We start from the raw sequence: 72,089 nt of genomic DNA on the forward strand, positions 1-72,089 counted from the left end.
AAATAAATAAACAGTAAAAAAATTTTAATGGAATACCTGTAAAGTGCTTATTGTGGTGTTTGGTCCATAGTAGTAACTATGAATGCTAAGTGTCCTTTCTCACATAGGGGTTTCTGGGCATATGTGGTGAGTAGGGGGCTGGGTATTTGCTAGGCACATGTTTGGATGTGCATGTGTTTGTATATGAATACTGGGTGGCCAGTATTCAAATATTAGAAATAGATATTTGATAGATATTTAATAGATACAGTGCTTCTTTAAGTAACACTGACTTGTGCAATGTCTGTTACCAACACTATGAAACGGAACTTAAAATGTTTATTTTTTATGTTCTAATCTGACATCCTGAATGATTTTCCTTCGATATTCAAACACCGTCTTCTTTTAGTGTTGTGGCAAATTCTGAAATAGAAGGCTAAGATAACGTGGATTGCCAAGCAGAAATCAAAATTGATGAAGTGTCTTGGTGATTGATCAAACAAAGTGTTTGGGGGTTGTTCTTTTTATCTCTATTGATTTTTTAATCACCTCAAGAGTGGTGGACACTGCTAAGAGATTGATGGTGGTTGATTTTTATGCTACCAGGTGTCATGGGCTGAATGCTTGTGTCCTCCCCAACTACTTTTATTGAAACCCTAAGCCCCACTGTGATGGCATTGGGAGGTGGGGCCTTTGGAAGGGGGATCCGGATTAGATGACATGATGAGGAAGGGGCCCTGTGATGGGATCACTGTCCTTAGAAGAAGAGGAAGAGACCAGAGTTCCTTCTCTTTCTGCCAAGCGAGGACACAGGGAGAAGTCTCTGCAAGCCAGGAGGTCCACCTTCCCCAGTGAACCAAATCAGGCTGCACCTTGGCCTTGGATTTCTGAGCCACCAAAACTGTGAGAAAGAAATTCCTGTTTGTTTGTTTGTATTAATTAATTTATCTATTTATTTTGAGGGGGAGTGAGAGAGTGAGCAGGAGAGGGGCAGAGAGAGAGGGAGACAGAGAATCCCAAGCAGGTAGCACACCATCAGCACAGAGTGTGATGCGGGGCTAGAACTCACGAACCATGAGATCATGACCTGAGCCCAAATCAAGATTCGGGTGCTCAACCGACTGAGACACCCAGGCGCCCCAAGAAATTGCTGTGTTTTAAGCCACCTAGCCTATGTTATTTTGTTATTTGCAGCCTGATTGGAATAAGACACCAAGGAAAGGCCTATCAATTCTAAAAACAGTCTGGAAATTTATGATAACAAGTTTCTAGTGAGTTTTCTTAGTATATTAACCCATGTTGCTAGAATTTCCTGTATCTACAAGGGTAAATGTTACCTCATGATACAAGTGAAAGATTTTTCACTAGCCTTTATGGGGCCTATGTTATTACACAGTGTACATCTTTTATGTATTAAGCTGTAAGAAGTTAAGCTCTGAGCTCAACAGCATGCTTGCCCTTGTCACTAACACCTTTATCAGAACATTATGAGAAACTAGCTTTTAGTTTGTGTATACTTTGGAATTTTAAGTTTCCCACCTAGTGAGTTACTTCAATATGTTTACTTAAAAATTTCACTTAGGGAAACCTGGGTGGTTCAGTTCATTGGGCATCTGACTCTTGATTTCAGCTCAGGTCATGATCCCACAGTTCATGGGTTCAAGCCCGTGTCAGGCTCCATGCTGATGGTGCAGAGCCTGCTTGGGATTCTCTCTATCTTTTTCTCTCTGCTCCTCCCCTGCTCATGCTCTCTCTCTTTCAAAATAAATGAATAAACTTAAATTTTTTTCACTTACAGATAGCAACTTTTCTTTGTAAAAAATTATTGTCATTATATAATCATTTCTGTTACCCTTAGGCTATTTAGCAGAGGATTTCTGGCAAGCTTTAGAATGTGAATATGTCAGTTATATTCCCATCAAGGTTTGTAATATGTGGGTATTGGATGCGTTTACTAAAATGGAAATTGGTCTTCTAGACAGGACAGCTGCCTCTCACTTATAGGATAGCCTCAGTGCAATCTGCAAATCTTATTGAATCGTATTGATTCCATTATCTTCCTCACTAACCTTTAATTAATGCTATGTAGCAGAAATGTAATGTGATTCTCCCACTTTTTACCACTTAAAAACCAGTGGTTTAAAAAGTGACTATTTCTTAAAGCAAAGTGGAGCTAAAGAAGTGGACTTCACGTATACTAAATATAAGCTGTGTTCTAACACCGTGCTGAATGCCTTAATTGTGATATTTATTTTCCAGAAGAGCACTGTGCCATAGATGTTCTTATGTCACTTTTGAGGATGAACTTAGTAAGTGGCAGAGATGTTACTTGAATTTGGTTTTGATTCAGCTAAGAGCTCATACTGTAGAAAACAGTGGTTGAGATCATTCACATATCAGACAGCTACTGTTCCTAATTAGTTAGATGCAGAACTAGGACCAAAGGTTGTTCTAGCTTTCATATATATATTTCATAATGTGGTATCCTGCATCTAGTAACTGATAATCATGTGGCAAATTTCATACCTTTAGAATGAAAACAATGGGTACATCACAGGACTGTTCAGAGCAAAAAGAAAGAATAGCCAAAATCCTTTATTATGAACACGAGGCTCTTCAAATAATGGCTGGAGGTTGAGTTTGAGTCTTTAAATTGTGATTTGAATTTTAGCCTAGAGTTAAGACTATACCTAGGTCTCCTTTTTTAAGGCATTCAACAAATCTGTACTATTGTTTAATTTATTATTATTTTTTTAAGATAAATGTTTATTCATTTTTGAGAGAGAGAGTGCAAGTGGAGGAAGAGCCGAGAGAGAGGGCTCTCTCTCTGAGATGATCCGAGATGGGCTCTGCATTGACAGCAGTGAGCCCAATGTGGGGCTTGAACTCAGAAACGATGAGATCATGACCTGAGCTGAGGTCGGACGCTCAACTGACTGAGCCACCCAGATGCCCCTGTACTATTTTTTAATATGTGTTGGATTTCATAAAGACTTGTTCTCTTTGGCTCAAGGCAGCTAAAGAGACTATGTAGAAGTTAAAAAAATACTTTAAACATAGTAGAATATCCTTATGAAAGTCACTGTTCCCCAAAATCAAATAGAATGGGTAGAGCTGTATGCTCTGGTTCCTGGAGTAATTCAAACACAGGCTGCGATCTTTTGATTGGATAAGCAGAAGAAAATCTCAAAAGGTCATGTCATTCCACAAGACTCTAAGATTCTAAATACTCAATGTTGGAGCTATATGTAGTTGACTAGGAGAATGTTCCTAAAGTGAAAATCAACCTGCTGATTCTCTATTACTGATTATTCAAATATGGCAAATTTGAAATGATTTGGGTTTATTTTTGTAAGTGTTTTTGAAAGTAGAAAAATGAGAATTTAACATTGTTCTCTTAAATTCAATCATTTGATTATAAATGTTTGCATATTTTGATGCATTTTTCAAGCTTTGAACTTGTTAACAGGATTTGTAATCTAGAAAACTATGAAAAATCAGCTGAAGCCAAACTTTTGTTGGACTTCTGATCCAGCTGTGTGTGTGTGTGTGTGTGTGTATGCACACATGTGTGCCCAGATGTTGCAGTGTATTAAAGCTGCCTATGAAGATAATGCTGTTCTTAAGATATTCCAAAGCAATATTTTTAATTTCTTATTTTACTTGATGACTCAAAGTTTGATATTTTATTAAGGTTGTTTGTGTAGAGAGCGAATGTGGGGGAGGGGTACAGAGAGAGGGAGAGAGAGAATCCCAAGCAGGCTCTGAGCTGTCAGTGCAGAGCCCAACTCTGGTCTAGATCCCATGACCCTGGGATCATGACCCAAGCAGCAATCAAGTGTCAGATGCTCAACTGACTGAGCCACCCAGGTGCCCCTCACAGATTCATATTGTATAGATTTTTTTTATGCTGTCATGGAAAGGAAACGTTGTGCCTCTCCTTTTTCCCACTTAACCTAATTTCATTACTCATGTGACTGTCTCATAAACAACAGGGCATATTTCAGCTGTCTGAAGAAAGAAGTTTCTTTGACCATCACAGGAGGCCTGCTGAGGACTGTTGAATTTGTTCATGTGCAATGACATTAGGAGTAGGGGGAAGGGTAGTGAACAGAAGCATGGAAAGCTCATTTTAATTCTGTAGTTGTTACTTAATTAAGTCATGTAACCTATCCGTGCCTACCTTCTGCTTCTATAAAGTCAGAACAGTAGTAGTGGTAGAACACTTTGTTGAGGTTGATACATAAATTGTGCTCAGTGATCATTGTTGTTGGGATTTTTTTTCTGCCCATGAAAAAGAGAGTGTTATTATTTGGAAAATTCAAAGTTGAATTTTCCAAATAATAACACTATCTGCAGTAAATACCTTGTGAATGAATGAACATTGCAAACAGCTGATTCCACCTCCATCCAAATGAAAGAACAGCAGGTGCTAGAAGGAATGTCTTGGGGAATTTGCTATGAAGGGAGGGAAGAAGAGTGTCTGCGTCCGTTTGGATTGCTAGAACAAAAATACCACAGACCAGGTAGCTTATACACAACAGAAATTTATTCCTCACAGTTTTGGAGGCTGGGAGTTCCAAAATCAAAGTGTCGGCATACTCAGTGTCTAGCGAGGGCCCACTTCCTGTCATAGGTGGCTGTTTTCTTGCCATGTCCTCACTTACTGGAAGGGACAAGGATGCTCACCTTCTGTGGTCTCTTTTATAAGGACTCAAATCTCACTCATGAGTGTAGAGCCCTCCCAAATGTCTCTAATCACCTCCTATATCCCAATATCATCACATTGGGGATTGAATTTCAACATAGGAATTCGGGGGGACACAAACATTCAATCTATAGTAGACACTGATATTTACTGAATGCTTAATTTAGCTAGGTACGATGCTAAATTCTTTTTGTATGATTTATTTTATCTTCAGCAAATAATTATCACTTACTGTGTTCTACATACTGAGCTAGGCATTGGAGCATAGTGTTATGTAAGACAGGCATGGGCCATATTCTTCAGTGCTTATAAATTGAGCATTGGGGATAGATGTTAAACATAATTACACAGACAGTTAATGATTAGTTAAAACTATGGCTATCACTAGAGAGGTATAAAATTATTTCATCTTTTCAGCAGCCTTGTAAAGTAGATATTATTTGCCTTTTACAGAAGAAAATGAGGCTTAAAAGGGTTAAAGAAATTGTCTAAGTTCACAAAGCTAATAGGTTGTGGACTTAACATCCAGAAGGTTGCTTTTGGGCATCTCAAGACTGCATGATCTTAAGGAGGTCCACAATTTGACCAACCCCTTTCATCCATTTATCCCTTAAAGGAATGTTTCTTGAGAACCTACCATGTGTCACCAGCACACCAAGTAGTTAGCAAAATGGACATGATACCTACCTTAATAGAGTTGACAGTCTAATGAGGGCGACAGAGATTAATCACTTCTCAAAAAAATATGTAATTATAAACTACCACAAAATGAGAAAAAATGACATGGTTTTACGAGAGCCTGTGATAGAAACACCATTTTCAGTCCAGGAGTTCAGGAAGGCATCCGTGAGGAGGTGACCGTAAAACAGAGATCTAAGGGATGAGGAGGAACTAACCAGGTAGGAAGGATGGTAGAAACAGAGGATTCTGTGTGGTGGGGTCAGGATCTGTAAAGGTTCTGAGTCAGAAAGGAACATAATGAAGTTGGAGCAAGTAAATGAAGATCACTGTGGTCAAACTGAAATAATGAAGGAGTAGCACAAGATAAAGATAGGTAGGGGCCAACCTGGTGTTTGAGCCATTTTAAGGATTTCGGTCTTAATCATAGGAGCAAAGTGAAGTCATGGAAGGATTTTGGATAGAGGAGTGACACAAGTAGATGTGCTTCATCAAAATCACCTTATCAAATAATTCAGTGAAGAAATGGTTAGAAGACATGAATAGATACTTTTCTAAAGAAGACATCCAGGGGCGCCTGGGTGGCGCAGTCGGTTAAGCGTCCGACTTCAGCCAGGTCACAATCTCGCGGTCCGTGAGTTTGAGCCCCGCGTCAGGCTCTGGGCTGATGGCTCAGAGCCTGGAGCCTGTTTCTGATTCTGTGTCTCCCTCTCTCTCTGCCCCTCCCCCGTTCATGCTCTGTCTCTCTCTGTCCCAAAAAATAAATAAACGTTGCAAAAAAAAAAAAAATTAAAAAAAAAAAAAAGAAGACATCCAGATGGCCAATAGACAGACACATGAAAAAAATGCTCAACATCACTCATCATCAGGGAAATGCCAATCAAAACCACATTCAGCCCCGTCAGAATAAAATTAACAACAGAAGAAACAACACATGTGGGCGAGGATATGGAGAAAGAACACTCTTGCACTGTTGGTGGGAATGTAAACTGGTGCAAGCCACTCTGGAAAACAGTGTGGATGTTCCTCAAAAAATAAGAAATAGAACTACCCTATGGCCCAGCAATTGCACTACTAGGTATTTATCTAAAGGGCACAAAAATGCTGATTTAAAGGGACACATGTACACCAATATTTATAGCCGCGGTATTGACAATAGCCAAAATATGGAAAGAGCCCAGATGTCCATCAACTGATGAATGGATAAAAAAGATATGATGAATATATATATATATATATATATATATATATATATATATGGAATACTACTGAGCCATCAAAAAGAAAACAGAAGCTTGCCTTTTTGTGACAATGTGGATGGAACTAGAGTGTGTTATGCTAAATGAAATAAGTCAGAGAAAGACAAATATATAATTTCACTCATGTGGAATTTAAGAAACACAACAGATGAACATAGGGGAAGTGAAGCAAAAATAAGAAAAACAGAGAGGGAGGTAAACCATGAGAGACTCTTACATACAGACAAAGAGCTGAGGGTTGCTGGAGGAAGGTGGGTGGGGCTGGGCTAGATGGGTGATGGGCATTAAGGAGGGTACTTGTGATGAGCACTGGGTGTCTTATGTAAGTGATGAATCACTAAATTCTATTCCTGAAATTATTAAAAAGTAAAGAATTAACAAAATCACCTTCACAGTGGTGTGGGCATAGACCTGAGGTGCAAAAGCAGAACATAAGGATATTATCGCCATCATTCAAGTGAGAAATGATGGTAGCATTACCTGGGCTGGCAGGTGTGTATCAGAGGCTTAAGTCATTGATGGAAACCAGAAGGAAGCAGTTAATGTTGTCTACTTAATGGAAATACTTCCATTCATGCAAACCACTTGCTGATCTGAATATGTTCTTGATTTGGCATTAGGTAGGCTCATCGTGAGTTGATTGTTAATGATGACTTTGATTTTGAAAGTAGTTTATATATTATCTATATTGACCTAGCTCTTGATAGAGATGTTTATAATACAGTTTGACTCAGTCATAATTCTCTAAGCGTCTACTATTCTAGCACTCTATTAACCCCTGCAGGACTTAAAAAGATAAGTAAGATACTATCCTTGCTTGCAAAAGCCAGTGGCCTAGTAATCTAGGCAGGATGATAACAAAGTACAAACACGAGTGACTGTGGTGTACAACGTGCCGTGCCACGGCCAAGTTTTATTGCATTTCTTTAAGAAGCAAAGATCATGTTCTACTGAAGGATATAAAGGCTCAGCAAAGATACAGCATGGAAATGGACTTGGAGGTATGTGACACATTTAACTCATGGAAGAGGGGGTGTGGAAGGCTTGTGTTCTAAACTATACTTAATCTGGGAGGATAAAAGATAGTAATTATATTGATACCTAAAGCTATTAGAATTTATGGAGATTAGATAATCTTGCTTCAAGAAACAAATTTGTAATGAAACAGTTTCATTTGATTTGCTTATTTGGCTTCACCATGCACTTCTTAAAAGAAGAGTTAATATTTTTAGAGCAGTTTTATGTTTACAATAAAATGGAGAGTAAGGTACCGAAATTTCCCATATATATGCTGGCCCCGTAGCTTTACACAGTCAGCATAACTCACCAGAATGGTACATTTTTACCAAGGATGAAATCACACTGACACATTGTAAACACAGTCAACGGTTTGCCTTAGGGTTCACTCTTGTATTGCCCATTCTGTGGATTTGGTTAAATGTATAATGACATATGTTTATCATTATAATATAATACTGAGTATTTTCAGTGCCTTAAAAATTCTCTGTGCTCTGCCTATCATCCCCTTCCTCACTCACCAGTCACTGTCAATTACTAGTCTTTTTTGCTGTCTCTGGAGCATTAGATTTTCCAGAGTGTCATACAGTTGGAATCATATAGTATGGTGCCTTTTCAAATTGGCTTCTTTTACTTACTAATATGCATTTAAGTCTCCATGTCTTATCATGGTTTGATAGTTCACTTCATTTTAGTGCTGAATAATATTCCATTATTTGTATGGATCACTTTATTTTTTCATTTATGTAACTTATTTCTCTGATGATACAGGATGTGATGCATCTTTTCATACATTTATTTGCCATCTGTATATCTTTTGTGAGATGTCTGTTAAGGTGTTTGGCTCATTTTTTAATCGGGTTGTTTTCTTATTTATGAATTTTAAGAGCTATTTATATATTTTGGATAAGAGTTCTTTATCAGATGTATTTTACAAATATTTTCTCCCAGTCTTTGTCTTCTCATTCTCTTTAAACTGTCTTTTGTAGAGCAGATTTTAATTTTAATGAATTCCAGTGTATCAATTATTTCTTTCATAGATCTTCATCATTGTATCTAAAAAGACACTGTATCCCAAGGTCATCTCGGTTTTCTTCTTCTAGAACTTTTATAGTTTTCCATTTTCTATTTAGATCTGTGACACATTTCTAGTTAATCTTTGTGAAAGGTATAAAGTCTGTGTCTAGATTCATTCTTTTAAATGTGGATGTCTACTCATCCCTATCATTTGTTAAAGAAACTATATTTGCTCCATTTTGTTTCCTTTGCTTTTTGTTTGTTTGTTTTATGTGTAAGAGAGAATGCACAGCATGCTCAGGGGAGGGGTAGAAGGGGAGGCTCCAGGTGGTCAGTACAGAGCCTGACGTGAGACCCAATCTCATGAACCATGACAAGATATCATGACCTGAGCTGAAGTCAAGAGTTAGACCTGAGCTAAGAAGTTAAGAGTTGGATGCTTGACCAACTGAGCCACCCAGGTACCTGGCTGTTCCTTATTTGTCAAAGATCAGTTGACTGTATTTCTGGGAATATACATCTGGGTTCTCTATTCTGTGCCACTGATAAATTTGTCAGTTCCTCACCAGTATCACAACGTCTTGATTACTGTCGCATTATTGTAAGTCTTGAAATTATTCACTTTTGTGACATCGACTCACTTTATTTAACACTTATTATGTGTTTACTGAAAATACAACAGACATTCACTGATTTTTAGGGGCAGTGTTTAAAGTTCTGGCAAATCAGGAATCCCTGGAAAACTTCTCTTGAAAGTGATAGGCCCAGTAATTATTTTTTATGCACGTGTGCACCCACACACACACCAATACCAACGTGATGCCATGCTAAAGAGAGAAATACATCCTTTGGGTATGTGTATGCCAGTTAGAGACTCAGAAGTAGGGAAAGAAAACTTGAAAGTGAGGGCTGCCTCTTGAGATAGACTTTGTCTGTCAAGTTTGTAGTGTTAGGAACATGCCCTCCAAACTGTGTACCCAGTGAGGTAGAAATAGTTCCTCTTCTTTATGAGACATCTCCTTTCAAAATAATGAGCACCTCTGTGTGGTTTTCAGGGCCTTTAAAAAAAAGTCAGTAAACCTGGTTTCAACCCATTTGCTGATTCAGGATGTCTGGGGGTAATCAGACTGTGAATTTTAAAGCTGTAGTGGGGAAAACAGTCCAGGAGTAAAAATGGGAGCTGACTTTAGGAGCACGAACTTTTATTTTCTTGAGACTGTGCAAAGAGTCAGTGTCTGTGTATAGAGACTCCTGTCTCTGAAGTGCCAGTTAATGCCAAGTGAGGATTTTCAGTTCCTGTGTGACAAGAGGTAACATCCATAGAAAGTTAGAAGTAATAGGACGTTACTTTAATGACCTATCACACCTTTGTTCTTATTGCCAATGACTGCATAAGGACCAGCACGGAGCACTAGCCTTTACAACATTAACTCATTTAAAACATCAAAATTATTTCCAGAATATCAGCCTTTGACATCATAAAATAGGACCTATAGTGAAAGTGCTAATATTGGATTGACTATAAGATGATGTGAAAAAAAATTAAAAAGGACAGGGTAACAATTTTGCTTTCTGGTAATCGTTGTATAGGAAGGGGATAAATATGTGGAGGTGGATTCCCAACATAGCGTCTGATGAAAATGAATGCGCTAAGGAGGTGGAGGCTGCTTCTTGGTCCCCCTGTGGGAGATAGAGGCTCTTCTTGCTCAGTTGTTACTGTTCTGTCTAATCCCAGGAGGGTGTGGCCATATCCAGGCTGCTGCATTTTGCCAGCCATCACCTGTGAAGCCTCAGTTTTCTCCTGTCCCTCTGTTACTGGTGAGTGATCTACTTTCACACCCTGGTAATGCCAGGTGGAATGCCTACAGAGATCTGGTTCACGGTGTCATAGAGGTCTCAGGTGACGACTGAGGAGTGTGCCACCTTCTCTCTCAGTGACAGCAGAAGGAAGTAGTGGATGAGGAGCCAGTGGAGAGATGGGAATCCTGGAGAAGAAAAATGAATGAGGAGGTAGAGGAGAAGATGAGGAAGGGATGTTCAGATGCGAGATGGTGCAGGAGAATAAAGTGGTGGAGGTGACGGAAGTGGGGGGGGGGGCTTGAGCCCTGAACATGATCTCTTCAGGGACTTTGTTGAGTGTGGAGTTAGAGACCATGGATGCTCAGGTTGGCAGGGCCTTCTCCACCTGAATCCCAAGTTGGGGTGAATGCAGCGGCACTTGGGTGAGGGCACAAGTTTCATCAACCAAAATATACCCGCATTGTGGGACCTTGCCTTTTGAGCCAACCCCCACCTAACACTTAAGAGCTCCAATACAGTTTTGCTAAGGTTTATACCAATTAGGGATGAAAGAGTTCAGACATCCCAGGACAGGCTACAAGTTCAGGGTCTTCTTTTGGACAGACTCTTACTGCAGAAACAAGGCAATCATTAAAGGTCAGATCTTCTGGACAGGTGTCATTTCTTTCCATTTGAAACATAGGATCAGCACCGTTTGCCACCCCCCCCCACCCCCCCGCCCATCCTTCATCTACAGGAGCAGGACATCACCTGTAGCTTCTTCACCTTCATCACTGCCTCAGACCACAGCCTCCCAGAGTCTGGCAAAACAATTGTTATTAATAATGGGGAACTGTAGCCCAGTTCATACAGGAGTAACTACCATGTGAAGGGAAATCAGACTACTTTCAGCATGGCAGTCCATGGAAATACTCAAGCTCTTTGGATACTCGTGTGGTTAATGCCTGCCTTTGGAAATTGTTCTCGCCCAAGATTACTTGCCATCAGTTGTCGGACCTCTGTTTGGCCAACTGTGGTGTTATGCATGTGCTGGTCTCTGTGCTCCGTCAGTGCCGTCGTCGTCATTAATGTAGCTTTTGTGAACATGGCCATCATCTGTCTAAGCCAAGGAAATGATACTAAAGACAATACTGCCTTCATCTCCATTGCTTGAATCTTTGTGTCAAGGCCTTCCCGCCTGCTTCTGATGTAGGTACTTAAGAGTCATATTGGAAGAGGATCATTGTATCTTCAAGCCCCACAACCACAAGAACAATGAAAAGCTAGTTTCATGTTTAATGTCTGGAAAGTTTCTCATCTTCCAGTGGATAATGCCATGGCCCCAAGACCTGTGCTTGGCCATCAACACCTGAATTTTCATCTTTGACCAGGAGCCCATGTCACCCACCCTGCTGAGTATCTGGAAAAACAGGGACATAAACACTGGAGAGCTGCTGAACTTGTATGAGGTAAAGGATAAAAGTAAGGGACCTCTAAATCTACCCAAATCCAAAACTTTCCAGTAGCTTTTTTGCTATTGATAAGTCTTCATGAAGGCCTGTGCCATGCTCTACCTTTTCTAGTCAGCCTTTTGGATAGTCTGTGTCCAGAGCAGCAACCCCATTTTTTGGTTTCTAGGTGACAGGGACCTTCAGAACCACCTGTGGACTGAGGCTCCTTACCAACCACTGGAAACCTCTTCCACCTCCCTTCCTTTCATTGTCACATCAGGAACCATACCTGATGTCAGAGAGGTTATTAGGCTGGCAGGTGTGGCTCTATCCTCTCAACAAGGGTGAATAGGGTGTCCTTTCTGGGAATCACATGTTCTTAGCCACAGTCAATGAACTCATGCAGAGTGTGGCATGTTTCTAAAACCCCTTTGACCTACCTGATCATGACTAGGTGACCAAGTGCTCTGTGAGATTCCAGGAGAGAAAAGACATATTCATTTGTAGACTTCATCTGCCTCCAACTCTTTCCAACATCTCTCTTCTCCTTTCTGTGCCTCTCTCAACTTTTCTCTCCTCTTTCTGTTTTTAATGACTTGAGGGACCAAAACCAGAAAGCAAAACAATTAGAAAGCAGACTTTCCAATTTGCTTCTCCTCTAGATGATACCTAGAAGGAGAGAGGGAGGTTATCCAGTAAAATAGGCTGCCAGAGATCTCTGACCCTCTATTTTTATGCTCCCCCCACCCCGACTCCACAAGCTTTCTTTTACAAGTCCTAGAAAGTTCAAAAGAAGACAGACCAAGGATTGTGGGATTGAAGGACTGAGGTGGGTGTGAGTCCATGGGACAGGGATTATTCATTGCCCTGTTACACACAGTATTCTTTTAGGCTACTCTTAGGCTATTATCATCACCACTACTCTTCCCCATGACACACACACAATCCTTTGTCCTTACAGTGCCCAAATTTCCAAGAAACCTTGTAGATATTTCTTGAGCATTAGCCTGGAGGGGATGGAGAAGAATGTTACAGGAATGAGATTCTATTAGGAGCTAAAATAAACTCTTAAATTATTTCTTTAAAACCAAAATAACATAAATAAAAAGTAAGAGTGCACAACTCTGAGGAGTTTATCTATACCTCATTTATTTTTGGGATAATGTGAGGGTTTTTACTATCAAGGGTTGAACAGATGATGTACCGAGATGGGTAAATTGTTTTAGTTTGATAAAAGCATCTATAATAATATGTGAGGCAACAGTCATACATAATGTTTTTGGTTCAGAAGCCTCTTCTTCTATGTTCACAAAAGGATTTAAGGAGTCTTTTCCATCTCCACGACTAATTTAGCCATCTTTATTCTTATCTAGTATCATTCAGGAACAGGTTGGAGATACCAAAAATAAATGAAATGCACTACTTTAGGTAGTGTTTGTTGTATTTAAAATTGTATGTAAAAAACACCGAAGCAATTGTAAAGGAATTCAGAACATAGTCAACTTTTCAGGCAGTTTTTTTTTTTTAGAAAGTTTATAGTTTCCACTTGTTTACCTGGTTTAACTCAAGGAAACATCCTTAGGAGCAAATGTAATTGATATATAATGTTTTCCCTTTTTCTGCTCCCTGTGAAGCAAAATTGACTAATGTTTTTGGAGGGAACCCATTAAAATTTGCATATAGACTGAATTCTGCTAAACTTGCATAGATCAGAATTAGATGAAGGGAGAGAAGAATAGAACTTCATGGAAAGATGCACGACTAAGGTGGTAGCCTTTCGACCAGGATGTTCAGGTTAAGATGCTGAATATATCTGTGAGGAAAGAAAAAAACGTCTTACAGATTTATTACCTGCAGTTTCCAGACATCTAAGTATTTGAAAACTTTAAGCTATTACCTATTCGTTCATGTGCATACAAGTGCTACTCACCAAATATTTCTGACTCATGTCTGGGCATAAGGGTGGTTGAATTTTCCCATCACCTTTGCACCGATTGTGGTCATGCGACTTGTTTTGGTAGATGAATCTTGAGAAGCTCTATATGTCACATCTGGGACAAAGCTGTAATGGCTAGTGCACAGTTTGTCAGAACCTCTTTATCTCTGCCATGGCAACCAGGACCAGGTGGGGAGGTTCTATTAGCTTTTGTCCTAGAGTAGAGAGACACAGCACATATTTCTCCCCTCTCCTCCAATCCCTTAACCCACATGAATTTGTAACATGAATCAAAAACAAGCCGTCGTTATTTTGGGGCATTCAGATTTTGAAGTTGTATTGTTATTGCAACATAATCTAGCCTAGCATGATGAAAACATCTTTTAGATTTTTTCTACATGTTGGGTGTTTGTGAATAATTGTGAGAATTGCACATCTTGATACAGACCATTGTTTTTTGATGTCTATTTTTTGCCTAGTTTTTTTCAGTTTATTAATTTATTTTGAGAGAGAGAGCACGAGCAAGAGGGGGCAGGGAGGGAGGGAGAGGGAGAGACAGAGAGAATCCCAAGCAGGCTCATTGCCATTAGCTCCAAGCCCAACACAGGGTTCGAACTCATGAATGGTCAGATCATGACCTCAACCAAAATCAAGAGTCAGGCACTTAACCAACTGAGCCACCCAGGCGTCCCTTGCCTAATTCATGATCCTATTGTTTCTGACAGGTAAACAGACTTCAAATATTTGGAAACTAAATACTATAAAAGCTTACATGATCATGTATAGATTTTCATGTGAATTTGTTATATTGTGTACACATTTATCTTGCACTTTCTTAGAATTCTGTGTCATATCCGTTGGCAACTGGTTCATATCCATACTACATTACACACTGCTAAAAGAAAAAGTGCAACATATAACTAATCTGTATTCTTATGGTACAAATTCTAGGAATACACATTTAGTGGAACTCATTCAACTTTAGCTGAAAAGATAATGAAGATGATGGCTGATGAAGAAGAGGAGGATAGGGATTTAAAGAAGAGATAATGCTTCAGGAACATGCATGTTCACAGTTCACTCTAAAGCAATTCAGTTTGTACAAATAATTTACTGCCTGTGTGTTCTGATATCTGAAAATCAGAATTTAGTTTCAAAGTTCATGGCTCACAACATGTGGTATATACATAAAATGGAATATTACTCGGCTATAAAAAAGAATGAAATCTTGCCGTTTGCAATGATATGGTTGGAGCTAGGGGGTATAATGCTAAGCAAAGTCAGTCAGTCAGAGAAAGACAAATACCATATGATTTCACTCATGTGGGATTTAAGAAACAAACAAGTAAGCCAAGGGGAAAAAGAGAGAGAGGCAAACCAAGAAACATACTCTTAACTGCAGAGAATACACTGATGGTTACCAAAGCGGGGGGTGAGTGGGGGGATTGGTGAAATAGGTGACAGGGCACTTGTGATGAGCACAGGGTGCTGTATGGAAGTGTTGAATGACTATATTGTACACGTGAAACTAATATCACACTGTTAAGTGAGATTTATATAAAAACTTAAAAAAAGTATATAGAAGTACAAAAGGATGAAATAAATAGGATTAGCAGAGGACATTGTGTTTCCAGGGGGACATGGTAAACTGACACATTTTAGATATTCATTATTAACTGGATGTCTTTCTCAGTGGGAATTCTTTGGGGAAGTATATTTCAGTCCTTGGAGTAAAACCTTTCCCAACTCACAATGCATTGTCTTTCTTTTCTTACCATATGATTTTATTTCCCTATCTCTGGCACAAGAAAACAGGTGAAAATGTTGAACTTCATGATAGGTCAGAGGGTATTGGGAATAATGTTGATGCATATTTTCTGAGAAGATTTTGGTGATCAAGTGATCATTTTGGTGTTCCTCGTCTCATGAGCTTAACTTTTTTCATTATATTCCCTGAATAAGCGCCAACAGAATTGAATGCAGTACATTTTTTAATACTCTATTGTTAGAATGCATTGACTCAATGAATTTTTTTGTGGAGGATAATTGTTTTGTGTTCCAGTTGTTCCCAGTTTCAGTGATCATCTATGGTGATAACATTGATGAACAGCCCTGGAGTGAGATGTCAGTATTTGACGGTGGCTGTTTACAAACTCTGCTGTGATCACACCCTGTTGTCTAATTTCTTACTTATTGATATTTTGGTGACATGTTTGCAGCAACATTTGTGATTGCAGATAACTCATCATTTCTCTTCTGGCTCATTATCATATGTTTGCATTTGGTTTGTCTGATTGCTGCAGGTGGAAACAATAGGTGATGCATACTGTGTTGCCACAGGACTCCATAGGAAAAGCCTCTGCCACGCTAAGCCCATTGCTCTCATGGCCCTGAAGATGATGGAACTTTCAGAAGAAGTGCTGACACCTGATGGAAGACCAATTCAGGTAACCTTCTCTACAATGTGGTTTGAGTAGTAGCCTTTAACTGAAGGGGACAATAAATTCCCTTTTGAATTCTACTTATGTGTCCTACAGATTTAGACAAGTAAGGAGGATGAGGCTTAACTAGAAAAAACTCATAGAACACCAGGAAAAGAACAAATGGAATAAGATCCAAAATAGGAAAAGGTGTATGAAAGGCTAATTGCCATGGAGAAAACAAAGAGCTAAAGACTTACAGGAAAGAAACACTCATTGTCAGTTACCAACTCACCAACACCAAGCAAAGATGGTAGTAGGAATCAGGGTCTCAGACATAATCCTAAGAAGTAAGAAAATGGAGGACCTGAACACTTACTTTGGGTAATGTACAGGTAGGGGTTCCTTATAAAGCCTTAGCACTCAGGGTTACCTGTGCGTGTTTTTATTTATTTATTTTATTATTTTATTTTATTTTATTTTTTATGTTCATTCATTTTTGAAAGACAGAGACAAAGCACAAGCAGGGGTAGGGTGGAGAGAGAGGGGAACACAGAATCTGAAGCAGGCTCCAGGCTCTGAGCTGTCAGCACAGAGCCCAACGCTGGGGCTCAAACTCACAAACCGCGAGATCATGACCTGAGCCGAAGTCGGATGCTCAACCGACTGAGCCACCCAGGCGCCCCCTACCCCGTACGTGTTTTTAATGTGGCACAGCTTGAAGGTTGGAGCCCAATAACTAAGAAAATTTAAAAATGGTAGAAAATGTGGCTCCTGGTATGTTGTACTCTTTTTGGTACTGATGGCTCTCTGTAGTCTAAGATTTACCTCTAAGAATGGACGAGGTCACCTACCTCTAGTCTTGCCAGGACCCAGTGGATCCCAGAAGTATTGTTACTATGTCTTCTTAGAAACTAGAAATCATGTATTTGTAGAAGTAACCATGAAGGTAAGACAACCCTTTTATAACAGCTCACCAGCTATGAGTTTAAAATAAATAGAATGAAAGCCTTAAAATGTACATTCATAATTCTGGAGTTAGGGAAAATTAGATATTATGAGTGTCCCTTATGACTAAAATTATTAAAATGCTGTGTTAAAAATATTTTTAAAATATTTAACACTCTTTAAGATTTCCAAAAACTATTAAGCACATCACTGAACTATTAGGAAGGCAGCTATGCTCACCACTATACCACCAAAGTGCATCACTGAACTATTAGGAAAGAAAAAATGTGCCAATTATGTGGCATGTGTAGATTGACAAAATTTAAGTGGGGAATTTAAATTAATTGCTTGGTCATGAGAAGCAATAGTAGGAAACTAGGAAACATTACTTCTTTCTGGAGGGAGTCAACTTCAATCTCTCCTTCAAAGAATAGCCATACGTAAAGTCCTCTGGGGACTGAGTGGCTAATACGAAAAACAAAATAAAACAACTCCTCACTGCCCCCCCCCCGCCAAAAAAAACCCTAAACCCACAAATTTACACAAGAAATGAAAGTATTATGGGTAAGAACCAGTGGGAACAATAGATAAGAAAACAGTGAAGTGTTATCTGATAACAAAATTTTCAGAGAGAATCAAAATGACAATGTTTCATATAATTAAGGAAATAAAGAAGAAGCTTAAAAATGTGAGGCAGGAACAGTAGGTTTGAAAAAGAACCAGAGAACTTCTAAGTAATCAACATAATAGTTAAGAAAAAAAATGGTCAGTGGATGAATTTAAAAGCAGATTAGAGATAGCTGAAGGAAAAATTACTATACTGAAAGTTACAACTGAAGAAGTTACCCATAATCAAGTCCAGAGAATTAAAAGATGGAAATATAAATAAGATAATGTAAAATATAAAATATGTGGGAGGAATGGAGGACAGAGTAGGAAAATATATGTTCAGTTGGGGTTTCACATGGAGTTACAGAGGGAATGCAAAACAAGGAATTTTTTTTTTCTGGAACAGTAAAAGACATCAGTCAGTTCTCAGAGCCAGTAATCCTAAGGGATTCTACGAAACCAAATCATAGAAATTCAAAACTGAACATGTCTTAATAATTCTGTAGTGTGTCAGAGAAAAGAGGGACTTGATACATGATGAAGGTGAAATTGATTTGTGGGGAAAGAATGGGCTATTCCATCAAAGGTTGGAGGACAACTGTTTATCCATGTGGACAAAAGTATTAAAACTGGACCTCTACTTCACGAAGCTGTACAGAATGTAATTCCATCTGGGTTGAATGTGAAGGGCCACACTATAAGGTCTTAAATTTATAATTTGGGAGTTTTAAACTCAGCATAAGGGACATTTTTTTTTGTAAACTAGTCAAGTCAAAACTTACAAATCATACAGGAAAATAGGTGTAAAGTTGTCTACACTGAAGTTAAAACCTTCCTGCTTGTCAAATAACACCTAAAAAGAGAAAAAGATAACCACAAACTAGGAGGGTTTTTTGCAACACATTTAACCATTAAAAGTATCTTTGGTTAACCTCACAAGTAACGGGATGACTATATATCGGTAGCACCATCCTGTAGCATTTCTACCTACTAGTTTGGCACAACTTTGAAGCTCTGACACTATCACAGTTGGTGAGGATCTGGAGCAGCGGGAAGTCACACACAGCTGGTGGGAGTGCGCCGTCCCAAGTACGGTATATTGTGTGTGCCTTAGTTTGTGCCTTCCCTACATCCCTGCAACCTCGCCCCTAGATGCTTGCTCAGGGAAGAACGTGTTCAGGTGTAGCACAAGTCACAAGATTATTCACAGCAACACCTTGATAAGAGTTTCAAACTGGAAATAACTCAAATAACCATCTAATAGAAAGGATTGCCTGTGAAAAGAAATGTATATGTATGTGTGTATGTGTAGACACACACACACACACACACACACACACACACACACACACACCATACACTTGGGAAAATGAATGACTTCAGCTACTGACACCAACAAGGATGAATGTCAAAAACATAATCTTGAGCAAAAGAAGCAAGTCAGAAAAGAAGGCTGTAGTCTTATCCCACTTAATTAAGTCTCAAAACTGGGAAAGTGGGAAAAAAGATGTAATTTGGAGGTATCTGCATTGATGGAAAAGGTGTAAAGGAAAAAAAAGGGGGTGGTTACTACAAATTCAAGATGGTGCTTAACTCCAAGGGAAAGGAAGAAGATGATGGGAAGAGAGAGGAGGCAGGAAGGAAAGTGCAGGTAGGATTGTAGTGCAGAATCACCCACTTTACTACTGTTCTCTGATGTTTACATATATGTTTACATTTGGCAGTTTTAAAAAGTGGAAAGAGAAAGGGTTTTCTCACCGTTCTCATCAGCAATAAAAATAGGAAAGCATGGAGCATTCAAAAAAATAGTTTAAGTCCCCTCAGGACATAATTATCCAGTTATTCAAGTATAGGAATGACACTTCTACCAGTGCCAGGAAAACAAAGTAATGCTTTCTCAGATCTGCTTCAAACTGCAAATATTCACAGTCCAGACTGAGTTCCTATAAGTTCTTAAATTTTCAAGACTACTAGCTGGGCAGTCTTATCACTTGGGATTCTTTTTCTATGTTGGATTTTCTTTTATAGGAGATATCATGTTTGTATTGATTCAGCCTTGTCAAAGCAAACTTAAATTACCCTAGAACAAAACCAGGGAATCATGTGTTACGGTGTGCTCCTCCATATTTTTATCTGTGGTATGTAACATTACTCTGTCTTATGAATCAGATAGTCTTATTAAATCAGAAGAGGAAATGTCTATAAAGATTTAATAAGAATGCAGAAAGAGAATTCAAAATCATAAAACCACTTTAATAATTTTAGCTTCATTACTTATTCATATTATTTGCGTGGTTTGAGATTGTTTTTGGCATATTAATTTGACTTTGAATTGGCTTCTAAGTTGGTGCCATGGGAACATTTCTACACTTATTGAAAGAATCTTTTATTAAAAATGCTTGGGTGTGGGGCGCCTGGGTGGCCCAGTCGGGTAAGCTTCTGACTTCGGCTCAGGTCATGATCTCACGGTTTGTGAGTTCAAGCCCCGCATCGGGCTCTGTGCTGACAGTTTGGAGCCAGGAGCCTGCTTCAGATTCTGTGTCTCCCTCTCCCTCTGACCCTCCCCCATTCATGCTCTGTCTCTCTCTGTCTCAAAAATAAATACACGTTAAAAAAAAATGCTTGGGTGTGCAGTAGGGTTGATAGGTGATCAGCTGATTGTTTACTTCAAACTATGTAAGTTTAGGATGCTTAAAATTTAAGCTATTTAAGTTGTAATACTTCAAAATAAAGTTCCCTCAAACCTTTCATATTTTGAAAAATTAATTGATAATGTGTACATGATTTTACAAGTATTTCAGGCACCTCTCATTACAGGAAATATGTACCTGAATTATCAGTTATAATTCCTTGAAAGTGATTGGTAATATCCTTGAATCATTAACTGTAAAATTGGTTTAGTTTAAAAAAATTTTTAAAGTAACAAAAGAATATAGTATTTCAGTTATTCATTTTGTAATATTCACAGAAATTATTTTTTATAAATACTCTAATGAGACTCACAAGCTTATTCCACACTGTAGCTACAGAGCATACACAAATATGGTCCATTTGGAAAAATAATCCCAAAGTGACTTTAATTAAGCCTGCTTTCATAGAGGGAAGCAAACCCTAAGCGACTTAGCCTTAGAGAACAGACTGAGGGTTGACGGAGGGCGGTGGGTGGGGGATGGGCTAGATGGGTGATGGGCACTATGGAGGGCACTTGTTGTGATGGGTGCTGGGTGTTGTATGTAAGTGATGAATCACTAAATTCTCCTGAAACCAATGCTACACTATATATTAACTAATTAGAATATAAATAAAAATTTGAAACAAACAAAAGGCTGCTTTTAACATGAATGACTATAATTTTTAACATTTTCTCCATATGGTGTTTATTCTCCTGGCTGAACTTGTAGAAATGTCAGCATTATGCTTATTCGACTCCCCCTGTGCAGAGGAAATCTGATTTTTCTTACATCTTCAACTTAACTCTTGAAGAAAAGTACTATCAAATTTATATTCTTCGCCCTTTGTTTGAGCTACTATATTGTGACTTCACTAGAAAATTGTATGACTTCATGCTGTTCTTTAACCTCGTGACCCTAATCTTACCAAAGTATTTTGAGCAGTTTTTAAGGCTGAAAGGCTTTTACTAATAACTTAACCACTGTTTGATTAAAATAGCAAAATGTTTATTGCTGCTTGTGCTTTATTCCTGAGAAATAAAAATGTGGGTAGGAAAGAGAAGCTGCGTTGATGGACTGGAGAATGTGATTATATAGATTTTGGAAAGACCAGTGGCATTTTCACGATTTCAGGCTTTTGAAGAAGATTGAGTCAGCGTGTCCAAATATCTAAGTTTTACTTCTGGACTTCAGTTTTTAAAAAATATTTGCATTGAATTTCATCACACAGGCACACAAATTCAAATTCGCTTCGTTAGTTTAGAGAACAGTGCATTTTATATAATGAGGCAATTATACAGAGATTGTGAAAGCGAGTTTAAAAAAAGACAGTGTGTAATCATGTTGTAATACTAATGTGTTTAGCAATCTTAATTGCAAATCCGGGAAATGCTATGAATCTTCTCTAACCGCCTAGTCCAAAGGCAGGAATATTAACATACAATTTACGTATACTACAATTTTCATGTAATACATTAAATTGTAACTCGTGTAAGCTTGGACTGAATCTTCTAATGAGTTTACAGGATTTTTTGAGATTATGAAATAATTATTCTCCAATTAATTGTTAAATACTTGTTATTTATAAATAATAAACGATGTTGTTACTTTAATACTTGGAGAGATTTGTTCCTTGCAAATATTGCAGTATGAAATTAACCCCATGAGATTACAGCCCAAGATTGTATTTAGGGAAAAGAGGAACTAATTATTTGGCAAATTGATTGTGATTCTTTGATAAGTGTTTATGTGTAAAATTCTAATTTTATTTTTCACCCTGAAGTGTGTATTGTACTTACCAGAAAGGTTCTATCTCTAGAACTTAAACCTAAGGACAAAAACCTAAGGGTTCAGAAGAACTACTTGGGCATTATGGGAACTCACTAAGATAGCCCAATTTATTCTCACCTCCTGTGTTTATCCAGTAGACAACGTTTGAAAGTACTTTTAATCTTTTAGGTAATGCAGATAGTTGCAGTTTTGGTAAATTACTGTTTTATTGTAGCAATAATATACAAAGTTACTATTACTGGTGAAATTTATGGCTAAATTTGTTTTCTAATACATTACTTTGTATAGTGAATTTATATGGTACTAGAAATGTGTTTCTGTGTCTTTAAAGAATATGTTTAGAGTATATTTTCACTGAGAGTTTACCAGTACAGGAGGTTACCATAGGTTCTCTTTTATACTTTGCTTCTGTTTAATTATTAGAACTTTAAAGTCTGTATATTCTCTTCAGCTCTTCCAACTCACTAATACTCCCCTCAACTGGTTATGAAAATCATTCATTAAACCCGCCCCCTTGACACTTCATGTTGTCAGAGCAGTTTGTAGTTTTTTTAAGTTTCCATTCATCTGACAAAACTTTTCATACTGTTTTTATTTCCTTGACGGTATCAGCCATCTTTAAACTCTTTGCTCCATAAATACCTTCTCTAGAGCCTCGTAGTCTATGACATTATCTGTGCTTTCACGCACTTTTTAGTCATGTTACTTATCTCCTGTGTACCTAATTCTTGTTACTTTTTGTTCGTGTGCTGGAGATTGTGTATGAACAGTTACAGAATCTTTTGAGAAGTGGAATGATGTTACCCTCCTGCAGGGAAATTTTATGTGTTCTTCGGGTGGGAGGAATTGCTTGGGGCTCTAGCAATCAGGGTCACATGATTTAATGCCAGGCATCCTCCTCCATGGGGGCCAGTTACTGATTCACCTTATATTTTTGGTATCAGCCTTATACCTGGGGTGTTGGCTCCTAGGGTCTCATCTTAAAAGTATGGAGGGTTTACCAAGGTGTTCCCCTTGGCCATCCTCAGACTTGGGTATTTGTCCCTGTAGTTCTGTAGGTACCGTTAAAGTCCCAAAAGCATTTCTCTAACCTCACTCCCTTCTGAAGTCTGAAGTCAGAAGATGCCTGTAGCGGACAAGCACCCTCAGATTTAGTAATGACCTCTCACTGAGCTTCATCTTCGCCCCCTCCCCCCCCATCTTGGTGTCATATTCTTTTCATTGCCTTGTGAGCTGACCTGCAGAGGGGTATTCAGATTACATAACCTGCTCTTCCTAGAAATAGAAGTTCAAAGTCATGTACATTTTTTATAAGAGTTTTATTACTAATAATGATTCATCCTCACTAATCTACATTTGTGCCTATTTTCAACCCAAGTCACAGATGATACTATCTGTAAATAGAAAAGGCCAAAACATCTGTGTTTAAACTAGCCACTGCAGAGTAACAATAAATATCTGTTGAAGCACTTTGCAGTGTGCCAGGCAGTCGCCGATCCAAGGACTTGGCATGTGATAGCTCTACTGAGTCTCACAAACCTAGAAGGGCTCTATTGATATTATTTCAATTTTACAGTTGAAGACAAGAATAAGAAACATTCGTTAACCTGAGCTCCTAATTGCACTCTATAGGGCTTGTTAAATAGAAGTGTGGTAAATAAATTTCATATTGTCACAATTTTCTTACTGTGTGGTATCTGTTATCTGTTAAGTTAGACTTTTCATGGCTCTAGTCAAGAAAAGTTAAACAATCGTTAGGTGTCCTCTTTAAGAAAATGGAAATAACTAATCTATTTAAGAATTATTCCATCCCAAACGAATAATTTTTTAAATTATGAAATGAGGGAGATAAGTTCCGTGATGTGTGTGGGGGAGGGAATGGCTGTCATTTCATCCTTATTTTGAAAATCACAGTCACCAGCCAGTTTGGGTGAATACTTAGCCACTTTACTTCATTGTTTTTTCTCTGTTTATTGTCCCTTTGGTTATTGTGGATTGTGATGCAGAAGATGTATATTTTAAAATGTTTACATTTTTTCCTAAGATAGTCTTTGGATTTAAACATCGTGTCTTATGTTCTAATTCATTATTTTTGTGTTTTGAGCAAGAAATTTGTTTTAGTCATCGAATTGCACTTCTGGCACGATGCTGCAGTTCTGAGGTGTAATAGAGCACACTTACTGCCTTGCAATCCTTCTATAAAATGCTGGCATAATGAATTAATAGACCTTAATATTTATGCCTTGCGCATGTCAATGAGCTAGAATTCCTTCCTGGTTTGCTTTAGCTTTTGTCTTTAATCATGACTGATTCTCATATAATACAGTTAGACTGATGATCACCTTTTTCATCTGTGCAAAAAATAGTTTGTCAGGCACACACTTCTGAAAGGGCTGGTCTTATTGAAGAGTTTTGTCATGATATTTGTCAAATAGATTTTCTAAGAAGTCCTTTCGTGAAAGTATTTGCATATTTTTGCTACATGCAAAAAATAGCAGTAATACGTGTGTGAAAGGAAAAACAAAGCCAAGCAACGAAGGGAAAGTTAAATTGTTTGGGTGGAAACTGTGCACGTAAAATACAAAATTGCTTAGCCTGGTTTTGTGTACTGGGTTTTACACTCCTGCATTTTCACAAGAGAAATGCACTTTAGTGGAGACACACTTTAAATGTTTTATAAAGTTATGCTGTTAAATCATGTCACGATGGGGTAAACCCTCCTCAAGAAGATATAATCTGTTTCATTTATTTTAGCCTGTCTGAGAGAGGGTCTCTTCCAGGAGTGTTTGTACGATGTCCTAAGAGGAGGCTAGAAATTATATTAGTAAAGGTGTTCCTTTTCGTTTGATTCTTGCATCATGTGCTTTAGAGTGTGAAGCCTCCGAGCAGTTAGGTAGCTCATATTTTTATTTATCTGAGTTTTATGTAAAGAATAAGAATCTCTGTCTGCCAAGTCTTCCTCCTAAAACGACATTAAGATGTGATTTTACCAACCTATTGTGAGGGCAGTTAGCCCATTATATTTTAGAATATGGTCTCTCTGGTGTTATTGACCAAGAAGGCTTTTCTTTTTTACTGCCAGTTTAACTTACTCTCTTGTAAAGTTAATTGTGACACGTGCATATGCCAAGGCCAGCAGCTTGAATCTTATAATGCCACCACTGATGTGAAGATAGCCAGGTGGAATAATATGTGAGAGAGGAATGTGCTCTCTGCTTGCTAACCGTACTGTTAGGATTTATGTTTTTGATTTGTCATGCTGTCTTCAAATCTAATATCTAGCACCAAATAAAAATGTAAAAATCATTTCAAAGTAACTTTATTAGTTTTCTAAAATCACAAAATGTCAAATGACCTCTGAAAAATGACACACGGAAGGAAGTCACATCACCTGTAATTTACCAACCAACCATCACCACATATGAAATTGTGTCGTATATTAGGGCATCTGGGTGGCTCAGTCAGTTAAGTGTCCAACTTCGGCTCAGGTGTTGATCTATCTCACGGTTTGTGAGTTCAAGCCCCACGATGGGCTCTGTGCTGACACCGCACAGCCCGGAGCCTGCTTCAGATTCTGTGTCTCCCTCTCTCTCTCACCCTCCCCCACTCACATCTGTCTCTCTCTCTCAAAAATAAATGTTTAAAAAATTTTTTAAAATAAATAGTGTTTATTATTGAAGGCTTTTTTCCCTGTGAATATACAAAGACATAGAATATACAGACTTGAGTAGATTATTTTAAAAATTGAGAGGACTTCATTCAATAAAGTGAAATTGTGTGACACTGTGTACTATAGATGTACCTAAATACACTGTGAGGGGCGCCTGGGTGGCTCAGTCGGTTAAGCGTCTGACTTCGGCTCAGGTCATGATCTCACGGTCCGTGGGTTTGAGCCCCGCGTCGGGCTCTGTGCTGAAAGCTCGGAGCCTGGAGCCTGTTTCAGATTCTGCGTCTCCCTCTCTCTGTGACCCTCCCCCATTCATGCTCTGTCTCTCTCTGTCTCAAAAATAAATGAAGGTTAAAAAAAATTTTAAAAAATAAAAAATAAAAAAAATAAATACACTGGTGAGACTTGGTAAGTCCTAGGAGGCATCTCTCATTGTTCTTAACTCACTTTGATTTTGCATTTGAGTTTTCAAGTCATAGAAAGGCAACTCTTTCTGGGTTGCAAATGTGGTAGGAATAATTCAGTGTCATGGGTGCTTTTAAAAGTCTGTTACCCTTTGTGTTGATGTCATGTCAGGCATATGGTAATTGTCTGGGTCACCACTATAATATTCCTTATTTGGAGTGTGGTTTCCTAGCAACTCTTGCTTTTTCCTAATGGCTCAATTGATTTCTGTATATTTGTAATGCTTCTCACAGCATCAGAAATTGTCACCCTGTGTGCAAATGTTACAAGATCAAATTTACATGTAGATTCGTTTCTAAGAAATTATTCTGCTTTCCCACTTGCCTTTAATATGCTCATTCAAAGGTTATACCAACCATAAAAAAATAAATTTCATAAAATCTGATGAATGCAGATCACGGTCTTTGGTGAAACATGGTAATTTTGATGACAGTGTCTGAAATACATGCGAATAGTTCCTACTGTAAGGCCTGCTGAAGTTGAAGAAATGGACTAATTTTGATGGTCAGATGACCAGAGAATCAGCAGGAGGGTACAAATATTGGTCTGGACTCTGCTTTGAATGTCTCAGGGGACAAAAGACTTTCACTCTGGAGGCAGTTTGCAGTTTGCTGATTCTGGGTGATCCTTGATGGAGTATTGCCAGGAGTGACTTTTATTCATGTGTTCAACAAATGGACTTTGAATATTTACCGTTTTCTAGACAGGTGGTTAGGCACTCAGGATGTAAGGGTAATTAAACCAGATGTGGCCTTGACCCTCCATGTTGGTCTGGAACCAACACCTATAAGTGACGAACTTAATTATCAAACGGAAAGAGAACAGTGGATTTTTCTCAGTACTGTTTCCATCTTTCTATCAAGTGAGAAATTTGCATTAGGCTTTTGAAAAGACTTGGCAAAGACTTTAAATTCTTCTTGGAATACTCAAGATGTTGCTGTACATTCAGATCTTCATTATTTTGATGTCTTTGTAGATTTTGTCTGTATCTAGGAAAGTGGAGTTGAGAGACATTGCAAACTAGCTATGCACTGGGTTGGTTTGGTAGTTTATATAGCATCTCATTCAGTCTACACAGCAACCCTATGAAGGGTACAGATGTAGTTTTTATATATTTTAAAGATCAAGAAGTAAAACATCAGGGGTTAAAAAATAAGTGTAAGATCATGGAGAAAATGATATGTATATTGTACGTCTTCTGCATGTCAGACTTTGTGTCGAGTGCTTTATACACTTTATGTCTTTTAATCTTGCTCACTCCTCAAAACCCTGCAGAGTAATTTTAATCTTATTATTTCTGTAATCTTATTTTACCTTTAAACAATTGGAGCTTCATAAGTTTACATAATTTGACCAAGATCATGTAGCTAGTCAGTTGCAGAACTAAATTTGAATACAGAAGCAAAAAAAATCTTTGAACCTCTGTTATACCAAACTGGCCAGGACCTTGCCAGAATGTCCAGAATAGAATTCTATTACCCAAATATTTAATAAGAATTGCCTTTTACTGAGCACTTATTATGTGCCCAACATTATGCTAAAACTAAATTACGTGCATGCTCCCTTTTTCTCTCATCTGTCCATCTACACACACTCCTATGTACCTACACACATATATGTAATTTATTCACACGTATACATGTGTCTTATAGGCATGTCTTCATATTGGTGAAATATATACAGGTATTGAATGTTACCATGTAAGTCTTACAGCAATCATGGACCATGAATAAGGTATCATCCTTATTTACAAATGAAAAAAACAGGATTCAGAGAGGTTAAGGGAGTTATTGTCAAATAAGAGTAAGTAGGTAAGTAAGAGTAGATTCCTACTTGGAATTTAAATATGTACCACTTCAAAGTCTACTCTCTCTAACCATCTCCCTAACATGCCTCCACAATATAACCAGAATGTATGATTTCTAATCTTAGGACTACGCTAATCACTTTAATCTTCCTTGAAAAAGAATGACTGCTTTTCTCTCTTCCTTAAGAAATGTTCAGATGTATCAGCAGTGCAATGACTTGAAGGCATTCTAATTTGAGACGAACCCTAGTGGCTGTAACTGTGCACAAAGATGTGGAAATGAGGATAATTATGTCTGCATTTAATATAGAGAGTTGAAAATTGGTGGTTTTCTAAAATTTCACAATCTGAAGGAAACGTTAAGTTGCGGATAATACTGAAATATAAACTTCTGTAATATTAGCTTCTGAGGAGAAATAGAAGATGTTACCTCTTCTTTGTGGCAATACAATAATCCCAAACTGGGAAAACAGAGATTTCAAACCACAACAGAGAATCCAAAAGAAAAATTGTTCTTTAAGACATTGTTGAGGCGCCTGGGTGGCTCAGTTGGTTGAGCGGCCAACTTCGGCTCAGGTCACGATCTCACGGTCCGTGATTTCGAGCCCCGCGTCGGGCTCTGTGCTGACAGCTCGGAGCCTGGAGCCTGTTTCCGATTCTGTGTCTCCCTCTCTCTGCCCCTCCCCCGTTCATGCTCTGTCTCTCTCTGTCTCAAAAATAAATAAACGTTAAAAAAAAATTAAAAAAAAAAAGACATATTGTTTTCCAGATGGTATCAGTTGATTCTTTTGTATATTAAGTTATGCAAGATTGCTTTTATATTTACAATAACCAAAGCCCTGATGGGAGGTAGGAAAACGTTGTAAAATAGTTTGATCACTCAGCCAGCAAGCATTTACTGAATCTCTCTCATGGACAAAACTACATAATTGAGTTGCATACCGAACTGTGGGAGTGCCAAATACTAATCTGCTTCTTTCTTGGCTCTTATTAGGTAATAATTCTGTCTACACAATACCACAACATCTGGTCACTTAAATCCATTCAGTCAAAAATGCAATCAGCCGCCCAGATTTTCAGACTCTAGGATTCCATTCAACTTGTTTGCTTTAATTATTAGTTTATCTGAAAGCTGTGTCAAATAGTCAGTAGCCTATATTTAGTTATTTCAACATGCTTGGCAAGCACCTTACCTAAGAAAAGGTACAGACATGGAAGAGAAAACCCAAGTCCTGCTTCTCACAGGCCCTCAGTCAAGTGTTTGCACACTTGTGTGGCGTTCTCTGTCTCCTGTTCTGTTTACCTTCCCCACCCCCAGCCCACCCTACCCCCCCTCATCCCTCTTCCTGCACTTCTCTGCCAATTTCATAAAACTGCTTATAATTTTCCTCTGGGCTACCTTAGATTTATTTACACAGAATAATATTGTTATGAATAATGCACATAAAACAAAAAATTACTTAATGATACTTGTTCCCTTAGGAGAAGGAACTTTTTCTGCCTTTAACCCTGAAGTTTTAAATTTGTTGAAACTTTCCAAATAATGTGCATGAATTACTATATATAGTCATTTTTCCTTCTTTAAGTGTATTTATATATTTTGAGAGAGAGAGCATGCATAGGAGGAGGACAGAGAGAGAATACCAAGCAGGCTTCACATTGTCAGCGCAGAGCCTGATGTTGGGGCTTGAAATCACAAACTGCGAGATCATGACCTGAGCCAAAATCAAGAGAGGCTTAACTGACTGAGTAACCCAGGTGCCGCCTGCATGTATCAGTAGGAGTTATACAGGCAGTGCTATCATGGACTGTTATTATTTCCTTCTCTCTATAATTTAAAAAATATAAATACGTTTTTAAAAAAAGGTAACACAAACTTTCACCTATGTATTCAGTTCATAAGGAGTAATCAGCAGATAATGCCTAAAACTGAACAGGGTCCAAAAAATTTATTGGCTAAAAATTATTAGGAACATCAAATCTTTTTGACAAAAAATGGGCACGAAAGCATTTGGCCAGGAAAATGAGGGTTGGTAGAAGTAATAGTCATAAAACTACACTAGCAGAAATTAATATAAACAAATATGTGATTACTGAGTCACAAATCCTGACTGTAAAAATTTAAATGGGAAAGAAAGGATGCCATTTAAAATATTTTCAGAGGAACAAAACTAGGAATGTAAAATAATAGGATCAATTTAACTGTGTTATATAGAGAATAGATCCAGGAAATTACTTAATGGAAGTTCAGAAAATAATTCCTCATGATAAACTTCAGCATTGGTAAATTTCTGCATTCAATTGAATTCCTTTGCCTGGATCCAAATGTCTCAAACTATAACTCTTTTATTATAGTAATTATGTGATGTTCTAGACATGTATGCTCAATAAATTAAAATTTACCAAGTGGTGGGAGAAAGGAGAGAATTTAGTTGTTATGACATTGATAGCTATCATATCTTTGCCTGTATGTATATAATTTCTTCTCTCTGATCCTTCATTGTACAAGTAATATGCTTTTATATTTGCCATATTTTTGCCATGCCATTTACCCGGTCACCAGTAGATACACCGAGTTCTGGAGTCTGTGTAAATTTATAGTGGTCTCCATTTCCTTTATTATATCTTCTCATATTCTTCTTTTTTCCCTAAATTTGCATATTCAGAATCACATCTTTTGGAAATTGCTATCCCAGTGCTAAGTTTACCACTTAAGGCAGAAATTGTGCTACCAAAAATACAATGAAACTAAGTGGAACTTCATCATGCCGATACCGAGAATACATATTGTGACGTTATGATACAGTGTGATGTCTGCATTGTATGCGGTGGGGCATCCTGTGCTATACTGAAATCACTTTACTCTTTAGCTATGCTATTACAGCAAGCTATATCTAAACAGCATTGCCTATAATTTTTCTTTTCTTTTTCTATCTTTTTAACTCTAAATTGTGAAAATGCTTATCTTATGATTAAAAAGGCATGCCCTGGGAAGCAAGAGTAATACCATATGTTTAAAATATGTACTCTATTAGGAGTCTAAGCATAATAGAGCCTTTTGTCTTTACTGAGCTGGTCTAAAATGCCCTTCCTTTTTTTTTCTTTTTCTTTTTCTCTTATAGTCTAGCTTAGCCAGAATAACCAGAGATGGTAATTATGCGGAAACTTAGGAAATTCATTGTATTTAATTAATTTGTATTATAATTAACTATTGGTAATTGTTAAGATTTTAAAAAATAGAAAATTTGGAGGACAGTTCTCTCATTCCACATACACTAAAACAGGTATAAAACATTAGGTAACTCAGCAATGGAATCTTAACATTTGAGATTTACTGTGGAAGCTAATGAAGAAGATAGGGCCAGACAGAAGCGGGAGAAATAATTTTACAGTTTTTGTTTTTTCCCAGCAGCTGCTACTTATGATAGAAGAAATACCACTTGGAGTCTTTTTGAGGTTTTTATATAAAATAAGTAGAAAACATTGCAAAAAGCTGTGTCAGGAAGTCCAATTATTTTCATCTCTTGAGTGTCATTTCTCTATTAATAGAATATTACCATTTTTACTGTTTAGTTCTTGTAAAGAACTATTTTCTCCCAATTCCTGAGTCTTCCTTCAGTGAGAGACTCTCATGATTTTGGGGGCAACTGTTCATGTAGAACTTGGTCAAAGTTGACAAGTAGATTTCTTCTTTTAACCTTTGGCTTTTCTGTTAGGGTGGGTCAGTTTTTAGCTTGCAAAAGGGAAAACACCAATATGTTAGTTAGTACCCTTCTGTATCCCCATGCCTCTTCCATCGCATCTCTAACAACATGTTTACTTTTGAAAATAAATATGAAAATATGAACGTTTTTAATATTTCTTATATTGTCATCTTCACTTGTGTCAAAGAAATTGATGATAGAAAAAATTTTATTTACACATTGCCTGAGTATCAAGTTATAAATACTATGAATTTATTTTAAGAAGCTATTCTAAAGAAAAATTTTGACATTAAAAAAATTTATGCTCACGTGCATGATAATTGTACGTTAACCCGTTTTCCGTCAGCCATTTTGTATTCTCCCATTCCCACTGATATCACCATGACCTGCAAGCCTAATCCCTTCATAGATTTTCAGTCTTTTATTTGTCTTCTGGCTATTTGCCTTCTGTTTGCTGAAGGCACAAAGTAAGTGTCTTAAACGCTAGAATTTTATTGTCTTACAGTTCTGTGGCTAGAAATCTCAGATCAAGGCATTGGCAGGGCCAGGAGGCCCCTCTGAAGGCACTAGGAAAGGGTCTGTCTGTAGTTCTTGAGCTGGGGACAGCATAACTTCCAGTCTTCACATGGTGCTCTCCTTGCGTGCATGTCTGTCTCTGTCCAGATTTCTCCTTTTTATAAGGGCATCAGTCTTACTGGATTAGAGGGCCCCATGCATACTCCATTATGACCTCATCTTAACCAGTTCCATGTGCAATGATCCTATTTCCTGCATTATGTTACATTCTGAGGTACTGGAACTTAGAATTTCAACATATGAATTTGGGGCAACACAATCCAATTCACAACACTTTATCTAGCCTAGATCCCATTGTCTCATATCTGACTCAACACTGCTACTAACAGCCCTCTAGTTTTACTCTTTTTTATCTCCTGCCACACTGGACTACCTAAGTAGACCAGTCTGGGTCTGGAATTAATGAGCATTATTGGAGACCATGATGTAATCATGATAAATTATGTTACAAATGCATGGCTTTGAATGCAACTGGTCCCTAAATTCTCAGGGGTGTCATTTTACAATCCTCTGGCAGTGACTGTTGCTTAATGTTTTTCACTCTTTAAAAAGGTTTATCTCCTACCCTTGCTACTTCTATTCTCAACAGACTCTTACTTTCCAAAGAAATAAAATGATAGAAGGTATCAATATGAATGACTGCACCTTTTCTTCCACACCACTCTCCTACATAGTCCTTTCTTCAAATGTTTTCTCCTTGGCCTCTTTTATCTCTCCTACTCAGCTGGTCCCCATGTGTCAACAAAATTTCTTCTGTTATTAATACGAAATTTTCAGAGATTGAAGGCTTTCCTCTCTAACTCATTTTCCTCTCATTTTCCTTTTCTATCCATCCTTCTTGGCCGAACTTCACTCGTGTAAGTTCATCACTGACAATCAGAATCTCTTTAGTGACAATTGCTGCTTCTTAAGGAAATCCATTACTTTTAGACCACGTCACTGTTGGTATTTAATATTTCGTATCTTGCAAATAAATCCTTTATGTATATTATAGTCACCATTAATGGGTTCTGAAGTAAAATTTTTTGTTATGTAACAAATTTAAAATAATAAATTTTGGGATTTACCATTAAAAAGTTTATGTATAGTCCTGTGTATTATGAATTACACTGTAAGAACTTTCATATGTGGGATGGTGTCTTCATCTTTGTACATTATAGTGCAAGCAGTTTATGAATAATTTATTGAATTAAATTAAAACCGAAACGCTAATGCAGAATATTCATTGTGACAAATAGGGGAAATGATATCCTGGTATATACTTACTCATTCTTTATTCATTTTTTCATACATCACTTTCCATCTAAAATATTTATCAAGATACTGCTGTGTGCTTGATACCAGATCCTCAATAGGTAGAGAAAACTGCAATTTACTGTATAATTTTATTCTATAAATAAGTCCATTATGATTGTATTTGGAGAGCATATATGACTTTATATTTAAAAAAATTTTTTTGAACGTTTTTTATTTATTTTTGGGACAGAGAGAGGCAGAGCATGAACAGGGGAGGGGCAGAGAGAGAGGGAGACACAGAATCGGAAACAGGCTCCAGGCTCTGAGCTGTCAGCACAGAGCCCGACGCGGGGCTCGAACTCACAGACCGCGAGATCGTGACCTGGCTGAAGTCGGACGCTTAACCGACTGCGCCACCCAGGCGCCCCTGACTTTATATTTTAAATTAAAAGGTTTATTTTTTTGTAGACTTACATCTAATTGACTATATTTGTGAACTTTTATAATTTTATCTTGAATATTTTAATAATTCTTTTGCACACCTCTCTTCTTCCTCCTCCCTTTTTTCTCTTATTTTTTATTCAAGTGTAATTAACACAGTGTTATATTAGTTTCAGGTATATAATATAATAAAAAGTTCTATACACTACTCAGTGTTCATCACGACAAGTGTACCCTTAACCCCCTTCACCTATTTCACCTATCCCCCACCCACCCTTCCCTCTGGAAACCATCATTTCTCTATAGTTCAGAGTCTGTTTTTTAGTTTGTCTTTTTTTCCCTTTGTTCATTTGTTTTGTTTTGATTTTTTAGTTTATTTATTTATTTTGAGAGTGACGGGGATAACACAAGTGAGGGAAGGGCAGAGAGAGAAGGAGAGAGAGAATCCCAAGCAGGCTCCACACTGTCAGCACAGAGCCCAATGTGGGGCTCATACTCACGAGCCATGAGATCATGACCTGAGCCAAAATCAAGAGTCAGATGCTTAACCAACCGAGCCACCCAGGTGCCCCTGTTTTGTTTCTTAAATTCCACATATGAGTGAAATCATATGGTATTTGTCTTTATCTTATTTCACTTAGCAGAATACCCTCCAGGTTCATCCATGCTTTTGCAAATGGCAAATGTTCATTCTTTTCTTCATGGCTGACTAATAATCCATATATCCATATATACATATATGTATATATGTGTATATATATATATTTATATACACACACACACACCCCATCTTCCTTATCTATTCATCTCTTGATGGACACTTGGGTTGCTTCCATACCTTGCCTACTGTAAATAATGCTGCAGTAAACATAGGGGTGCATATGTCTTTTCAAAGTTTATTTTTTAAAATAAATCAGAAAATTTGTGTAATATCTGGAAATGGTCTGTTAATAACCGTAGCTCAGGACCTTGGGTTGTAACATCATACTACTCTTGTCAGTAGTCAGACACATTGGAAACTAGATCCTTATGTCAAGTCTGAGGATGGAATCCCTAAGGGGCTAGGAAAGTGATATATGGAAGTATTGAATCACTGTATCAAACACCTAAAACTAATGTAATACTGTATGTTAACTAACTAGACTTAAATAAACATTTTTTAAAAAGAAAAGTGAGGAGCGCTTGGGTGGCTCAGTCAGTTAAACATCCAAATCTTGATTTTGGCTCAGGTTATGATCTCACAGTTCATGAGTTTGAGCCGCATGTCTGACTTTGTGCTGACAACAGAAAGCCTGCTTAGGATTCTCTCTCTCTTTCTGTCTGCCTCTCCCCAGCTTTTGCTCTCTCTGTTTCTCTCTCTCTCTCTCTCTCTCTCTCTCTCTCTCTCTCATACACACACACACAGAATAAACTTAAAAAAATAAAATACAAATTTTAAATTTTTTTTTTAATTTTTTTTTCAACGTTTATTTATTTTGGGACAGAGAGAGACAGAGCATGAACGGGGGAGGCGCAGAGAGAGAGGGAGTCACAGAATCGGAAACAGGCTCCAGGCTCTGAGCCATCAGCCCAGAGCCCGACGCGGGGCTCAAACTCACAGACCGCGAGATCGTGACCTGGCTGAAGTCAGACGCTTAACCAACTGCGCCACCCAGGCGCCCCAAATTTTAAATTTTTTAAAAAAGAAAAGTGATATAATCTAATGACCAGATGAGTGTCACTAACCAAAGGAGAATAAAACCTCATAATAGGGTTTCATAAACTTGGGTTAATTAAACTGATCATGTCCAATTCTACTGCCCATACTTTTCTGCCCAAGCTGTCGAGACTCTAGAAATAGAGCAGATTCTTCCTTTTGATTTGTGTACATTTTAATGTCTTGAATCTAGAGGCTACTTCTGAAATTCACTGAAGCTACCAAAGATTGAATAATTAGCCCTTTCTTTTATTCACTATTATTAGAGTCATTATCCCTTTGCAGTAAAAAGTACAAAATGTACCAACGATTGGGCTATTAAAACATTTTCCAGGGTAACATTATCTTTTCAGGACAGTATCCTTAAAGAGGACATGTGTGAATTAATATGCAGTGGCACATAGAGCGAATTACCCAGGCATCATCTTTTCATTTAAGGAGCATGCACATGATTAAATTTCAGAGTTAAAAATTCATCCTTAAAACTTAAACTTTAGGGGCGCCTGGGTGGCGCAGTTGGTTAAGCGTCCGACTTCAGCCAGGTCACGATCTCGCAGTCCGCGAGTTCGAGCCCCGCGTCAGGCTCTGGGCTGATGGCTCAGAGCCTGGAGCCTGTGTCTCCCTCTCTCTCTGCCCCTCCCCCGTTCATGCTCTGTCTCTCTCTGTCCCAAAAATAAATAAACGTTGAAAAAAAATTTAAAAAAAAAAAACTTAAACTTTAGAAGAATAATGGATTGTATTTTATAGCTGTCAACTTGATTGACAAGTATGACCCATCAAGTATGTTTCTATTCTTGTAATTCAGGGACACTCCAGAAATATTTCCTAAGAGAACAGAAAGAAATATATGGAGAGGAAGAAAAAAAGAAAAGGAATAGCCTTTCTCATTAAGAACATACTCAAGATAAAATACAGACATTTTCTTAGATCCACTATGGTGCTAAAACCACTAGGCTGGAAAATGTCTTAGTTGTGGGGTGATTGGTATAAATCAAATACTTCATTCTTATGTAGCAGCCATTTATAGTACTGAATAATTCATTTAATTTTTGGTAGTGTTATTCTGCATTTTTATGCAATTGGAATTGGTACTACATTTTGTAATTGCAGGAAGGGCTTATCTTTCCTGTGCAAGAATTCAGAATTTTAGCTTTGTAATAGCTTATTGAAATAGTCATTATTTTATTATGTTGTCATTATGGCACCTTCAGTGCTCAGTGTTTACACGTGGCTGTGCTGTATTGGAGGTCATCTAAGCCACGCGAGTAGATGTGGTTCTCATCTCCCACCTCCACAGTGAGACGGACAGACGGACGGCACTGCAGCCTTGGAGTCTGTGTTCTGTGTGGCATTTTACAGCTTCACGACTTCTGTCCTGGTGTAAGACGGGAACTTCATTACCCTCTTTTTAAAGTGAGATTTGGTTAACATACCATAGCATTCACCTTTATAAACTGTACAGCTTGGTGGACTTTAGTATATTCAATTAGTATTCAAAGTTGTTTGACCATCACTGTCTAATTCCAGAACATTTTCTACACTTCAAAAAGAAACATTGTACTCATTAGCAGTCACTTCCCACTTCCCTTTCCTCTCCATGGCCTCTGATGACTTCCAATCTTTCTCTCTATAGACTGGCCTAATTTGGACATTTCATATACATGGAGTCATGTATATGATTCCAGTAAGTGGCCTTTTGTGTCTGGTTTCTTGGGCTTCGCATAAAGATTTAAAAGCTCATCCATGTTGTGGTATGTATCAGCGTTTTTATGTCTGAATGATATTCCATTGTATGGATGTGCATGCCACATTTTGCTTATCAATTCATCAATTGAGTGCCCTTTTGGTTTCCTTTTTTTTTTCTGCTATGAATACTGCTGCTCTGAGCATTCATGTACAATTTTTTTTTTAACATTTATTTATTTTTGAAACAGGGAGAGACAGAGCATGAACGGGGGAGGGTCAGAGAGAGAGGGAGACACAGAATCTGAAACAGGCTCCAGGCTCTGAGCTGTCAGCACAGAGCCCGACACGGGGCTCGAACTCAAGGACTGCGAGATCATGACCTGAGCCGAAGTTGGACGCTTAACCGACTGAGCCAGCCAGGCTCCCCTCATGTACAAGCTTTGATGTGAACACATCTTTTCAATTCTCTTGAGTACATACCTAGGAAAACTTGCTGGCTCGTATTAACTCTGTAGCTTTTTGAGGAACCACCACACTGTTGCCCAGAGCAGCTGCCACCACCTTGCATCTGACCAGCAGTGAGGGTTCCAATATCTATACATCCTCACCAACACTTGTAATTATTTTCCCTCTTGAATGCCACGTATATTTTTTAATGTTTATTTTTAAGAGAGAGACAGGGCAGGAGTGGGGGAGGGGCAGAGAGAGAGGGAGACAGAATCCGAAGCAGGCTCCAGGCTCTGAGCTGTCAGCACAGAGACCAACGCGGGGCTCGAACTCACGAACTGGGAGATCATGACCTGAGCTAAAGTCGGACGCTTAACTGACTGAGCCACCCAGGTGCCCCTTAAATACCATGTCTGAAAGAACCGTGCACAGTATTCATCAAATATTTATCATGCAGCTTAATTTTTATGGCAATATTCTAGGATATTCTGCCTTTCTATGTATTATTGTCACTATTAAGTAGAAATAAGAAAAAATATAAAGGAGACTGGAAGATTTGGAAGGGAGCTAATGACCTTCAACCCATGCAGAATGGAGCTGAATTCTTATGGGGTTACCTTCAACCCATACAGGATGGAGCTAGTGGATATATGCTTTTGCCTGCCATAGACAGAGAGCATTCCCTATGCCTTCTAGGAGGAACCCCTGGCAAAGTCCAGTCCACACGGCTCACAGGAGTGTGATCTTGAGATGTAACCTTACACTATTCTTTCGTACTTCTCAGTTGCATTCCCTTTTCTCACTCCTGACCCTGGTGTCATCTTCCAAACAGACCACCTACACCTAAGACCTTATCTCAGACTCTAGAGAAAGGCAGACAAAAGCATATATCCACTAGCTCTGTCCTATGTGGGTTGAAGGTTACCCCAAGGTTATTAACTGCCTCTCACTTCCAGGCTGCACTAACTCACCCCAGTAAACCCCACAGCGTTAGAGAAACTGCAGGGAAAAAAGTCAAACGTACAAACACGGATAGGTGAGAAGATAGCAATGCAGAGTGAGTCCAAGAGCTTCTAGAACTGTCCACAGAACTATGGCTGAACTCCATCATGGCCCAGAGGCTTCCCAGTGGAGCACTGGAAGGACCTGGTAAGCATGGGGTATGTAACATGGCTCCTTCCACAGCACAAAGGAAAACCTGACACCCAAATATTACCTGAAACAATGGATTTCAAATATTTTTTCCTTACAAACAACAGTAAGAAAAAAAAATATATGTATATATATATCTATCATGACTCTCGGGCATACAGAGACAAAAATTTATTAAACAATATACCTTAATGTGTACAAAGCAATGTAATATTTTCTGTACTATGCTGTTGCTTTGTGTTTAATTTAAAACATGCCATTCATAACTCTCTAAATTATTTTTGAAATTAACCCATAGTTTGGAAAACACTGGCTGAAAAGATAAAATGATTTACTAAGAAATTAAAAAATAGCTTACTAGTATAATTAAAATCATGTGGCCTGGAGCCCCCTACAAGAAAATTTTTAGACCTAAAGGTCATACTCTCAAGGTCACTGAAAAGAGTAGACTGAATTCTTAAGAAATTAGAAAACAGGGTTGCCTGGGTTCATGTTCATGGTTCTGAATTTCATCTGTCAGTGTTTCAGAATCTATAAATGGGTAGAGAACATCTAGCTCCATAAGAGAACGAACAGGGTGGGAACACAGAAGGGCCGAATAATGAGGTGCTGTGTCTCCTGTTTTTCCCTTGGCTGTTTTGTTTCCTGCTGTCCCAATTCATGTGTGGACAGTGAGGAGATGCAGTGCACATCTTGTGCATAGGTACATGCATACATTCACAGCCAGCTGTGTGCGGCTTATCCTCAGAGCTGGCTGGTGTAGTATCTCAGGATCCGTTTGCATTTTATGTTTGTTTCAGGGTTATTGTTTTGACAGTTGTCATTTCTAAGCTTCTTTTCTCCTCTTGTAGAGGAAGAGCTTTTGGTCTCTTAAGAGCAGAGCTCTATTATCATAATAACCTTTCAGAAAAGAGAAAATTACCTGTAATTTTTATGCTATGAAGGTGTATCATAATAATTCAACCACCCACCTTACCCTCCAAATCAAATGGTGATTTTTTTTTTTAAAGAGAAACTATTTGTTCTTTCCTATTTCTTTTCTTCATGTTCTTCGGAGGAAATGAGAGCTTGAGAATCTGGAAAATCCCACCCAGCTTCTGTGAGCTCTGGCCACCTCTTCTTACTGTCAGCTATTGTGTTAAGAATATGATTGCCACGGGAGTCCACAGCACAGCAGTTGTAACATACTGATAAAAGGGCACTGTTAGGGGCTAAATGAACAAGTGAGGGATAGGAACCCTCACATCAGCCACAACCTTTCCATAAGGTCTTTTGCAATTACAAACACCACCTTTGCTAGTGTAGACAGCCCCTTCTAAGAGTTCTGCCCCTATCCCCAAGTACTCCTATGAATCTCTCACGGGAATGAAAACACATGTGTACATGGACACACACAGACATACATACCACTGAATCTGCATGTACCCATTAGTATTAAGATCTCACAGAATCCCAGTTGTAATTGAATATCGTCCAATTATTGTAGGAAAAAAACACAGGGACTGCTGGGTGGGGGGAAGCTTCTTTTGCCATCTGTCGCTGGATGTCTCTGCACCTGGGTTCACAACTGTTTCCAAGCAACGTCTTTAGTAGTAACCTGTAGGTAGAAGTTGCCTTCTTCATGTTACAGTAGAGCTTCTATGATAACAGTTCTGAAGCTGATTTCATGTGATGTTACATGAGTGTCCGTTGAAACTTAAGTTTGGTAATGAGGTAACTTTGGGAAGTGCTGTCCTACTGGGTGAGTGCTGGTAAAACAGGTTAGCATTTTCAAGAGTCTGACATGTCTCAAGGTTAAGGAATTTAACTTTTCAAACCCAGTATGTCCCACGTCTATTCATATATAAGACTTCTTTTGATAGCTTGAAAGACAATGGTTATTTGCATAGCTCAATATGGAAAACAGTGTTCTAGCCAGAGTGCCATTTTGTTTTTTCCTGGATGACTTTGCCATCGCTTTTTCTATGATGCTTTTTTATTCTTCTAAGTTCTCTAGGAGAACTTTGGCATCCCTTCGAACAACAAACTTTCATCTCCTGGATAATTTCTTTATTGTACCACCATTGTCTCCTTCAGTGATATTAGCTGTAAACTACAGGATCATGGCTATTTGTATATACAAATTTACGAAGTCCCCATATCAATTCTTGATTCTTGTCCTTTGATCCACTTGGCATATCAGTGTGGCTTTTCATTCTCCAGAGGCGTGAACTCCTTCTCTCCTTTCCTTTGCCCATCTGGCAGTTTTGAATCACCATTAAAGATTTGGGGTTGGGTGCTGGAAGGGTGAGGTGTCTACACTGGTTGGGAGAAGGAAAACAGAGGATATAGATGTGCTTTTGGTTGTTATCCTACTTCCCTGATTATAATCTTCATGTCTCCAATCAAATATCATCATCATCATCATTTTGTTAGTAGGAGTAATAGTAGTTTGTTGAGTGTTCACGCCAAACGTATGTGAGAACACATGTCAATGTTAATTTTCTTTGGTTCTCTCAGCAACCCCATAATGTATGCCTTGCTTTTCTCACTTTACAAATAGGCTTAGGTAAATGAAGTGACTTTCCCACTCACATGGGTAAATGGCAGAGCCAGAAATCATACATAGGTCATTTTAGCACAGAGCTTTTGTCCCTCACTGTAACTGCTGCTCCCCAGTATTGCTCTCCTCTTACAAGCCAGGTGCTGATGTGCTTCCAGATTTCAGTAGCTTCCACTCAGGGTTCTGCTTTACCAGGACTGCACCTGAACCTTGAGCCAAAAAGAAAACACTTTTGTTATTGAATCATAACCGTGGTGCTAAAAATGGAAACTCACCATACATTTCTCTAACAGATGTTGATGAGGACTATCAAAATAATTGAAAATATCCAATTTTTAAAACAAAGGCCTAAAAAAGGGTAAAACTTGAATTTACATTAGATGGTAAACATATTTTCTGGCCTCAAAATAGATCCCTTTGATTGTCGTTAGTGCAGAATCACGATAGCATTTAAGGAATGCTTGCAGAACTTACTGGCAAAAGACAGAAATAGTTATCCAAATGCAAGACATCACAGAGACCATGAGGGGCAAAACTGCAAATGTAGTTTCTTCTGAGAGCAGCTTTATTGCATATTAAGACAGTCTTCATGCATGGTTAACTATTATTTATTGAGTATCTGTTGTGTACAAATGGGTGACTCATTAAGAAGGAAGTTGCTATGGCATAAACACTGATTAACATTTATGAAATGTCATAAAAAGCATTTTAATATTAAAATCTCAATCCTTTGAAATACTGACACATTGCAACAAGGAGTAATTAAAATAAATATTTGATGGAATTTTATTGTTTAAAAATGGGATAAAAATTAATGAGGGATATAATACACAGTGATATAATAAAATGGCTAATATATAACCACATATTTTTTGAAGATGGCAAAAACCAATTAGACAAAACACTTCTCATTTATTTTAATAAACATTGTGTGTGTATACAACTATACTACACATTACCCAAAACTGTTGTAGAGTTTAGTAAGTAAGACTCTTTTAAGTACACATGGCATTAAATAAAAATACAAGAGGTAAATAATTTTTAACTTGAATATTGTGCTCTGGTAATTGCTGGTCCCACTTACTGTGAACTATGTAGGATGAGGAAATCTGTGCCAAAGAGGACAGTGTGTCCTCTCCTGTGTACATACTCTGTTAACACATGGTGAATTTTTTCCTTTTTTTAAAAATTTTATCTTTTATTTTTTAAAATTTATATCCAAATTAGCATATAGTGCAACAATGATTTCAGAAGTAGATTCCTTGGTGCTCCTTAACTATTTAGCCCATCCCCCCCCCACAATCCCTCCAGTAACCCTCAGATTGTTCTCCATATTTATGAGTACCTTCTGTTTTGTCCCCCTCCCTGTTTTTATAGTATTTTTGTTTCCCTTATGTTCATCTGTTTTGCCTCTAAAAGTTCTCATATGAATGAAGTCATATGATTTTTGTCTTTCTCTGGCTGAGTAATTTCACTTAGCATAATACCTTCCATTTCCATCCATGTAGTTGCAAATGGCAACATTTCATGCTTTTTGATTGCCGAGTAATGGTCCATCATATATATATACCACATCTTCTTTATTCATCCATCTGTGGACATTGGGCTCTTTCCATACTTTGGCTATTGTTAATAGTACTGCTCTAAACATGGGATTGCATGTGTCCCTTCGAAACAGCACACCTGTATCCCGTGGATAAATGCCTAGCAGTGCAATTGCTGGGTTGTAGGGTAATTCTATTTTTAGTTTTTTGAGAAACCTCCATACTGTTTTCCAGAGTGGCTGCACAAGCTTGCATTGCTGCCAGCAGTGCAAAAGAGATCATCTTTCTCTGCATCCTAGCCAACATCTATTGTTGCCTGAGTTGTTTATGTTAGCCATTCTGACAGGTGTAAGGTAGTATCTCATTGTGGTTTTGATTTGTATTGCCCTGATGATGAGTGATGTTGAGCATTTTCTCATGTGTCGGTTGGCCATCTGGATATCTTCCTTGGAGAAGTGTCTTTTCATGTCTTTCACCCATTTCTTCACTGGATTGTTTTTTGGGTGTTGAGTTTGGTAAGTTCTTAATAGATTTTGGATACTAACCCTTTATCTGATATGTCATTTGCAAATATCTTCTCCCATTCTGCCAGTTGCCTTTTAGTTTTGCTGATTGTTTCCTTCGCTGTGCACAAGCTTTTTATTTTGATGAGATCCCAATAGTTCGTTTTTGCTTTTGTTTCCCTTGCCTCAGGAGACGTGTTGAGTAAGAAGTTGCTGCGGGCAGGATCAAAGAGGTTTTTGCCTGCTTTCTCCTCGAGGATTTTTATGGCCTCATGTCTTACATTGAGGTCTTTCATCTATTTCGAGTTTATTTTTGTGTATGGTGTAAGAAAGTGGTCCAGGTTCATTCTTCTGCATGTCGCTATCCAGTTTTCCCAGCATCACTTGCTGAAGAGACTGTCATTATTCCATTGGATATTCTTTCCTGCTTTGTCAGAGATTAGTTGGCCATACATTTGTGGGTCCATTTCTTGGTTCTCTATTCTGTTCCATTGATCTGAATGTCTGTTCTTGTGCCAGTACCATACTGTCTTGATGATTACAACTTTGTAGTATAGCTTGAAGTCCAGGATTGTGATGCCTCCTGCTTTGGTTTTCTTTTTCAAGATTGCTTTGGCTATTCGGGGCCTTTTCTGGTTCCATACAAATTATTTGTTTAGGATTATTTGTTCTAGCTCTGTGAAGAATGCTGGTGTTATGTTGGTAGGGATTGCATTGAATGTGTAGATTGCTTTGGGTAGTATCGACATTTTAACAATATTTGTTCTTCCTATCCAGGAGCATGGAATCTTTTTCCATTTTTTTGTGTCTTCAATTTCTTTCATAAGCTTTCTATAGTTTTCACTGTATAGATTTTTCACCTCTTTGGTTAGATTTATTTCTAGGTATTTTATAATTTTTTTGTGCAACTGTAAATGGGATCGATTCCTTGATTTCCCTTTATGTCACTTCATTGTTGACGTATAGGAATACAACTGATTTCTGTGTGTTGATTTTATATCCTGCAACTTTGCTGAATTCATGAATCAATTCTAGCAGTTTTTTGGTTTAATATTTTGGGTTTTCCATATAGACTATCTTGTCATCTGCGAAGAGTGAAAGTTTGACCTCCTCCTGGCCAATCTGGATGCCTTTTATTTCTTTGTGTTGTCTGATTGCTGAGGCTAAGACTTCCAATACTATGTTGAATAACAGTGGTGAGAGTGGACATCCCTGTCTTATTCCTGACCTTAGGGGCGAAGCTCTCAGTTTTTCCCCATTGAGGATGATATTAGCGTTGGGTCATTCATATATGGCTTTTATGATCTTGAGGTCTGCTCCTTCTAACCCTACTTTCTTGAGGGTTTTTATCAAGAAAGGATGCTGTATTTTGTCAAATGCTTTCTCTGCATCTATTGAGAGGATCATATGGTTCTTGTCCTTTCTTTTATTGATGTGATGAATCACCAAGTTAATTGTTTTGCAGATATTGAACCAGCCCTGCCTCCCAGGTATAAATCCCATTTGGTTGTGGTGAATAGTTTTTTTAATGTATTGTTGGATCTGGTTGGCTAATATCTTGTTGAGGATTTTTGCATCCTTGTTCATCAGGGAAATTGGTCTATAGTGCTCCTTTTTCGTGGGGTCTCTGGTTTTGGAATGAAGGTAATGCTGGCTTCAAAGAAAGAGTTTGCAAGTTTTCCTTCCATTTCTATTTTTTGGAACAGCTTCAAGAGAATAGGTATTAACTCTTCCTTAAATATTTGGGAGAATTCCCCTGGAAAGCCATCTGGCCCTGGACTCTTGTTTTTTGGGAGATTTTTGATCACTAATTCAATTTCCTTACTGGTTAAGGGTCTGTGTTCTGTATCTTCCTGTTTCAGTTTTGGTAGAGTATATGTTTCTAGGAATTTGTCCATTTCTTCCAGATTACCCATTTTATTGGCATATAATTGCTCATAATATTCTCATATTATTGTTGTTATTTCTGCTGTGTTGGTTGTGATCTCTCCTCTTTCATTCTTGATTTTATTTATTTGGGTCCTTTCCTTTTTCTCTTTGATCAAACTGGCTAGTGGTTTATCACTTTTGTTAATTCTTTCAAGGAACCAGCTTCTGGTTTCATTGATCTGTTCTACTTTTTTTTTGTTTGTTTCAATAGCATTAATTTGTGCTCTAATCTGTATTATTTCCTGTCTTCTGCTGGTTTTGGGTTTTATTTGCTGTTCTTTTCCAGCTTCTTAAGGCATAAGGTTAGGTTGTGTATGTGAGATCTTTCTTCCTTCTTCAGGAAGGCCTGGATTGCTATATACTTTCCTCTTATGAACACCTTTGCTGCATCTCTGAGGTTTTGGGTTGTGGTGTTATCATTTTCATTGACTTTCATATACTTCTTAATTTCTCCTTTAACTTGTTGGTTAGCCCATTCATTCTTTAGTAGGATGTTGTTCGGTCTCCAAGTATTGGTTACCTTTCCAAATTTTTTCTTGCGGTTGATTTCAAGTTTCAGAGCATTGTGGTCTGAAAATATGCATGGTATGATCTCGATCTTTTTGTACTTACTTAGGGGTGATTTGTGTCCCAGTATTTGGTCTATTCTGGAGAACGTTCCATGTGCACTGGAGAAGAATGTATATTCTGCTGCTTTAGGATGATATGTTCTGAATATATCTGTTAAGTCCATCTGTTCCATCGTATCATTCAAAGCTATTGTTTTCTTTTTGATTTTTTGATTAGATGATCTGTCCATTGCTGTGAGTGGGGTGTTGAAGTCTCCTATTATGGTATTACTATCATTGAGTTTCTTTATGTTTGTGATTAATTGATTTATATATTTGGGTGTTTCCACATTTGGCACAAAAGTATTTACAATTGTTAGGTCATCTTGGTGGATAGACCCCTTAATTATGACATAATGTCCTTCTGTATCTCTTGATACAGTCTCCATTTTAAAGCCTAGATTTTCTGATATAAGTATGGCTACTCCAGCTTTCTTTTGTTGACCATTAGCATGATACATGGTTCTCCACCCCCTTATTTTCAATCGGAAGGTGTATTTAGGTCTAAATTTGGTCTCTTGTAAACAGCATATAGATGGATCTTGTTTTCTTATCCATTATGTTACCCTATGTCTTTTGATTGGAGCATTGAGTCCATTGACATTTAGAGTGAGTACTGAAATATATGAATTATTGCCATTATGATGCTTGTAGAGTTTGAGTTTCTGGTGGTGTTCTCTGGTCCTTTCTAATCTTTGTTGCTTTTGGGGTGTGTGTGTGTGTGTGTGTGTGTGTGTGTGTGTGTGTGTGTATTTTCATCTTTTCTCCCCTCAGCGAGTCCCCCTTAAAATTTCTTGCAAGGCTGGTTTAGTGGTCACAAACTCCTTTAATTTTTGTTTGGGAAACTTTTTATCTCTCCTTCTATTTTGAATGAGAGCCTTGCTGGATAAAGAATTCTTGGCTGCGTATTTTCCTGATTCAGCACACTGTATATGTCCTGCCACTCCTTTCTGGCCTGTCAAGTTTCTGGGGTTAGGTCTGCTGCAAACCTGATCTGTCTTCTCTTGTAGGTTTGGGACTTTTTTCCCTTGCTGCGTTCATGTTTCTCTCCCTGCCTATTTTGTGAATTTGATTATGATATGCCTTATTGATGGTCAGTTTTGTTGAATCCAATGGGGGTCCTCTGTGCTTCCTGGATGTTGATGTCTCTGTCTTTCCCCAGGTTAGGAAAGTTTTCCACTACGATTTGCTCACATAACTCTTCTACCCCTATTTCTCTCCCTCTTCTGGGACCCCTATGATTCTGATGTTGTTCCTTTTTAATGAGTCACTGATATCTCTAATTCTTAAATTGTTCTCTTTTGCCTTAATCTCCCTCTTTTATTCTGCTTCGTTATTCTCTATAAGTTTGTCCTCTGTATCACTGATTCTGTGTTCTACCTCATCCATCATTGCTGCCGCTGCATCCATTTGTGATTGCAGCTCAGTTATAGCATTTTAAATTTCATTCTATTTTTTACTTCTTTTATCTCTGCAGAAAGGGATTCTAATCTATGTTCGACTCCAGCTAGTATTCTTATTATCATGATTCTAAATTCTGGTTCAGACATCTTGCTTGTATCTGTGTTGGTTAAGTCCCTGGTTGTTGTTTCTTCATGGTCTTTTTTTTGGGGTCAGTTCCTTCATTTTGTCATTTTGAAGGGAGAAAAGGAATTAATGAGGTTGAAAAATAGAAATAAAAAATTAAAATTAAAAAATATTAAATTAATAAATTAAACACACACTCACAAAAATCAAATAATTGATGCTAGATCCTAGGTGTGTTTTGTTCTGGGTGCTGAAAGTGGTTTGACAGATTAGAGTAAAATACGGGGGGGGGGGGGAAGGAAATCGTTTGAGAATTTGAAAAAATGAATATACTGAAGTAGACTAAAATGAGATGGGACTTAAATAGAATTTGAAAAAAACAGGGACAAAAGTAAAGAATATAGAAGAAAAAAATTTAATTTAAAAAAATTAAAAATGAATTTTGTCTTTTTCTGTATTCAAGAAAAACAAAAAAGAGAAGAAAGGTAAAAAAAAAAGAAAGGATATCGTTTGAAAATTTGAAAAAGTGAATACACTGTAGTAGACTAAAATAAAATGATGGAAGTAAAATAGAATTAAAAAAATTCACATAAAAGCAAAAAACGTAGTAAAAAATAAAGACAAATATTTTTAATAGAAATTGAAAGTAAAAATGAAGTTTTTTTCTTTCTGCCTTCAAGATAAAGAAACGAGAAAGAGAAAAAGAAAAGGAAAAAGAGGAAATGGTTTGTAAATTTGAAAAGGTGAATACACTGAAGTAGACTAAAGTAAAATGATGGAAGTAAAATAGAATTTGAAAAAATGTACACAAAAGTGAAAAATATAGTAACAAAAATTAAACAAATATTTTTAATAAAAATTGAAAATTGAAATGAATTTTTTCCCTTTCTGTATTCAAGAAAAAGAAAAGTGTAAAGAGAAAGAAAAAAAAGAAAATTGAATAGATGGACCTGCTAAGAGATTGAAGTAGGACTGAAATTACTTCCTTTTCCCCCAGAAGTCAGACTATATAGTGCTGTATAGTCCATAAACTAAGCAGGCGGTGAGACTTGTGTTCTTGAAGAACTAAGTTGGCCCAGTTGGGTGGGGCTCAGTGTAACGGCTCCACTCTCCACTAGATGGCGCTGCTAGCCTACTGGGGTGGAGTGTTGTGGTGCTCCTAGGTTCTTCTGCGCATGCACAGGAGCAGTGAAAATGGTGCCATCCAGCTACCCAGTCTCTACTTTTGGATCTCTGTTCTCCCAGATCAGCAATCGTGCACCTGTCCTCTGTCTTCAGCTTTTGTCCGCTCCCCTCCTTTTTATTCTCTGTGACCAGGCCCCAGGCAGTACCTCTCTTCTGAGTGTTGTCTCAGATGCAGCTGTTTTCCCCGGCCCCTTACTTCTGAAGGGCTGTGGCTTTGACCCTTTCCACCCCTCTGTGGGAGGGTCTCACTGAGCAATGGCCGAATGTCAGCTGCACCCAGGAATGTTTGCTGGACCCTGCTGCTGCCAGTGCCCTGAGACTGCGGCCAGGTGCCAGCCCACCTCAGAAAAAGTTCGTGAGATAGTGTAGCAGCAGTGTTTCAGAAATTATGGAAAATCACAACACACATCTTGTGCCAGGCTTCACCCTTAATAACCTTGTTCCACCTGTGCATGTGAGCGTTCTCTGGAGTCTGCTGGGACCAAGTGGCCTCAACAGTCCCTACCAAATGTCTTTCCAGCAGTGGAACCACTTTTCCACATGTGGCCCAAGAACCTCCCGGACCCCACTCTGTTCCTGGGGATTCACCCTTCCCACTAGAGTGTTGCCAGGTATCCAGCTGCAGAGTTGCAGACTCGCAGACTCTGCGCTCCCCTTGTTTAAGGTCTTAATGGAATTTAAACCCTCTCCTTTCTCCTTTCTCCCTTTTTAGTTTAGTCCCTTCAGCTGTTTCCAGTTTTCCATTTTCTCTCCAACTGCTTTTGGGGAGGGGTGCTTTTTCCGTATTCTCCCCCCCACTCCAGTCTCCATCCTCTCTCTGCTCGCAAAAGCACCTCCCTTCCTCCTCCTCCTCGCTCCCCAAGTTCACCTCTCCACACCACATACCTGCTGAATTCTGTGGTTCAGGTTGTGCAGATTGTTGTGTTAATCCTCCAGTCAGTTTTATAGGTGTGTAGGATGGTTTAGTGTTGTTCTGGTTCTATTTCATGAGGGCAAGACACACAAAAAACTTCCATGCTGTTCCACCATCTTGGCTCCTCCCAACACGTGTGAATGTAACTTATTTTTTTTCTCTCCTAAACCTACTCGTTTTTATTCTCTTTTATGGAACAGTGTTATAGCATTTTAAGTAATTTTAGACCAAGTGGTTTACACTCAGGAGCTTAACAAAAACAACAAAATATTTGGTTAAGCAACCTTTTTGGAAGTGTCAAAGTGGAAAAATAATTTAAAATGTGGAGGTATAAGGACAAAGAAAAGTCCATCATTATCCACTTTTGACAACATAAGTACTCACTAAAATATGGCTTTTGATGAAGTATGTAATTAGCCTCTTTTCCATGGACTGTAAAATGAACTGTGCCTCCAATCCCCACCTTCCATTCTGTGATGACAAGTTACAATCTTCAAACTTTGGGGAAGTCCTAATAGTCTTTGTGTTCGCTCAGTGATACAGATTCTTACTTGCTCTTCCAAGAGTTCATAAAACAAGCTCATTATATGACGTGACAAGGAAAACTCTTCTACTTGATGCCCTTTGTAAGCATGTCTTTGGGAAAAGCCTAAGAAAATGTAAGGGTTGAAAAGATAAGGGTGGGGGAAGTGTATACAAAATAAAGTTAAAATTTTCAAGAAGGATAACAGATCTGATAATTAAAAAATATATATTCATTTTGATGAACACAAGGAAGACATTTGCTAAACACAAGTTTCCAAAGGTTTTTATACCCTCCTCAGCTACCTTGTTTTCAGTGCCCTTCTCAGTTCTGAGTGAAAGCAAACTGTATTCCCTCCACTTAATGCAGTAATGGATGATGGCTAGGTATACTCATAATTTAATAACAGTGTATATTGTACATGCAAAGTTTTATTGGTAGTTCATTTCTGTTCTAGTTTCTAAGTTAGAACATGATTTGTCTAAGATTAGGGTGGATTCTTAAACTACGGACTTTTAAAAAGGTAACCTTTTAGTTTTCAGAATATTATATTACACTCTGGATTTTGTATCCAACTCTGGGCATGTTGTTAGATTTAATCCATTTTGACAAACATCTACTTAATGCCTCTTATGTGTGAAACACTCCTCTGAGGAGTTAGGTTCTTGAATGGAGAAGATCCTGGCATAAATGATATGATATGAAGAACTAAAACTTTAAATCTTTGTGATCTCAGTGAGCTCACAAAATAGTGGGAGAGACAGAGAAAAATTAGTATGGGGATAATGTATGAAAGATCAGGAGGACCCAAACCCTAGCTAGAGTCAGCTAGGTTCAGTGTGAACACTGAGTGAATGGAGGGTAATCAAGGACATGATGTGAGACACACTGGGTATTATTTTGGGCTTTGTGATCGGGTTAAGGAATGTGACTTTTTCCAAGCAGGGGAAGGACCCCACTGGTAGCTCCGTGGCTCATGAATAGGAAGAGAAACTGGAGAACAGAGAGATTAATTAGGTTATTGTAGTAGTCCTGTGAGAGACAATGTGAATCTGAACTAAGGAAACAGTATTGGAGGAGATGAAAAAGAGTTCAAAATGACTTATGAATCTGAATTGACAGCAGTCGCTATTTGATTAGACAGGGCACACTCGGGAACAGAAGATTGCTCCCAGGATCCTGGTTGGAGGGCAGCACCTTAGCAGTGCCATACTGTCCCCTTAGAAGGAACCTATCAAAGGTGGAAAGACCATTTTTATTTTACTCTTCCTTATTATTAAAACATAAATGAAACATTGAGGTTAACAGACAAATACCAAAGGAAACCATAATTGGTTCTTCATGGAAGGGGTACTTCTGAAGTGCAGAACGTCTTCAACATCTCTTTCCTATTGAGACGTTAGCTTTCTGAAATTCAGGTGCCTGGTGTTTTTTATCCACTTATTACTTGATTTTGTTGAATGTATTTTGATAACATCATAAACTGTGATAAAACAGCTCAAACGACACTCACTTGGAAGGCTGCAATTGCTAACTAAGTAAGACTAAGCAGATGTAGTGGGGTCATTTCTTCTTATCAAATAATAAATCTGTTAGCCTGAGGAATGAAACATGAGCAGGCTTCTTACATAGTCAAAGGTCATAACTGTATTCAGGCTTGTCTGTTTAGCCATATGCACTATATAGAAATGAATGCTAGTCAAATTCATGAAGCGCCTATCTAGATTAAGAACTAAAAGGATTCAGTGCACTTGTGACATTTAATTTAATGGTAAAATCCATCATGTTTGCTCTAATTGCTGGTATTTGCACAATGAGAGGACATGTGCATTTGTTGTCATTACCGTTGTAAAATTTTCTCTCAATGCCTGTATGTGGGTGGTGCTGGAAGGGATACCACATTTTTGCTTAAAAGCATTACATTTCTTCCCTTCAGAATAATTAGCCAATGGTACAAAACTTTCCACTTTTTATTTTGATCCCCAAATCCTCCTATTTCCAGTAATTTCTCTGTTTCTACTAACAAAACATTATATCTCATTGTTGAAAGCTTAGTTTCTATGATTACTTTTGTTTTTCCTTCTTCCTTCTCCCATGAGTCACAGTGCCAGCACACCTTGCTGATTGTTTCATTGCATGGCCTTTTTCATTTGGTAAAAATATGGTATCTGCTTCCCCCTATTCAAGCTTCAGTAGGTAGGTTGGAGCTGCCCTGTCCAGTATCCTGGTCCTGAGCCACAGTGGCCAGTGGGCACTTTGCACATAGCTAGTCTGAACTGAGACATGATGAAAAAAAACACTAGATTTCAAATATTTCCCATAAAATTAAAGGGATATAAAAATAATAATTTTTAGTTTGATTACACTTCGAAATGGTTGCATTTTGGACATATTAGGTTAAATAAAATCTGTGATGATCTTATTTTTATTTTTATTATTTCTTATTATTCTTATTTTTAATATTATTACTAGAAAATTCTGTATTTCATATGTGGCCTGCATTGTATTCCTGTTGCATGGCATGGCAATAAATGGCCCTAAAGAAGTCATGCTTCCCGCAACTAGACGTGAGAGGAACTATGATATCATAAGATGGTAAGACCCTCAGAAGGGTGTGAAGAGGAGAGTGAGTCATCATTTCTGATGAGCACCTGAGGAGGGGTCCACAGGAGAAGTGATATTGGACCATCCTCAGAAGAGGAGGACATTAGCAGTTCAGTAGAGAAAACCACACTGGTAAAGTTTTGGTAACAAGAAAGAGGTTGCCGACGTCACCTCCTCAAATGTTATTTAATCACATCACCCTAGAAGCTAAACACCTGTCAGGAAAGTATTTCAAGGCCTTACCAGTGGCACTCGGCAGCCTGTGTGTCCCCTGCCCTGCCTTCCTCTGGCAAGGACTAGCCCCGTCAGTGAGGATGGGGAGGCAGTGCCCCTCTGGGACTATCAGATTGGTGGGGGACCATGTGGGGCTGGCCTCAGGTTGTGGCTCCTGAGGGAGGAAAGCAAGATGTAGCCACCTGACACCTGTGAGAAACCCCAATGGGGAATGGGAAGGGAAGAGGAGGATTCCTGGGGGTGTGTCTAGTGAGAATCAGGACATCTTATTGTTCACCACAAAGTATTCAGGAGTGAGGAGAGTGAACAAAACAAATGGAGAACGGAATGAAGGAAGTGCGGGTGGGAACAGTTTCCAAAAGGAATGTTTTGTACATGGAGATAAGCCCATAAGGAGAGTAGAGAGAAGTGGGGGTTATACACGAGGTGGTGAAGGATCTTTCGAGGGTTGTAATTAAGGCTCTGGCATACACTGCCTCTTCACTGTGGGCTAGCTGCTTAATATCCGTGAGTTTCAGTTTCCTGGTCTGTAAAATGTATAACAAAGACTTCCATGCAGGCTAGTAAGAATTAGAGACAACATGACACACAGCATCTGGTACCTTGTAGTATTCAATAAGTGTCAGCTATTATGTTTGGCCACTCTTGGTTAACTGATTCTGAATATCTGTCTTATTTTGGCTGACTCCCTGGAAGGAATTAGGTGGTTAAGTGTCTTATCTAAATCTGTTCATAAATTTTTTTAAGTTTATTTATTTTGAGAGAGAGCAAGAGCGCAAGAGTGTGAACAGGGGAGGGGCAAATACAGAGGGGGAGAGAGAGAGAATTCCAAGCAGGCTCTGAACTGACAGCGTGGAGCCTGACATGGGGCTCCACCTCGCAAACCGCAAGATCGTGACCTGAGCTGAATCAAGAATCGGATGCTTAACCGACTGAGCCACCCAGGCACCCCTATGACCTATTATTTTTAAAGCGAAAATTAAAAGACAATTCAAGGAAAACATACTTTATTTAAAGAACTTTAAAACACATAGTTTCCCCCACTCCCACCCCATTTAATGTCACTGAACCCAGGGGCTGGGTCATTACAAAGTCAGCCAGACTGAAGTAGTTGTTCCTGACTGTGCATCTGGAGACTTGTTACTTCTGGTGGCTTGTGTACACAAATGCAACCCTAGATATTTCAATCCACAAAACCTCTAAAGATTATTTGAAGAAAGACTATGAGACATAGTCATTGTTTGCAACATTCCTTTGTTCATAGTTTGGTGAAATGCAGACGTTTCATCATTCAGACGTGTTGAATCATGACCCTGTGGTCACAGAGGATGGTGTAGGTGGAAAGCCATGGACGACAGTAATGGGAGTTTGAAAAATGGGTCATAAGAGTTAGAGTTGGGACACGAGGAACTGTTAGGAATTGCTTCACCAAATTATTTCGCTCATACTGGCTTTTACGGGTTCCCAGAGTGAATGTGATAAAAAATTTATCTCTGAAATAAAGAAATATTTCAGTATTTGTCAAAGAAAATTCAAAGAGATGTGAAAGCACCATGTTATGGTTTAACTGCTTATGTATTTGTTTACTTTCTTGGTGGTACATAAAATAATCATGGATCTTACAATTTATGGAGTCTTAGAGTTTATGAAAAGCAGTATTTTTTCAACCTATTGTGAAAGAGAATATAAATGAACACATGAATCCCCGAATCATCTTAGATTTACCAGATATTCTTAATGTGACCAAACACCGTGGCAGGCCAAGGGCAAAGCCAGGGAGTAAGGAAAATATATCTTTGATTTTGGTTCCTTTTGTTCTTTCTGAAATGGCAAAACAGTCGGTACAAAGGGCAAAGGATTTGGAGTGCAGACTCAGGGCTTTAGTTCTTCAGTAATTGCTGGATTTGTGAACTTCTGTGGGTCATGGCAGCTCTGGGTTTTCTCTGGTGATAATAATACGCTTGCTTTGTGTTCTTCAGAAGGTGGTTAGTTAAAAAGCACATTGGAAAAGCATTCCAAAATATTAGTTATCCTCCTTTTTCTTGTTTTACAGATAAAATAAAGGAACTCAGATTTATTTGTGTGGAAGACATGGGGTGGAGGGAGATTCATATACTGGGATCTGTTCACACCCACAGTCATACCCTGTGACTGACCAGTTACAGTCTAGAGTGTACATGTAGCCACGTGCTTCAGTCCCCAGGAGCTGGAGGAATAATCCTGTGGGAGGCGTTGGTGAATGCATCCTCAGGAAAAGAGTCACGGTGTTTCTAAGAGATACTTCCTGAGTCCTCTGCTACTCAGGTTAGGGCATCCCGAGGTCCCTCCTCCTCCTGGCCCAGCATCCACACTCTTTGCTTCCGGCTGTTGAGGAGTTCTGGTTCCCTGCCCCAGCTCCTCCTCTTCTACAGTGAGTGCCCCGGGCTGGTCTGCCACTACTCATCTCTCTCTCATTAGGAAAACATAGTATTTGTGCTCAGCATCTTTATTCCCTCAGAGCCAGTCTTTCTGCGGCTTCTGGCTGTTAAATAACTAAAGCTAGACTTTAAAGATCATCTCATTTTAATAAAAACCATTAAGAAGTGATCTTGAAGCAGATTTCTTTTTTCAGTCTTTTTTGAAAAACTTTTTAATGTTTGTTTATCTTTGAGAGACAGAGACAGAGAATGAGCAGGAGAGGGGCAGAGAGAGAGGGAGAGACAGAATCCGAAGAAGGGTGCAGGCTCTGAGCTGTCAGCACAGAGCCTGATGCAGGGCTCGAACCCATGGGCTGCGAGATCATGACCTGAGCTGAAGTCGGACGTCCAACCGACTGAGTCACCCAGGTGCCCCCCCCCCACTTTTTTTAGTGTTAAACGAGGAACTACAACTTTCAGTTGTAAGACTGGTGAATTTAGGGATCTAATGCACAGTATGGGGGTTACAGCTAACTGTCCTGCATCACATACTTGAGTTGTTGCTAACAGAGTGGGTCTTCAATGTTCTTAGCACAGAAAAGAAATGGCAACTATGTCTCAGGGGGAGAGAGATGGTAGTTAATACTGTGGTAGTAAATCAAATCCAGGTGTCATAACATCTTAAACTTGCAGTGTTCTGTCAGTTGTATCTCAGTAAAACTCCAGGGGGTGCTAATGGTGGGGCTTTAAGGTGAGGTGGAGAGAAAAAGGCGCCTTGACCAATGTTGGCAATTAAGTTACTGAGTAAATAGTGAGTGCTTAGGGTCCTCCACGGACGTATTATAGGCATTCATTTACTTCATTTATATCTTGAGTTAATCTTTACTGAGGCAATTCAGACATTTCCATTAAACATTGTTAAGGTCTTTAAAGTGGAGTGTTAAAGTCCCCTACAATCACCACATCCTTATCAATAAAGTTGCTTATGTTTGTGAGTTAATTGTTTTATATATTTGGGGGCTCCTGTATTTGGCGCATAGACATTTATAATTGTTAGCTCTTCCTGATGGATAGACCCTGTGATTATTATATAATGCCCTTCTTCATCTCTTGTTACAGCCTTTAATTTAAAGTCTAGTTTGTCTGATACAAGTATGGCTACTCCAGCTTTCTTTTGACTTCCAGTGGCATGATAAATAGTTCTCCATCCCCTCACTCTCAATATGAAGGTGTCCTCAGGTCTAAAATGAGTCTCTTGTAGACAGCAAATAGATGGGTCTTGTTTTTTTATCCATTCTGATACCCTATGTCTTTTGGTTGGCGCATTTAGTCCATTTACATTCAGTGTTATTATAGAAAGAAATGGGTTTAGAGTCATTGTGATGTGTGTAGGTTTCATGCTTATAGTAATGTCTCTGGTACTTTGTCTCACAGGATCCCCCTTAGGATCTCTTGTAGGGCTGGTTTAGTGGTGACGAATTCCTTCAGTTTTTGTTTGTTTGGGAAGACCTTTATCTCTCCTATTCTAAATGACAGACTTGCTGGATAAAGGATTCTCTGCTGCATATTTTTCTGTTCAACACATTGAAGATCTCCTGCCAATCCTTTCTAGCCTGCTAAGTTTCAGTAGAGAGATCAGTCACGAGTCTTATAGGTTTCCCTTTATATGTTAGAGCACGTTTATCTTTAGCTGTTTTCAGAATTTTCTCTTTATCCTTGTATTTTGCTAGTTTCACTATGATATGTCGTGCAGAAGATCGGTTCAAGTTACGTCTGAAGGGAGTTCTCTGTGCCTCTTGGATTTCAATGCCTTTTTCCTTCCCCAGATCAGGGAAGTTCTCAGCTATGATTTCTTCAAGTACACCTTCAGCACCTTTCCCTCTCTCTTCCTCCTCTGGGATACCAATTATGCGTATATTATTTCTCTTTAGTCCATCACTTAGTTCTCTAATTTTCCCCTCATACTCCTGGATTTTTTTATCTCTCTTTTTCTCAGCTTCTTCTTTTTCCATAATTTTATCTTCTAGTTCACCTATTCTCTCCTCTGCCTCTTCAATCCGAGCCGTAGTTGTCTCCATTTTATTTTGCAGTTCACTGATAGCATTTTTTAGCTCCTCCTGGCTGTTCCTTAGTCCCTTGATCTCTGTAGCAAGAGATTCTTTGCTGTCCTTTATACTGTTTTCAAGCCCAGCGATTAATTTTATGACTATTATTCTAAATTCACTTTCTGTTATATTGTTTAAATCATTTTTGATCAGTTCGTTAGCTGTTGTTATTTCCTGGATGTTTTTCTGAGGGGAATTCTTCCGTTTCGTCATTTTGGATAGTCCCTGAAGTGGTGCGGGACTGCGGGGCACTTCCCCTGTGCTGTCTTGAATAACTTGCATTGGTGGGCGGGGCCGCAGACAGACCTGATGTCTGCCCCCTGCCCACCACTGGGGCCACAGTCAGACTGGTGTGTGCCTTCCCTTCCCTTCTCCGAGGGGCGGGATTCACTGTGGGGTGGCGTGGCCCCTCTGGGCTTCTTGCACACTGCCAGGCTTGTGGTGCTGGGGATCTGGCGTATTAGCTGGGGTGGATCGGCAAGGTGCACTGGGGGGGGGGGGCAGGCTCAGCTTGCTTTTCCTTCGGAGATCCGCTTTGGGAGGGGCCCTGCGGCACCGGGAGGGAGTCAGACCCACCGAGTAATGGATCTGCAGAAGCACAGCGTTGGGTGTTTGCGCAGTGCAAGCAAGTTCCCTGGCAGGAACAGGTTCCCTTTGGAATTTTGGCTGGGGGATGGGTGAGGGAGATGGCACTGGCGAGCGCCTTTGTTCCCCGCCAAACTGAGCTCTGTCGTCCGGGGCTCAACAACTCTCCCTCCCATTGTCCTCCAGCCCTCCCGTTCTCCAAGCAGAGCTGTTAGCTTATAACCTTCCAGATGTCAAGTCCTGCTTGCTGTCGGAACACTCCCTCCGGCCCCTCCGCTTTTGCAAGCCAGACTCGGGGGCTCTGCTTGGCCGGTGGGCTGCCCCTCTGCCCCGGCTCCCTCCCGCCAGTCCGTGGAGCGCACACTGCCTCTCGGCCTTCCCACCCTCTTCCCTGGGCTTCTCGTCTGCACTTGGCTCCGGAGACTCCATTCTGCTAATCCTCTGGCGGTTTTTTGGGTTATTTAGGCAGGTATAGGTGGAATCTAAGTGATCAGCAGGACGCGCGGTGAGCCCAGCGTCCTCCTACGCCACCATCTTCCCAGGATCCCCCTGTTAAGGTCTTTAAAATGACAGCTTTGAAATGGTCTGACTGTAACTCATAATAAATACATTTTATGCCCTGAGCCACAGCACACATATATGTTCATGTGTGTATATAAGGTACACATAATTAAAAAAACAAGAATAATAAAACAACTCTTATCCTTACAACTCAAAGATTGGAACCAGCAGTTTAACAAGCACTGATTTAGAAAAATAAGTTCTTTTGGCAAGCTTGACTGGAAAAATGTTCAGTGGCCTATAAGTTACTTTGTTCGAAAATAAGTATTTCAGAAAGCATTTCAGTGCTAAAATGTAACAAATAATCTTAGATTACAGCCATCTGTGACTATTGCAATTCTGAATTTTCCATTACTACCTTATTTTTTTCTCAGGGACTACATTTCTACATATAATTTTATACCAGATAAATGACGTAGTGTAAGGATATTGTTTTTTTTTTTATCAACTCTAGTCTGTGTTTTCTACTCTCTTTTTACCCTATCTTGGGCCTCCTTCTTATTTAGCTTTGGTTAAGAAATGATTTCTGTATCCATTGGCCTTGTTCACAAATGAGTACACTGTCTCTTACATTCTGTAAGAGAAAAACTGTCTATCCTTAAGTCAGAGCCTAAAGAATTTTCCTCTCCCAATATTAGTTTTTCACTAAGTCTAATCCCATTAAACATTTCATTGTTTGGGATAAGATGTCTTTTGCCTTTTAAGGAAGTGCTTCATCATCATTCTTGCCTAAATATGTTGTTGGCAGTATGGAAAGGCAGTTATAATATTTGATATTTAACATTTTTAGGTTAAAGATTCATTAAGTATTCCATTTTGTCATCATGAACAAATTCAGCAAAGGCAGATAAGAGTCTTTTGAAGCTAACTGTGTGTATGTAAAGTTGAAGAATGTGAATATAAAAATATATCATTTTAATTAAAGGAAGTTGCTTAGCCATTGAAGGAGTGACTTTTCTTCCTTATCACTATAGAATAATATGCTTGGTGAAGCCATTGTGGAAAATAAACTATAATTATTCATTCATTCCATCCATTCCAGAAAGATGACTTCTGGGGATTAAAGATGTACATGGGAACAAGATTATAATCTAGCATAGGAAGCAGGCTTATAAAAATAATTAGAGTACAATGTGATCAATGAACTAGTTGAAATATATAGAGCACAGTGGTACTAAATGGCATGAGGGAGAAGGGTTCCTTAAGCTGGATATTGGAGGAATGTGGAGGGAAGCTTATTCCAAAGGACAGAATAGTTGTGAGAAGCCATCAAGATGTTTTCAATCTTTCAAGGCCTGCCTTAATTAATTAATTTCAAGGCCTGCCTTAATTAATTAATCTGATTCTGGCAGGTATGATTTCCTCCAAATTCACAAAAAGAGCTAGTTCATCATTGAAGGAGTCACTACAAGGAATACGCACTACAAGACTGCGTATTTTTGCCCCCTTTGGTTTTCTCAGCTAAGTCTCTCCCTATGACAAAAGACTTTTTTACCACTCAGTTTCCTGGCAAAGTTGCTTGTTTGCAAACTCACACACCCAGCCCAGAGAAATGAAAAATCATTTTAGTCAGTCAGTTGGCAATGCTATTTATACAAATAGGTTAGGAACACTACAAGGATTTGAAAGATAGCCAAAATCTGAAATTGCAAAGCTCAGAGTTTGCATTGTGTAGTGGCAACAGTAGACAACAGACCCCACCAATTCTTTCCTCCTAACTTCAGCTCCCATATCTTTTTACCAGGTATTGAAAAGAACAGAGGTTGGGCGCTTGGGTGGCTCAGTCGGTTAAGCATCCCACTTCAGCTTAGGTCATGATTTCACCGTTCATGAGTTCAAGCCCTGTGTTGGGCTTTGTGCTGACAGTTCAGAGCCTGGAGCCTGCTTTGGATTCTGTGTCTCCCTCTCTCCTGCTTGCACTCTGTCTGTCTCTATCTCTCCCCAAAATAAACAAACACTAAAAAAAACTTAAAGAACAGAGTCATTTTTTTAAAAATATGAATTTGTGGTAGTATGGAGATTTTCATTTATTTGCTTATTGTATTTCCATTAGAATACAGATGTCATAAAAGCAGAGACCTTGTCTTATTGTATTTATTCCTGTATCTTCAATACATAGAACAGTGTGAAGTGTATAGTAAGAACTCAACAAACATTTGGTTGGTGAATGAATATATACTGAAATAAATCAGTACTGAATGAAGTAAATCTTTTCTTCTAGCAATATTACTTTTTATAAACAGGAAGATGTGGTTGCATTCTTCTCAAAACCAGGGAAGCAGGGAATGAGCATTCTGTGATTTTTTTTAAACATTGCAATTTCAGGTATGTGGTTCATTTATTCGTCTAAAATTTATTGAACATTTACTATTTCTTACACAAAAATAAATAGACATGGTCTGTCCTTTCATAGAATGTAGATTGAGATGGAGTGGCAAATGTTTAAACAAGTAAGTGCTATAATATTGATCCTTAGTATTTATACAATTTACATTCTTAGTTTGAATAGTTCGCTAGTAAGTACAGAGTAGTTATACACCGTAAATAGTAATTTCACTTAGACATATATTTAAATGAGATAGGAGTTGGGCAGGGAGCTAGTCAGTGAGCTGAGACTGTTTTTCATCATCTGCACATTCATATCCACATATGTTCTGCCTCCTTAAGAAACGTTTTTGGGAGAAATTTATGATGCTCTGGCTTTGTGAATTTAGGGATTTCCGCAGATTAGTCTGGATTGCCAAAGAAATGACCTCTTCATCTCTTCAGTAAGATTTTAAGAGTCTACTATTATTTATGCATGCTAAAGTAGAGGAATGTACAAGAAACCAAGATAGCAGAGGGGATGGGATGATAGACTATGGCTGGTGAAGGGTGGGAAGAGGGAGGTCAAGAAAGCAGGGAAGTCTTTATTTTTTTTTTTAATTTTTTTTCAACGTTTATTTACTTTTGGGACTGAGAGAGACAGAGCATGAACGGGGGAGGGGCAGAGAGAGAGGGAGACACAGAATCGGAAACAGGCTCCAGGCTCCGAGCCATCAGCCCAGAGCCTGACGTGGGGCTCGAACTCACGGACCGTGAGATGGTGACCTGGCTGAAGTCGGACGCTTAACCGACTGCGCCACCCAGGCGCCCCAGGGAAGTCTTTATTAAGAGGGAATGTGAGATGAGTGTTGAAGATTAATAGATTGAGTAGGAATTTCTCAGGTAATTAAAGTAGGAGGACAGTACACGCAGAAGAAATAGCATATCCAAAGCGCAGAAGTGTGAAATTATTCTTTGCATTTAGAAAATGAGAAGGCACATGGTGTTTTAAGAGGAGAAATTATAAGGAGTGTCTGATGAAGCAGGGCCATTGGCAAGGATCCAGGCCATTAAAAAATATGAATTCCTTGCAAAAGGGTCTGGATATGAATCAGGAGGAAGTCAGGAACCATTGAGAGATTTTAGTTGGGGAGAAACTTTTTCAGAAGAATGTCCTAGAACATTTTAGAAAGTACCACCTGGAAGCTATGTATTGGAAGATTGAAGAGGAACCAAGCTAGACACAGGTAGACAAGGTGGTACATCAGGGTGGTACTCGGTTAGAGAGTGACAGCCCCAGCTAAGGTGGGAACAACAGGAAAGGAGAGAAGAGAAGCCAGTTAAATATTTCTAAGTGATTTCAGTTACTAAACAAAACTAAGTCTAGTTTCTGAACGTGCGTTGTTTTCCTTTTTAAGACATCTGTGATTTTCTTTTTTCAGAAGTGTTACAGTATTTTTCTTCTGTTGAATTCTTTCTAAATGACGGGGGCAAAGGAGCAATTAAAAAATGTGACCTTAGTGCTGTGTTTAGGAGATTGAAAATTCTTCTGAGGCTTAAGAAATTAAGAGTGTCTGTGGTTTCCTTCCCAGATCGAGAGACTAAAGTCATCTAATTGAGAAGCTCATGTCCTCATTACATTTTCTCATCTTGCAGTTGTGGGAAAATTCCAGTTTCTGGATTCTCTTTGCCAGATTCTGTGAGTCAGGTTCAGGGGACTCTCAGTGGGAAACTCTCCAGATGGGCTGCCTCTCTCGGGACATCTCTCAAATTTGGTCTCCCATTGTCAGGATGGGCCTCTGAGTCTCTGCTTACCACAACATGGATGTCCTTTTTGCTACTTTCTTCTTTCTCCAGAACTTAGGCTTTGTTAAGGGACTGACTCTTGTCCTGACGGGTTTTCTTTATGTTTAAGGTCCCCTTTTTTTCATTGCCTCAAGCTTTATCACTTGCCTCTTATGCATCATCTACTTGTTGGTTTTGTCCTGCCGTTTTGCCCTGATCTATAACTCCTACGTGTGTCTGCTCTACAGTTTCAGACTGTGGACTTGGCTATACTTTGATCATGAATCTTTACAATATTTTGTTCCTCATAATTATTCACCCAGCTGTTTTTCTTTCTTCCCCCATGTTTCACTGGTCAGTCTGCCAAAGACACGGCATGTGGAACCACTTCAGAGCTGATTTTTCCCATTCAAATCTAACTCACATTTGACACTCCCATTCAAATGTTCATCCCACCCAAAGGAATGTATTCTTACTCCTTTAGCCTTTATTTCGATCCATGACACCTAGCACACTAATCCAGAGTTTTGGGCATCCTCATAATTCTTTTAACCTTACCTGCATTTGGTCACCAATTCCCATCAATTTGCCACCTAAATCTCTAAGACGGCTCCTCCTCTCCATCAGCATTACCACTCATATTTCAGTAAGAACTCCTTTAACCTGCCATCTTTGTTCCTCAGCCAAAAGTCTAAAGTCATTTTCCATCCTGTAGCCCACGTAAATACTCTGGATCAAAAATATAATCTGCTAATGTACAACTTAAGTTTTGCTTTTTTACCTAATAAATTCGTATCAATCACCTATTTACAAGATAGACACGACTGAGTCTCAGCCTCTTGATAGCTTTCTTAATCACATCAAAAGTCCTTAAAATGCTTAAAACCCACAGTCTGTTCTTGCCTGCCTATTGGGGGAAAAAGGGGGAATGATACTGTGTAAGATTTGCTTTTATTTTCTTCTCCCCCCCAAAAAAAGTAATGTATAGTGCATGCATGGCTATATAAAAGGGACAGAAACAATCTGGTGTAAGAAGTTGGGTCCAATGCTGTCACTGTGAAAGTCACTGGAGATTCAGGCACTTAATTAGACATGCATGTGTCTGTTACTGACTACCTCTTAAGTTCATAATAAAAATTGGTATCTTACCATTTCTGATGTTTGGTTCAAGGTACTTTGAAACACTTCTAAGTCCTTTCTATGAGAATATACTCTTTATTAATATTGTGACAGAAACAAATTACATATTAAAATGTGTTACTTTATACTAAAGAATGGTAATCTGCCATGGCTTGATTTTTGTTCTGATGACACCCTTCCCTATTTACATTTAAAGTATTTGATATAATTTTGGTAATTGTAGGATATATATGTTCTGTTCCATATGCCAAATGGATATCACAGCTCGATGTTTTAGTGGCTAGTGTCAATAAGAAAGTGGGAACCGGCTTCATTTTGCCACGTGCCTGGCTCCTGATTACAGCCCTCACAGGTAACCCTTAGAGAGTTGGTTCCACTGGGCAGGTGCCATTGCTCCCATACAGTCACTTAACCTGACTCAGTTTCTTCTGTTTGTTCATCTTGTTGTTTTTCACTTGGTGGTAGGAGTAAAATTAAAACACGTGGAGGAGTATCTTAGGCAAGTTTCTGGCAAATTACTCTTTAGTTACATCTGCATTTTAGGGTATTTCTTGTATGAAGAGGAACATTTGAAGAAAACAAAACACGTTTCAGATATCTAATTCAAAAGGCATAGTCATATTCTGAGGTGTTGAAAGAAATGACTTATTCATATTTCACTTCAGTATTTATTGAGCCACTACTTTGTGCAGGAATGTTCTGGTAGGTGCTGAGATATAACAGTGAGCAAGACATATGCTACCCTTGTTTTTCAGAGATTAGCACCATGCTGAGGAGATAATGAAAACAATTGAACAAAACGTAGTGCCTGTTAGGGGAAATGCAGTGACTACAATTCATGCCAGGTCACCTATATTTCTGACGAAAGGCCACATGGAAGAAACGATTTATAAGCTGTGGTGTGAAAGGTGAGAGGCCATCCAGATAGGTCAAGGACTGGGGAGAGCAGAGAGAGCAGCTTATGCATGGGCACAGAGCACTGATGATGGCCAAGCTGGGTGTCTGAAAATGTCCTCCAGGCAAGTGGTGGAAGGGAGTCAAATCAGCTAAAAAGCAACAATAAAGGCCCAGGGCAGTAAAGCAGTGTGGTGGTTTTGGGAATATATAGGTGACTTGGCCCCATAATAAAATATATCAAAAGAACTGTGTAGATTTTAATAGTCTTATAAAGTCACACATTAGTAAACACAAAGAATCAGAAATCCCTTTATAAAAAAAAAAAAAGGTGTGGTTGAAGCTACTGAGTTCTTATCCCACATTTCACGTGCTCAGAAAATGGGGTCAAAACAAATCCGTACACATGAACTGTTCTTGGAGTTCTTTGCGTGAAGAGATTCCTTAAAATTAACATTGTGTGTGTGTGTGACACACACACACACACACACACACACACACACACACACACACACACAGAATTGGTCTTTGATGACTGCCCTGTGTACGTTCTTCATTTATCATGTTACCTTTTTGAAGAAAAAGGTTTCCTACTCTTTTTCCCTTTGCTTGCTTAGATGGCATCATCAAGTGTTATGTTAATTAGAAATAAATATGACAAAGCTTTTCATTTCAAACTTCAGAGCTTTCTCTCAAAGCCCAGGTTAAAAGCAGAGCCCTGGTTAAATCAGATGACTTCTTCTAGTCCATGGACTCATTGATTCCTGAGAATCTATTAGCCTTTTATTTAGTGCTAGAGAATGCCATCAAAAATAAAAACATCACAGCTGGACTGAAGCAGCACGAAAAGAACAATTTTGAGGTTTAAGTTGTAATTTTAGCCCCAGTTGCTAAGGTTTTTATTTTCTTTTTGCAGCCATTAACTAGTTTCTTCTAATTTTTAGCCAGATTTGGGATGATCTAAAGCTACAACTTTATAAAGTTCTGGGATGATGTTCCTTTATCAATTACAAGACTAATATGATAAGCAGTGACAGGACTGGGTATAAAACCACCAATTCAAGATCCCTTGTTTAAAAGGTGCTTTTCAATCTTAGTTTGCAAATATTGATGAGAGATACATAGATAAATAAGTATCCAATAACTTGACTGGTAAAAAGTAAAATGTAAGTATTTAGAGGAAGGGAAGGGGTAACATTTGTGCTCAGCATAGAATTTCCTTTTGTTCGTTATTCAGTAAATAAACTTTTTAAGATTCTGTAATGCAAAATTTAATGGTAAATGGTGAATAGGGACATGGTTTGAAACTGAAAGGTATATTAAAATAATGGTTCTCAAATACTGAGGTATCTATGGCTCTTTTGAAAATCTGATAAAAATGCTGGATCCAACATATATGAACATCTTCAGGAAATCTGTAGATGCCTTGAAGTTTGCCTTTGGAGCCCTTGAGATTTATGAATCCTACTTAATGATTTCTTAATTTCTAGTTTTGTTCATTGTTTGAATTTTGCCTCCCAACGTAAGGTTTCTTTAAACTTTGTTATGGGGTTAATTTTGTTTTCAAACAATTTAACTTTAAAATGAATATTGGGCTAAATCTTCCAGAAATGTCACCAGGTGAGACACCTATTAGAGATATTGAGAAGCCAGCCTGGTCAGTAAAATGAACATGAGCGCCATCTAATGCCCAAATGGAATAAATGTTGGTAACAATAGTAATAACACAACATGACTAGGATATGTAACACTAGTAAACAAAAAAAACTGTGAAAATGTGTCCTTTTATTGGTGGAGGATCATATGATTTACATTTTGAAATAAACTTTTTATTTTATAATAGTTTTAGATTTTCAGAATAATTGCAAAGTTTTAGTACAAGGAGTTCCCAAATAGTCTACATGCAGTTTTCGCCAAACAATAGCATGACACTGTTGTTATAATAATAAACACAGATGGATGCACTATTATTTTCTTTTAATTTTATTTTTTAAATTTATATCCAAATTATCACATAGTGCAACAGTGATTTCAGGAGTAGATTCCTTAATGCCCCTTACCCATTTAGCACCCCCCCACAATCCCTCCAGTAACCCTCAGTTCTTCATATTTAAGAATCTCTTATGTTTTGTCCCCCGCCCTGTTTTTATATTATTTTTGCTTCCCTTCCCTTATGTTCATCTGTTCTGGGTTTGAAGCGTCATATGAGGGAAATCATATGATTTTTGTCTTTCTCTGACTAATTTCGCTTAGCATAATATGCTCTAATTCCATCCAGGTAGTTGCAAATGGCAAGATTTCATTCTTTTTGACTGCCAAGTAATACTCCATTGTATATATATACCACTTCTTTTTTACCCATTCATCCATTGGTGGATATTTGGGCTCTTTCCATAATTTGGCTATTGTTGATAATGCTGCCAGAAACATTGGGGTGCATGTGTACCTTTGAAACAGCATACCTGTATCCCGTGGATAAATACCTAGTAGTGCAATTGCTATGTTGTAGGGTAGTTCTCTTTTTAATTTTTTGAGGAACCCCCATACTGTTTTCTAGAGTGGCTTCACCAGCTTGCATTCCCACCAGCAATGCAACAGAGGTCCTCTTTCTCCACATCCTCGCCAACATCTGTTGTTGCCTGAGTTGTTAATGTTAGCCATTCTGACAGGTGTGAGGTAGAATCTCATTGTGGTTTTGATTTGTATTGCCCTGATGAAGAGTGAAGTTGAACATTTTTCATCTGTCGGTTGGCCACCTGGATGTCTTCTTTGGAGAAGTGTCTATTCATGTCTTTGGCCCATTTCTTCACTGGATTATTTGTCTTTTGGGTGTTGAGTTTGATAAGTTCTTAATAGATTTTGGATACCAACCCTTTATCTGATATGTCATTTGGTAACATCTTCTCCCATTCTGTCAGTTGCTTTTTAGTTTTTCTGATTGTTTCCTTCGCTGTGTGGAAGCTTTTTATTTTGATGAGACCCCAATAGTTCAATTTTGTTTTTGTTTCCCTTGCCTCTGGAGATGTGTTGAGTAAGAAGTTGCTGCGGACAAGATCAAAGAGGTTTTTGCCTGCCTTCTCCTCAAAGATTTTGATGGCTTCCTGTCTTACATTGAGGTCTTTCATCCATTTTGAGTTCATTTTTGTGTATGGTGTAAGAAAGTGGTCCAGGTTCATTCTTCTGCATGTCACTGTCCACTTTTCCCAGCACCACTTTTTCCCAGCACCACTTGCTGAAGAGACCGTCTTTATTCCATTGGATATTCTTTCCTGCTTTGTCAAAGATTAGTTGGCCATACATTTGTGGGTCCATTTCTGGGTTCTCTATTCTGTTCCATTGATCTGAGTGACTTTTCTTGTGCCAGCACCATACTGTCTTGATGATTACAACTTTGTAGTACAGTTTGAAGTCCAGGATTGTGATGCTTCCTGATCTGGTTTTCTTTTTCAAGATTGCTTTGATTATTTGGGGTCTTTTCTGGTTCCATACAAATGTTAGGATTATTTGTTTTAGCTCTGTAAAGAATGCTGGTGTTATTTTGATAGGGATTGCATTGAATGTGTAGATTACTTTGGGTAGTATCGACATTTTAACAATATTTGTTCTTCCTATCCAGGTGTGTGGAATATTTTTATATTTTTTAGTGTTGTCTTCAATTGATTTCATAAGCTTTCTATAGTTTTCAGTGTATCAATTTTTACCTCTTTATTCCTAGGTACTTTATAGTTTTTGGTGCAATTATAAATGGGTAGATGCCTTGATTTCTCTTTCTTTTGCTTCATTGTTGGTGTATAGGAATGCAACCGATTTCTGTGCATTGCTTTTATATCCTGAAATTTTGCTGAATTCATGAATCAATTCTAGCAGTTTTTTGGTGGAATATTTTGGGTTTTCCATATAGAATATCATGTCATCTGTGAAGAGTGAAAGTTTGACCTCCTTCTGGCTGATATGGATGCCTTTTGTTTCTTTGTGTTGTCTGATTGCACAGGCTAAGACTTCCAATACTATGTTGACTAACAGTGGCGAGAGTGGACATCCCTGTCTTGTCCCTGACCTTCGGGGGAAAGCTCTCAGTTTTCCCCTTTGAGGATGGTATTAGCATTGGGTCGTTCATATATGGGTTTTATGATCTCAAGGTATGATCCTTCTATCCCTACTTTCTTGAGGGTTTTTATCAAGAAAGGATGTTGTATTTTGTCAAATGCTTTCTCTGCATCTATTGAGAGGATCATATGGTTCTTGTCCTTTGTTTTATTGATGTGATGAATCACATTGATTGTTTTGCAGATATTTAACCAGCCCTGCATCCCAGGTATAAATCCCACTTGGTCGTGGTGAATAATTTTTTTTAATACACTGTTGGATCCGGTTGGCTGATAATCTTGTTGAGGATTTTTGCATCCATGTTCATCAGGGAAATTGGTCTATAGTTCTTTTTCGTGGGGTCTCTGTCTGGTTTTGGAATGAAGGTAATGCTGGTTTCAAAGAAAGAGTTTGGAAGTTTTCCTTCCATTTCTAGTTTTTTGAACAGTTTCAAGAGAATAGGTGTTAACTCTTTCTTAAATGTTTGGTAGAATTCCGCTGGAAAGCCATCTGGCCCTGGACTCTTGTTTTTTGGCAGATTTTTGATTACTAACTCGATTTCCTTACTGGTTATGGGTCTGTTCAAATGTTCTATATCTTCCTGTTTCAGTTTTGGTAGTGTATATGTTTCTAGGAATTTGTTCATTTCTTCCAGATTACCCATTTTATTGGCATATAATTGCTCATAATATTCTCATATTATTGTTGTTATTTCTGCTGTGTTGGTTGTGATCTTTCCTCTTTTATTCTTGATTTTATTTATTTGGGCCCTTTCCTTTTCTTTTTGATCCAACCAGCTAGGGGTTTATAACTTTTATTAATTCTTTCAAGGGACCAGCTTCTGGTTTCATTGATCTCTTCCACTTTTTTTTTTTTTTCGTTTTTTTCTTTTTGGTTTTGATAGCATTAATTTGTGCTCTAATCTGTATTATTTCCTGTCTTCTGCTGGTTTTGGGTTTTATTTGCTGTTATTTTTCCAGGTCTTGAAGGTGTAATGTTAGGTTGTGTATCTGAGACCTTTCTTCCTTCTTTAGGAAGGCGTGGATTGCTATAGACTTTCCTCTTATGACCATCTTTGCTGCATCCCAGAGGTTTTGGGCTGTGGTGTTATCATTTTGATTGGCTCCCATGTACTTTTTAATATCCTCTTTAACTTGTTTAGCCCATTAATTCTTTAGTAGGATGTTCTTTAATCTCCAAGTATTTGTTATCTTTGCAATTTTTTTCTTGTGGTTTATTTCGAGTTTCATAATGTTGTGGTCTGAAAATATGCATGCTATGATATTGATCTTTTTGTACTTGTTGAGGGCTGATTTGTGTCCCAGCATGTGGTATATTCTGGAGAACACTCCATATGCCCTGGAGAAGAAGGTATATTCTGCTTTAGGATGAAATGTTTTGAATATGTCTGTTAAGTCCATCTGGTCAAGCATGTCACTCAAAGCCATTGTTTCCTTTTTGATTTTTTGATCAGATCACCTGTCCATTGCTGTAAGTGTGGTGTTGAAATCCCTTACTATGATGGTAAGGGATTGCTGTCGATTAGTTTCTTTATATTTGTGATTGATTTATATATTTGGGTGCTCTCACATTTGGTGCATAAATGTTTACAACTGTTCGGTCTTCTTGGTGTATTTTTCCCTTAATTATGATATAATGCCCTTCTGCCTCTCTTGATACACTCCTTATTTTAAAGTCTAGATGGTCTCATATAATTATGGCTACTCTGGCTTTCTTTTGTTGAACATTAGCATGATAGATGGTTCTCCATCCCCTTACTTTCAGTCTGAAGATGTCTTTAGATCTAAAGTGGGTCTCTTGTAAACAGCATATAGATGGATCTTGTTTTCTTATCCATTCTGTTACCCTATGTCTTTTGATTGTAGCATTTAGTCCTTTGAAGTTTAGAGTGAATACTGAAAGATATGAATTTATTGCCATTATGTTGCTTGTAGAGTTGGAGTTTCTGGTGGCGGTTTCTGGTTCTTTCTAGTGTTTGTTGCTTTTGGTCTTTATTTGTTTTTTTCATCTTTTTTTCCCTCAGAGAGTCCTTCTTAAAATTTCTTGCAGGGATGGTTTAGTGGTCACAATCTCCTTTAAGGTTTGTTTATCTGGGGAACTTTTTATCTCTCCTGCTATTTTGAATGACAGCCTTGCTGGATAAAAAATTCTTGGCTGCATATTTTTCTGATTCAGCACATTGAACATATCCTGCCATACCTTTCTGGCCTGCCAAGTTTCTGTGGATAGGTCTGCTGCAAACCTGATCTGTCTTCCCTTGTAGGTTAAGGACTTTTTTTTTGCTGCTTTCATGATTCTTTCCTTGCCTGAGTATCTTGTGAATTCGACTGTGATATGCCTTATTGATGGTTGGTTTTTGTTGACTCTAATTGGAGTCCTCTGTGCTTCCTGGATTTTGATGTCTGTGTCTTTCCCCAGGTTAGGAAGGTTATCTGCTCTGATTTGCTCACATAACACTTCTACCCCTTTTTCTCTCTCTTCATCATCTAGGGCCCCTGTGATTCTGATGTTGTTCCTTCTTAAGGAGTCACTGATTTCTCTAATTCTTACCTCATGCTCTTTTGCCTTAGTCTCCCTTTTTTTTTTCTGCTTCATTGTTCTCCATAAGTTTGTCTTCTCTGTTGCTGATTCTCTGTTCTGACTCATCCATCCTTGCTGCCATGGCATTCATTCTAGATTGTAGTTCACTTAAACATTTTTTATTTCATCCTGACTACCTTTTACTTCTTTTATCTCCACAGAGAGGGATTCTAATCTATTTTCAACTCCAGCTACTATTCTTATTATTGTGATTATAAATTCTGGTTCAGGCATCTTGCTTGTATCTGTGTTGGTTAAGTCCCTGGCTGTCATTTCTTCCTGCTCTTTATTTTGGGGTGAATTCCTTTGTTTCATCATTTTGAAGGGTACAAAGGAATTAGGTAAAAAAATTAAAATTAAAATTAACAAAATTAAAATTAAA

This window comes from Prionailurus viverrinus, chromosome D1, assembly GCF_022837055.1.
Source record: "Prionailurus viverrinus isolate Anna chromosome D1, UM_Priviv_1.0, whole genome shotgun sequence".
Lineage (NCBI taxonomy): Eukaryota > Metazoa > Chordata > Mammalia > Carnivora > Felidae > Prionailurus > Prionailurus viverrinus.